Source organism: Blennius ocellaris (genome assembly GCF_963422515.1).
Source record: "Blennius ocellaris genome assembly, chromosome: 20".
In the NCBI taxonomy this organism is placed as follows: Eukaryota; Metazoa; Chordata; class Actinopteri; order Blenniiformes; family Blenniidae; genus Blennius; species Blennius ocellaris.
In genome coordinates, this window is record NC_137669.1 from 15,227,829 (window position 1) to 15,299,917 (window position 72,089).

Sequence of the window (72,089 nt, forward strand, 5' to 3'; positions counted from 1 at the left end):
ACCTGTTTTACGTAATCAAATAATAATCAAGGTAACAGTCTCCAGATCTGGTGATCGTCTAAACTGTGTGCCAGTTGGTTGACATGGACTTTTAGAGATCTTTAGGACCAAATTTCTAAAAATATTCCATTTGGGACATAAATACCCTACATGCTGGATTGACTCTCCCTTGTGTCCAGTCTGTCTTCAGTTCACCAAAAGAAAGAAGCGCTGGTGTAAAAAACAGCAAACATGCCACATGGCAAATTACAAAACAAAAAGCAATTTGTTGGAGCTTCGTCACTATTTAATGTTCAGAAATGACTTCACTTTAATCCTGCATTTGTTGTGATCATTAACATCAGAGTGCCTTTGAGTATTACTCCAGAGCTTGTGACATCTATTCATTAATTCATGTATTTTTTTTTTACATTAATAATGTATTAAACATACTGATCAATACTCATCAGATGTGTCAGCCAAACAACCAGAGATCCATTAACTTCAGGGTTTTCATAGAAGAAGCCACTATTCCTAATTTGTCCTCTCTGAGTGGGGATACAACACAATACTGAGACCCTGTGGCCAATGAAATGACAGCTCTACATGTTGAGTCTCACACAGTGGTCTCTTCACTCCCTCTATTGGTGTGTGGAGGACAGTAATTTATAGTATTTAATATTAAATGATACTGGTGGTTCTGTCATCTGCTATATAACTACTCCATTGTATATTACCAATAAATGATTCTCATATTCAGAGTAAACAGGTCTTCTTTGTGAATTGTCCACAAGTAATCACATACACATATGTATGTTCAGGTTTGTCGTAATGGTTCTACTTGAAGAGTTGGTCTACTTGCACCCCCCCCCCCCCCCCAAGTACTCCACAATGTAAAAAAAATGAGAGATAATACAGCAAACTATTTGAGGCATCTAATAAATACATTATTGTATGAATGAATAATAAAAAGATTGAAAATGTGCATAGAAACGCACAAAAAAGATGGTAAAGATCAATAATAAATAAATAATGAAGAATAATAAAAACTAATCTACATCAAATTGGTCTTTTTTTCTCATTTAGTGTTTAGAACACATGCACTCCTGCTCTGATAGAAGATTTGTAAAGAGGTACAAAATAATAAAACTAATTTTAGGGATACTAGTAAATGTCCTACATTTCAAGCTGAGCGGTGCCAGAGAGCTGTCCATGGTCCTGAACAGGCAGATACACACCATTGTGTCTGTGTATGTATGTGTAGTTTAAAAGCAGGGTCAGCTTTGCATTCAGTTAATATTAGCAGTTGGTAGCAGCAGCAGCAGCAGCAGCAGCAGTGAGCTTATGAGCAGACATGCAACAAAAGAAAGAGGCAGAGAGGAAGGCGGAATAAAATGTGGAGGGAAAGTGAAGCTCATAGCAACACACAGGGACGAGCTGGATAAAATTAAAAAGATTTATTCCAACAACTGTGAACTGTAATCCTCCATGTATACTCAAAAAAGTACAAAAGAATCTCAAGTACATTAAAGTATTATAAATCACATTGAAAACCAAGACACGGCGGGTGTTATATATGTATATAGATTCAAATATCAACTCCAAGCAATTACTTTGACCTCATGTAATCTAGACATATCCACTTATTAGCAATGTCAAACATGAATATTTCGCAAATACAGATTCACTTAAGTTCCACATACTTCTTTTGCAAATATTACGTTTTCAGACACTTTCTTTGATAACACCAATGCATGCTTGCGGGCAGAGAGAGACAGTAAGGCGGGGCAGGCAAAGGCAAGGGGAGGACAGAAGAGAAGGAGGGGAAGGGGAGGTTTCGGGGAAAACAGGAGAAGAGACGGTGAAGGAGTTCATTGGCCAAAGACCAAGGCAGAGCATCAGTAGGGAGGAGAGTCAGTAAGTATTTGATCCAAGCCAGAGGTTTTAGTCCAGCGGTGAGAGGCGGGGAGAGGAAAGAAAGGAGGCAGCAGTGCCACTATGTAATCAGCGTTGGCATGGCAGCCTTGTAAACAAGACTATTGTGCTTCTCAAGTTGTATCTAAATTCATGTTGTGCTTGCTTTTATCATTAGATCTTACGAGACTGTACACAGTATGCACTTTGCAAGATGTAAACGATTTTGAGCCTAAGATGCTTTGTCAGCCGTGCGCGCTCTGAGTGGTTTGGTGGGAATCTCCAGCGCCACACTTGAGCTGATGGCGACATTATACCAGGTTGTTCTGGAGCATGTTTACCTCGGCGTTTTCCTCCGTGTTGTTAGGGGTCTGGCCATGGTCATGGACGGCAGAGTGTGGGCGGTTGTTCTCATGCTTGGGGGAATGAGAGTTGAGGATGTTCATGGACCCATCCTCCTTGGGTTGAGGGGACTTTGCTGGGTCGTCCTGCTTCTGGGGGTCATCCTGTGAGGACACGAAGACACATTTTACATTTTTTTGTATCGCCACGTAACGTCGCACTTCTTTAAACACACAAAACAGCTGCATTAGATCCTCATGTTTGGTCTGTCAGTGTGGTGTAAATCTGTCCAGAGGTCTTTGTGGAAAATAAAGTTTTAAGTGCTCTGGCACGAATAATTTAAAGTGAGGAAGGATAATATCCCCCACAAAGAGCATGAACCACATTGTGCTGTCGAACGCCTTAAGCTCCATGCTGACATGCCTCGTCTCACACTGTGAATGCTGCACTTTCTGATGCAGTCATTGTAAGATATTATTGTTGCAAATTGAAGGGATCCAGAATAATGAAAAGCATAACTCTTCCCATGTTGTTAGCTCCTTCAATTTAAATATTCATATCTACCACTGCTGCTACCGTTACAGTTATGGTTTTGCACTAAAACTCTTTTCTCTACTACACATGTATTGTTTAATAGAACAAACAATAATTTTATCATCCTATTATTTCTTTAAATTCTGACCTTTTTTTTTTTTTCAAACAATCTTTCCTCAACCCTCAGAATTGTCCTGATGCGTCCCACCCTAAAAGCTCTCTGAGCAGCTTGTGTACAAATGTCTCTCTCATATTGTCTGAATGAATAGACTATTTATATACAACCACTGGGCTGGGACATTATTCAAGATGGTAAGTCACCAATTGTGCTTTTTTTCAACCCAGAAGAAAGAAAAAAAAAAAAACAATAACAAAAAAACCCTTAAAGATCATTTCCAATTCATTGTTACAGTCAAGACCCTCATTGATGAACAAAACTCAAAAAAAAAAGAAATGATAAATAGGCATAGATACATAAACGCAAACAGATGTAATGTTTGTTTGACATAAACTGTTTCTTTTGCTAAAGATAATCTTACTTGAAGGTCACTGAACAGACTGATTCTGGACCTTTGAGCTTGAACCTTTATCTAATCAACTAATCATACCTCCACTTAACAACAAAAAAGAGGAAATACTGTCCCCCTGGCATTTAAAAAACCATGGACCTGCAGGGGCTTTTTAGCCTCTAGACCTGACATTTAGAGCATCCGGACATTAGAGAAACTCATCTATATTCACTCTGCTGAAATGCCAACACAGCCACACGCACTTTGGCTTATAGGACGGGAAAAGAAAATCACAATTTATTCACTTCACTGCATTGAGGGAAGTCTGGGTAATGGACTGAGAACAAACATTTGATTTTGTGAGCCCATCAGCATTTGCTTGTGTTTGCAGATCGGTGTTAAAAGCCGTGAGTGCACATCGTTATTAGTCAGCTGGAGATGCGTTTTTGTTTCTGCAGGACGACTGTGTCTGTGTGCATGTGTCCATTTTTGACTGTTGAGGCCATCCATTGATTGGCGCTGTGTCACAGACTTGTGAAGGTCAAAGGCACAGGAAGTAGGCCATGATCGATCAGTCGCCCGGCCGCTGAGCGCAACTCACTAAATGCCCTTTAACTTCAGAGACAACAAAAAATTGTAATGTCTTGTTCTTTGTTGCTGCTGTCCTCGCTGATTCTAAATGCAGGTTATGTTTAATATCGATCTGAATTTCACTCTATTAACAAACAGACTCCTTTTTCTTTTCCAGCACAGTCACTCGGCTCTGCGTGATTGTTCACTGTATTGGCCTAATAACCTAGTAGGTGAGTGTGATTGATGAATGCAAACAGGGGCACACATACATATCTGCCAACAAACCCCCACACACAGAAATATGGACAGAAAATGAATGCATCGATAATAACACATCCATAATTCACACACACACACACACACACGCGCGCGCGCACACACACACACACGCACTTGCACAGGTACATGCTGCTACAGAATGCATTTCAGTTCATACCATGCACAACCTCATAAAGGACGACAGGACAACAAAAAGAGAAGACCCTGCTGCACAAGGACCCAAAATGGCTGTTTGTGCTGTGTAAGAGCAAAGCGAGCCGCTAAAACAAAATGGAGGCTCAATATCCTCCACAAGCACCCCAGGAAGCTGCAGAGGAGCAGGCAGAAGAGGAAGAAAATGCAGGAACTTGCAATTAATTCTGATAGACTACAAACCAGCTCAGGACAATTGGCTGCAGGAAACCATTGCGGGAGGTGATTAATCATTTCACCTGGACTGTGCGAGATCGGTTATAGGAAGAGGGTGCGGAAGTGAGGCTTTGGAAGCAAACAGAGAACCAAGATCTGGTATCTAGCAATCACAGAGTTGGTGAGATTAAAGCAAAGCCGGGGAGGAAATCTGCTGCAAACAATGGGAACTTCTCCGCTCTGCTTACCTGGAAATGGTTATAAGGATTTCTGGGTTTATACTCCCAGGTATAGGTGGTTGATGAAGGCCTCTGGCAGGGGACGGGGATCGGTGAGTGTGAGAAGCATTAAACACAGACATATTGTACATTCCCATTTATAAGCACGAATCCTAACGAGACTTATGTGATCGAACGGAGAACTCAGGTTTAGGTAGTGGTTGGTGCCAGACATGGCCATGCACACAAACTGGAAGACACCGCACAGACAGAGAGATACAATAAAACAGACATACGCATTCTGGCAATGGGACAACATAGGATAGAACATTGTGACAAGAAGAAGAAATTATATAACAAAATGTATGAAATAAATCTACTCTAGAGAGAGAGAGAGAGAGACAAGAGAGAGTAGAGTGGGGAGCAAACATGAGGAGAGTTGGGGCATACCTGACAGATAATGTTGTCATAGTACGCCAGGTTGTGAGTATGAGCTTGGGGAGCAGGCGGAGGAGTGTCACACAGTTTCCTTACGTTTGGCTGTGAGCCGTCGGCTGTTGTGGAAACCGAGAGGCCGTCCGTCTGTGGCTCGCTACTCTGCGGGCGGTACTTACTGAAAAGAGAGACACATTTGTAAAGTAAATATTTGTATTCAGATGCCCACCTTTAATAGCACGCTCTGTGTATTTATGTGTGGCCGTATTTTGGTTTTCTATATTCACAAAAATATATCACAGTAGAGTTTTAATAAGCCGGCATATTACTGGAAGGAATTACATGCACAGTAAATTAGATTTTTTTTTTTTTATCTTCCGATTCATTATTTTCTACTGCTGCTCACATGCTCTCATATGATTTGAAGGGAACTCCGGTTTTATTCCAGGTTGTAGCATTGTTGTTTCGAGTTTGCATGTTCCACCTGTGCCGTTATGGGTTCCATGTACTCTGTGAAGAATTTCTCTCTGGGATTAATATAGAACTATCTACATTCCCCATACAACTTAAACACAAGTTTGTTAGGTTAACTGATGACCCTAAATTACTTGTTAGGACACGTGATCAGCCAGCTTGTGATTCCCCAACTGTCACAGCTGATTTATCCCACACTAAGTAGTAATTTACCAAAGTAGTGTAATTTTCACACCCTCGCTTTGCAATCACACACACACACACACACAAACACACACCTGCGTTTACGAAGGCGCCTGTTCTCATTCTTGAGGCGGTGCAGCCTCTTGGCAAAGAATACGATGATCATGAAGAGCAGGAGGAGCACGAACGAGGACACGCCCACCACCACACACAACACCTGGAACTCTGTGACGGCCCAATCACAGCGCGTGCCTTTGTTCCAGATATAGTCCTGCACGTTGCACCTGGACGGCAAGAGATGGGCATAAGAAAGAGGCAAACATGAATAAACTGCATGCACTTCGGACACCACCATCAACACTGTTCTCCCTGCCTTCCTGGCTGACTGTGTCAACATGTTTACCATATTTATGACTCCGGCTTGTAAGACTGAGTCAAGAGTGTAAAACGGTACTTAGAGCTGATGACATGGTGTCCTGAGGTCTGTCCAGCAAAGCGGGGGATTCGGCTTGTAGCCCGGCTCCTAATGAGATCAAAGGATCAGGACATGGTGTGTGTGTGTGTGTGTGTGTGTGTGTGTGTGTGTGTGTGTGTGTGTGTGTGTGTGTGTGTGTGTGTGTGTGTGTGTGTGCGTGCGTGCGTGCGTGCGTGCGTGCGTGCGTGCGTGTGTGTGTGTGGGTGTGTGTGATATTGTTGTCCAGCAGGTAGGTTAAGATGAACTGCAGTTTACCTTGTAAGCTTACAATGAGACAGCAGTACAGGGCAGATGGTACCGTCAAGGCACATACATGACTGTGCGTTCGTCTATACAAATTCAAGATTTGTGTGTGTTCCTCATAAACTTTACTGTGTGGCCATACTTGTACTTTTCAAGTGTGCATGCTACGTCTGCGTCCGCTCTCAGCTGCGCAATCTACTTTTGACCCACTGCCTCCAAAACAGAACTAATCCTTTTGGCGACCCTGCTGTGATCTTGACAAGCCCGCATGACACATTTAGCTAGCCTTCTGTCTCTCTGCATGTGTGTGATTTCACTGTGCGTATGTTCATCTAAAGTGTCCTAAATCTTGTGCTAGAAAACACACACACACACACACACACACACACACACACACACACACACACACACACACACACACACACACACACACACACACACACACACACACACACACACACACACACACACACACACTGGAAATAATCCCGACAAGGAACTCGAACAACCTCGCCCCAGCACTTTAGCTGGCTTAAATACACATACTGTACATATACAATGTATTAGTGCATTTTTTTTTCAATTAAAAAGTCATTGCTTGAGTAAATGGCATTTAACTAGTCAGCTGGTGCTGCTTCTGTGTTAATTCCAAATATTTGTGTGTTTCTTACCTGCAGAAGGCTCCCATTCCTGCCACAACGGTGCACACCCCTCCATTTAAGCAGAAATTGGGTTCAATGTCACACTGAGACACACAGACCCCGGGTCCAGACAGCACAAAGCCCAGCCTGCAGCCGTCTGGCCCCATGGCGCCACCTAGTCCTAACTCATCAGCCTTGTCCGGCCCTGCCATAGGAGGAGCTGGTAAGGATGGTCCACTGTCTAGGTTGGGCTTCACGTTTTTGGGAACCGTGGGAGAACCAGACAGTAGTGGATTCTCATCTTCCATGTCAGGCGGTGGTGAAGGGGTGGGCTCGGGTTCTGGGGTTGTGTCTAATGCTGAGAGGTCATCATCCGGGGACAGGTAGTCATAGAAATCTGACAGTGTCCATGCGGTGGGGTCTCCCGCTTTTTGCTTCTGGGGTTGGGGAGATTTGTGCCATTCCAGAGAGACATCAGAGGGCACAATATCTGGAGCGGGACTGTGAAACTCGACAGTAATGACGTCATCCGATAAAGGGTTCCCAGGCTGGTCTGGTCCAGCCCCTCCAGCTGTTAGCTCCTCAGCTATAGGTGGGTCATCCTCTACGAAATCTAGGTGGGCATGTTTGTGGGAATGGCGATGTTTGGCGGAGCGGAGTGGGAGTTTAGCCCCAAGACTAATCCCTGCTTCAATCAGGTGGTCTCGCTCTGCTGAGTCATCACTGATCACCATCCTACTATGCAAGGCCTCCTTGTTGACAGATGAATGGTTGACGTGAGGATGATGCCTGGCTTGTGGATGCCTCCCTGAAAAAAAATCAGACAGACAAAGGTCACATGGTTGCTTGGAGTCATGTTTCCATACATTTGGAAGATTCACGTAACACGCATTTAACATTGACGATGAAAATAAAATAATTGGTCCAACTGTTTATAGGGGCTTTTCATTGGTAAACCAACTTTCATGTGCAAAATTGAATTGATGACCTTGACATAATTATCATGACTGACACAGGACAATAAAAGGGATGTGTGGAAGTGTGACAGCTTTTTCTAATAATCTCATGCGAATAATTACGAAAAAATAAGAAAATAAGAAAAAAAAGGATTGAATGCACTCTTTCAAGTAGTACCAATGCATTGACTGTATTTTGTTTGATAAAGACTGAGCCCTATGTGAATAATTTCAGGAGATCCCAACAGTACTGAACAGAAGTGCCTGAGGTTGTGGCCGACCAGGGGGGGGTCCTTCCTTTTCATCTCTCTAAACACTGCAAATAGCAAACAGCCAGAAAGGGCACCATTTATTGGTAATCTGACAATGAGAGGTGATTTCAGGAAACGTCGGGCCCTTCCTCTGGTTTTCTCTTAAGCATTGTGTAAGAAAATGGAAGAAGAGGTGCACCTTCTTGTCTTGAATTTATGACCAGAATGTGGTGATGTGGGATTAGGCACACGGTACATTGAGTGACTGACTACTGTGCTCCAGTGACCGGGCTTGGTTGAGGATTAGATTAGGATTTAGAGCTACAGGTTAGAGGCTGACTGGTCAGGCTCTTCTCCTATACTTGGCATTCTGCAGCAAAAGATGCTCACATCATCGCCCCAGAGAGAGAGAGAGAGAGAGACAGACATGAAATATGTTCTGAAACCTTTTAACACGCTGCGAGTTGCTAATTGGACAGCCATTACACAGCCAGACATTGATCAAACTGACAGAACTCCGACTAAGTTCAAGTAGATATGCCACTTTATATTTGTAAGACATCAGATTTAACGACTTGTTAAAATACATGCAAGACATTAAGCATACATTTTAATTCATTGACATACTGCAGTTATAAAATATGAACACATTTTTGTAACCGGTGAAAGCTTGAATGTCGCTGGATAAATAACTGAAAATAAGAAACAGAGGTTATTTGCAGTGAGTTTTATGGGAAAATGGTCACATTGTCAAGGCACACAAGCTGCAAGTAAAGCCGGATCAAAAAGTAAAAGTTTTTACAACTTTGAGAAGTCAAGTCAACGCATGAAACTGCTGTTGCATAGATATAGGAATTTTTTGCACTGGTTTGTAATGTTCCCACATTTAACTGCATTTCAAGATGCACATTCTTTCTTTTCTTTTTTTTTTTCTTTTTTACCACTGGCCTGGTACATTTGCACAAATGGCCAAACTTATCCGAACACTTGGCTGGATAGCGTCTCTCCCACCGCCACCCAGAAATCACTGTGTCCAATGAGATCTCTGCTCTCAGTGTCTGGCACTCCATTCAAGCCTAATACAAAAACCATCTGAACGTGCTTCGAGTCACGAAGACTAGTTGTGGCTGAGGAACCACGAGATTCACCTCACATACACACACACACACACACACACTCAGCACACAGTTGCCATGGTGAGATGTAAAGAGGTGCCATGTTGAAAGGAGGAGCAGGGAGAGGGAGCTGCAGTGGAAACAGAGAATCCTGTGTTAGTATTCTCTCTCTTGTTTTCCAATCAATCAGCCTGCCAGTCGGCAAGTGTTATATGCCAACTCCATCTCTGGGAAAAAAAAAAAAAACTGAGGTGGACTCAGCCCGAACGCTTCACAGTGTGTCTAAGAGACATGCTCCGCCGATTGAAAGTGATTACAACGGATTCAATTTTCATTTAAAGGTTCAATCTGCCAATTTGTTCTCCATTAAGACTCAGTTGCCGCATCCTGTTAGCAGTTGGCACTCCTCATAGCGATTACAAGGGTAAAAGGGAAAATGCGGAGATTACGAGAGCTCGACGATGGCGCTGAAATCACAGCCTCTTGCTGACGAGAAACTGTGTGATTTGTGCCTTTTAGATGCTGCTCAGCTCTTAACCTCTGGCATTGCACTGAGCATGTCACCATGGCAACATGTTTTACCTGAGGTCACTGTGATTGGTTAGAGTGCAGCAGCCTCACTGGCAGGACAGAAAGGGCGTAGGTAAGAGTCCTGCACATGGTAATTGATGGGAGACACACCTAGTCCCACTATGTGGTTTACTAATTCCCAGTGATATAAATCAGTTTTTGACATGAGTAATGACAAATGCTTACTAAAACATAGGTACAGCTATGTTGTCAGTAAAATAATGTATTGATCCTGTGGGATTTTCACATTCAATCTATTTTGCAGGTGTTACTCTGATTTCTTTTCATCCAACTGACCAACCAGTGACCTCAACTCATCACCCTGTGAACATTTGGGCTTTAAACAAAAAACAAAAAAACAACAACTAAAAATAGTATACTTCCCCGGTCTGTTGGTGTGTGTGTGTGAAAGGAGGAGAATCAGGGTGAGGCTGATGATTTGATCTACTGTGACAAATCATGAGCTATGTGGATCCACAGGGCAGATGGACCTCGCAGTAGGCATCCACTCAGACTCTGAACATACATACACATATACACACACATTCACTCTCACATGGGAACACGCCCATGAGCCCAGACACATTCCATGTGGTTTTACATGGTTGACAGCAGAAATCGTTCTAGTATTTTGTATGATGGAATACTGAGTTTTAAAGAGCTTCCGTGATCAATCGATTGTCTGATTAGTGATGAATAATGACTGGTTTTCCTTTTTAATGAAGTGAATGTGGACAATATCTAATTTTGTGGATATTTTTCTGGTTTTCGATTGATAGTTTGACAAAATTTATGATGCAAATTTTTAATTAAATTTGTGATATATGGGGAAAACAACTTGGCATGATACCACAGGGATGTGCCAACTTTAACTTTAGTGGGGGGAAAATATATCAATTGAAATAAAAGCTGTACAGTACGAAATGACATATATCTGCGGGGAGGCAGAATCGTGCACCAGCTAACCACTGTCAGGATTTATACCATCGTTTAATATAATTTAAGGCTATACTGCACTGTGCTGCCCTTTTCCCCCTGAGTGATATATTACAGCAGAAAGGGAAAAATATCCAGCTATCAGAAGGGAAAGCTCATTATAAAGTCTTCATGATCCCCCAGATGGCCGGTGAAATAAATGAAGAATCATATCGCGGACCTAATTAATCCCATATCTCCTACCACGTGGTCTACGGGATTTAAAACGGGAGACAGGACGCCTGCTTTATATTTGCCGGTCAATATGTCACAGTGTTAACGCCTGGATACATATTGAGGGCGCGAGATGCGGTGAGGAGAGGATGGGGAGGCAGCGAGCGCGTGCGCGCAAGTGAACCCCGGCGACCCTCGACGTGCGCGAGCCACCCTGTTGCTGGGCAGCGACGGCGCTCGTTTTCATATTCCCAACGTTTTTTTTTTTGTTTTTTTTTTCTCTCTGCATATTTCCAACAGACGCGCACGTATCGCGCGCACGCACGCGTTCCTTGCCGGAGAGTGCGCGCGTCTCTCCGGGTGGACAGCGACTGAGAAAGCGGCGTGAGCCGGTGAAACCCTACCCAGTTTGTCTCCGGCTTTCCTTGAAATGTCTGCAGGAATTCTGCTCGTTGAGCACCGTGAATGGGCCCTCATGTAGCCCGGCCACGGTGCACCTAATCCCGCCTTTGTCTGGGGAAACGCACCGCGGCTGCGGGTTGCAGCTGTCAAACGTCTCTGTGGTTCACAGACATAGGCCTGTCTTTTTTTCCCTTTTTCTTTTTTTTTCTTGATAAATGTATGCAGCAGTAGCTTATATCAAATAACAGAGAAACACTCTGAATTATCTTTGGAGGCTGTGGTCATTACATCACTTGAACTTCTTATCCAAGTGTTGAAAATGATGAATAAGCACCTGCTGTCGTCAAAAATAATATGATTTGTGTGGTGGACAGTAATGGATTGTCTTCATAATGCAGTTTTATTCAAAATGAGAACAGAGTGATTATTTAAAAAAAAAAAATGAATGCATTGGCTAATTAATGTATTTAGAGTATCAGTGTCCATATAAATAATTCCATGCAAGCGACCATCAATCAGCTCTGATAGTAGCAACACGGTGAGTGAAAATGCTTAGTATTATCACCACAATCAACATCTTTAAATGACACTTGTGTCACTGTGCTGCAGTCAGTCACATTTTTTCAAATCAAATCCAATGCAGGTGTGATATGCTTCACGCACGTGCGCGTTTCCTTTGCACAAATAGGCAATACAAACCCAAACCGAGCACACACGCACGCACGCACAGGGTGGGACGCCGGTAGTGTGGCGGACTTACTGTGAGCAGACAGCGGGATGATGACCAGGGAGATGGTTAATAGCACCTGCCAGGTCCACACACGACTGTCACTTTGCGCCATGCCGTCTGGTTATTCCTTTTAGACACCGCGATGCAAACTTGGATCCTTCCCTTCGTCTCTCCTCTCAGATTGCAGGCTTGTCCAATATTCCTTTCAGCAGATGTCTCAAAGTTCAGATCTTGTCCATTTTTGCAATACCTTCTTCTTCTTCTTCTTCTTATCGCAGCTGCAGTGTATATTTATGTGCGCATATGTGTGTACCGTTTAACGGTTCGGCTCCATCCTCCCAGGCGAGTGGCCTCTCTTTGCACACCTTTTACGCGCGCGTCACGCTCCCAGGTCTGTCGACAGCACCGGCAGCACTGCGAGGAGTTGTAGTACTAGTAATGCGCGCGACCAGCGGCGGTCTGCAGACGAGATTTTAATGAGGTGGGTTTTTTTTTTTTCACTGCTTGCCTGCCTGCATGTTGGTTGGTATAATGCCTTCTCCCTTTGGCTACAGCGGCACGGAGCGGCGCGGCGCGCGCACGGCACAGTGCGATTGGGTGTCAAAGCGCGCGCGCGCGCACACACACACACACACACACACACACACACACACACACACACACACACACACACGTACACACACACACACACGAGTTAAGTGTCCAGCGTCAGTCTGCTGCGGCTTGTGTAGAAAGGTGGGGGGGGGATTTAAACAGCGTCTGTTGTCACTGCAAGTCAATATGCTCCATTTTACATCCCAGCCGCGTGTCTAAGAATCCCCCCCCTCCTAATCGCTCTCTTTTTCTTTGATATTTGCCTCCAAATGGTGTTTAAAAGTCATGATCGTTATCTGGGTGTACAGTTGTATTTGGCCAAAGAAGGAGAAAGAGAGAGGTGCTCTTGTGTGTGTGAGTGCACGATGCTTGCATAATCCTCTTACTGTTAACATAGACTTCAGACAATAGCATCTGCTGCCCCCCCAACCGCTCACCACAAACTTTGAAAGAATAGCCCTCTTCTCATTGACCCCACAACTTAATGCATTCTCCACAGTTTCACTACTTTATGAGTTTCATCCAATCAGAGAACCACTCAAACAGTCTTTTCATGTGCAACACCTCTCCCTTTATCCCCATCAACAAAAAAAGTACGACCATATAATCACTGCCTTGTGACACTAATCCATTTGTCCTCTTTCTGTGTCTCTCTGCCACAAATATCTAACAAAATGGCCTGCAAAGGACTGACTACCACGCTTCTCCCTAAATTAAATTATTTCAAATATATTTTGAAACAATTAAGACAAAATTCTCCTTTTTTGGACCAAGAAATTACACTTCTGCTTATAGGTCACTGAATGGAGTGACTTGATCCAAGCACCCTCCCTCGATTCCTCAATTATGCGATAAAGATAACCAAATTCTACAACACAAATCCAGCTCTCTGAGCAACCAGAGAGTGAGATCTTGTATGAAAGAGAGCACTGTGAGGGTCAGAGAGACAGAGAATAGGGACTGGCAAAAGAGGGGAGAAGAGAGAGAGAGAGAGAGAGAGGAGGGGGGTGGCTGGGTGTGATCGGATTGAGAGGATGGATGGAGATAGGTGAGGAGTGAAGAGAGGGAGCGAGAGAGTAGAGTGGAGACCGAGGAACAGAAAGATGCTCACTGATGCACTGCCAAACAGAGCAGAACAAAACTGCTTCCGTAGTCGCCACACACACACACACACACACACACACACACACACACACACACACACACACACACACACACACACACACACACACACACACACACACACACACACACACACACACACACACACACACACACACACACACACTCACACACACACACACACACACACACGCCTTCCGCGTGTTAGTATTTATAAAGTGGCTGAATTGACGGCTTTTATGTACGTTTTTATGTCGTCAGGATGGACTGACAACAGGACTAAAGAGCAGTAGTGCGTCCTCGTGCAGGATGAACAGATGGATCTCACCGAGTAGCAGAATGAAAAGAATAGCGCACCTCGTTCAACGCCAAGCTCCGTGTGTGCATGTGCCCTGTGCATGTTGTGCTAAGGCCATGTTGGGCTTCTTCCCATTCGGTTCCTGTTCAAAACAGCGAGGGGTGAACAGGATGATCCTCCGGTGCACACTGTGCATAGCTGGAAATGCTGTGACTTCCATTCCATGGACAGAAGAGAAAGGTATCTTTCACCTCACACCTGTAGAGCGTGTACCTGTCAAGTGACAATGTGTTTTTACAGTTTTTACAGATGCAGCAGCATCCGTCATCCATTTTAACAAAGAATCTTATCGTATTTAGTCATGTCCTGTTCATTGCAAATCTGGACATGTTGTTCAACGAATGATGCCTCAAGACTTATCTTTCGGAAACAGATGATTGGTTCTCTGGCTTGTATTCTGTGATAACGTATCAGAAACCTGCAGTCAATAAGAAAGACGCAATGACAATCTAAGCACCATGGAAACATCCATTCATCCATCCGTCTATCCATTGTCCATACTGGCTCTTCTAGAAACAATGGCAGTTGATATAGGGCAGGAGACACCCTGTGCATGTCCGCCCAGTCCGTCACCGGACAATCACTGAGAGACAGATCGTCACACACGTTCACACTCACATCCACTTGATGCTTGATCTTCATTTCTACGAGGAATAAAGACCATGAAAACGTGATCTTGCAATCCTTCTGAATTCCTGCACAGGGAGAACATGCAAACACAGAAACCCTGATTTGAACCAGGGGCATTCTGGTATGTTCACCACACCACCACTGTGCAACTCACCATGGGAACAGACTAATCAAATTATCCAGCTCAGGAGATTGAAAATGGCCTGCCCTGTGACATCCTTGACCTGTGTGGATCTGCTGCTGCGCTTTGGTCCTTAAGCCTCTATTGTGTATAATAACAACTTTATGACAGAGGCTTTAATTTCAAGCACAGGGTGATGGTCCTCTGAATTTTAGCTCCTCTTACTGTTATTAGAAATTGGAACACATATTTGCTGATCATATTTTTTCTTTAATTAAAGATGCATTTTTTTTTATAAGCAAACAGTACATCTTGCAGTGCCACTGCAGTGTTTTAGCATTTGTTATGAAATACCAATATTAGAATGCAATTTAAATGTTATTTTATTATCACCAACCAGGGGTGTGTGTGTTATTACATTTTATATTTTTGGACACACATGGTTCAAGCGTGAATTTTGTTTTTTTTTAAAAGAAAGACTAGAACTAGAACAACTACATTTCTCCTTCCTGAAGAAAGAGTAGAAAAAGTGGCATAAGAACAACCTGTGGATGGAAGTATTCATATATGATTCACGGTGAGCCACCTTCTGCCAGTGTCAGTGGGGCTTTTGTCTCGGTGTTCTGGACGGGCCATTCAGGAGTATCTTTCCCTTCCCGTCAGGCTGCACTGTGAGTAGTATGACTAACTCTCACTCAAACCTCCCATGACCATCTCCATAGTTTTCCTCCTCTTCAAATTTTGCCTCTGGTATGTCTATTGTCATTGTGATGTGCATGTCAAAATGTCTATCTTTTTTTTTATTTTCAGCTCTTATTGTGCAGCTGCCATCTTTCATGGAAGAGAGTCCTTCTATTAACTCCCAGCTCTCAGAAACCAGTCTGCTGCAAACTGTCAGCTGTGCATTACATCTGCATGCGTTCATACAAACTGAGCCATTTCCTCAAAGAAGCAAAGCATCTCCATGCTTACTATATAAGAATATGCATTAATACATTCAACTTTTTGAGTTGTGTGAAAATCAGATTCCTAACAGATTCAAATGCTTGAGCCCTGAAATCGCCGTGTTTTTAAAATCTGATTCAAAATGCTCCTTCAGAGATCTTCGTGTGGACCTGGTCTCAAACAGAAAACATTATATGCTCAGCACTGCCCCCAACCGTGAAACAGAGGTACTCCATATTATGTTACCATGACGACAAAGAAACGTCAACGTGAAGTTACCGGGGTGAACAACACCCGACTAATAATCGTTCCTAGCAACACGCAAAACTAAATTAATCGACCCTTACAATGCCTTCCTTCACGTTACTATAAAAATAGTTTGAAGATATCTCAGCCTGCGAAAAATCTGATTTTTTAAATCCCCCCCCAAAAAAACCCAGCGTTGTGACCGGAAATTCCCGGAAGTAGTTTCATGGAAACGGAAACAAACAATCTGCACACGGACGAGGCGCTCGCTGGCAGCAAAACTCGGGAAATATGTTCAAAAACACATTCCAGAGTGGATTTCTGTCCATCCTATACAGCATTGGGAGCAAACCTTTGCAGATATGGGACAAAAAGGTAACTACCACGTCTATATTGAAAAAATGAAGCTGAAATGCGTCAGACTTTGGTATCTTGTCGTGGGAGGCTGTGTTGAAATAACCTACGTAAATACCAAAATATTAACTTGTGATACATTCAGTTGGAATAAGATGTTCCGTTTTTAATCCGAGGCAGTCTTTTAGAATTGGATAAGAAGTGAGTTAGTCAATTATAAGAAGTTGTGACCTCCTCAGTTGTACAACTAACGTTCCCAACACGTTCTCACCCGGGATGATTTGAGTGTGCCTCCTAAAAAAATAGAATATCATCAAGACGTTTTGTGTGTGTTATTAGTTTGTTAGGGTCCTTGCACTTGCCGTGTTTGGACCCGCCTTTTTTTCTTTGAGATACAATAGTTTCATTATTTCTTTTTAGTTCCATAGAACTTTGGACAATATCTTTCTCTTGAAGGTTTTGTGTTTCGAAAGTTTGCATCAATAACGCAAAACGTCTTTTTGTGTGTTTATAGGTAAAGAATGGCCACATCAAGAGAGTCAATGACAATGACATACACTCAAATGTTCTGGAGGTTGAAGGAGCTAATGTGAGGTGAGTGTTTTCTCAACAATAAATTCAGTGAGTACTTGTGAAATGTATTGTTCGCTTAGTCCAGAACTGTTGGATCAATTTTCAAGAATATGTATTTCGGCAGTGCACATGTGTTATTATGTGTCCTAATACACAACTCGTCTCTTGTATTTACAAGATTCCCCTAATTTCTCCATTTGAACTTTCTCTACTACAGTACAACCTATATCACATGTCCGGCAGATCCCAAGAAGACTCTTGGCATCAAGCTGCCTTTTTTGGTGATGATCATCAAGAACCTCAAGAAGTATTTCAGCTTTGAGATTCAGGTACAGATGCAGACATCTTATTTTATTGTTGGCAAAACGTGAATCCTGGGCTCATGGTCACTGGTGTGTTATTTGTCTGCACATTTCTTCACAACTTTCAGGTGCTGGATGATAAAAATGTTCGCCGCCGGTTTCGGGCGAGCAATTATCAGAGTACAACTCGAGTGAAGCCGTTTATCTGCACCATGCCCATGAGGTTGGATGATGGTTGGAACCAGATACAGTTTAACCTGTCAGATTTCACAAGGAGGGCCTATGGAACCAATTATACAGAGACACTGCGAGTACAGGTTAGTGGATTAAAACATCTGAATCAACTCCTTCAGACTCTTTTTTTTTTTATGCTGATGTCTCACCCGTTTTTCCAGATTCACGCAAACTGCCGCATCAGGAGAGTCTACTTCTCGGACAGACTGTACTCTGAGGATGAACTCCCAGCGGAGTTCAAACTGTATCTGCCTGTCCAGAGCCAAAAGGCAAAGGTGAGACCTCATATTCTTTGAATTACGTGTTCATTCAGATAGTTTGTTTTCCCTGTGGTAAATGGTATTGACATTTCCCATTGTTTCTTACAGCAATAGACCGTCACAACCTGCACTGTTCCAGCAGAGGGAGTCGTATCTGCGTAGCTTTAATTAAGATAAGTTTTTTTTTTTTTTTTCATGCTGTAATTTGTGTTGACTTGTTTGCAAAATAAAGTTTTTTTATGGACTAATGTACTATTTCGATCCATAGTACTATTGCCAAAAACTGGTGTCATGACTTTAGAGGTACACACACATCTTAAAGTTTCTGCTTCCTCCATATATGCCAAACAGTTGAAAACTTTAAAACATGTCAAGTTCAGTACACTAATTGTGTGTCTTCATATTCAGTCAGAATGAAAAGGTTGGTCCAATTAATTTCATGTGTTTCTTTCAGCACAATAAAGATTTAAAATAATGTTTTATGCATTCATGGCTAAAACTGATGAATATGAAAGATAATTCATTGTACCCGGCAGTTCTACTTTCTTTCTGCAAAAGTACAAAGGAAAAGACACAAAGCCCGAGCCAGATATAAACTCTTTATCAAACAGCAAACTTTTTCCAGTGAAAGGTTGTGAAAAGTATTTGCACTCGCAAAGCATAATCTCGGTTTCACTTTGGATTTCTTTCCATATTATGAAGACGACACCAATACATTCATCTGACTATATTGCATCATAGAAATAAAAAAAAAAAAATTGGCAGCTCCATCACATTTATTGATGAAAAAGTTGTAGAAATCAAAGAAACTTAAAAATGAAATAACAAAAAAGACATGTATCCATAATCAAAATGAAGCCTCTCCCCTTATAACATTTAGTCTTAAATTACTGCTGTAAACAAACATTTATAAAGAACATTCAGTTTGGTTACATTTGAATGTCGGGGTAAGAAGTTCTCCAAATAAACCAAGACACTGCAAATATTTCCACTTGCTACATGGAGTATTATCAGGATAAACATTTTTCTTATTCTCTATATTCAAATTGAAGTATTTTGCTTTAGAACAATTGGCATCTTTTTCAAATGCAAGTAATTTTTTTCACAGCAGGCACTTGTTATTTTCATTGAGGAATGCCAACACGCAGTCTGTTTGACAACTGCTGTTGTAATCAGACAACAACTGTGTTTTCCCTGAAACATCTTCGATGAGAGAAGAAAAAAAAAAGTAAAGGTTCAAATTTATCGCGTTCATTGAAGAAGAAGAAAAAACGTCTCAACATGAAATAACAGAACTTGTAATACAAAAATGACAACAGTGTCCGGCTCAACAGGCTGCTTGATTCACACAATTTTACTACAGCAGCTTTCTGTGTCGTAAATTATACATAAACCACATAATATAGTCAACAAGTAAATCACAGAAATAATAATCCAACAAAACGACAGCTCGATTTAAATTTACATTCATAGAAATCTATTGCTTATGTCAACGGCATGCATCTCTTTAAAGTGCAAAAAACGTTCATTGGCTCAAACATTTAAATCAAACGAATACATTAATAACTTAACAAAACAATGCAACGCGTCATTTTCAAGATGGCACAATTCAAATGCATACAGTCGAGAAAATCAAATGGAATACAAAGCAGACAGAAGATAAAGCCAAGGCAAATAACACAGCAGCAGTTTACACTGTTAACACCAACAGCTTGCATTGATTGTGTTTGCAGAAACAGCAGAAGAGAGGCTGCCTGTGGGTCCAAACCTCACTTTTATCTGTTTCAAGGAAAGGATTCTTGCTTTCTTAAGAGTTTTTTGGCCTTGAGAAGCTTTCAACAGGTTTGTAATCTAATGTCCTCAAACACTGACAAAGACAGACGTCTATAAAGGACAACAGGAATTGTTAAAGTGAAGAAAACTGGACATAGAAATAGTATGTTCATGCTTTATGCATCGATTCACGATCCGGTCCCATCTTGTGCTCACTTGGCAGCGATTCACATTTGTAGCGACTGGCGGTTTATGCGTTTGAGCTTTGACTCGGCTGGAGTGCTTGGTTGTACGAAATGATCTTACATCTGGATGTTTTTAAGTTCTTTCATAGCCCAAAGCAGGCGAGTTGAGTTCGCTCCACATGACCTGTGTTTGAGCGTGCAACCAAAGCGGAACAGATTTAAATAAAGTCATACAACAGAGATGAGAAACTAAATGACAAACTTTAAAGTTGTTTTACAACTTGGGCTCAGAATTAAATGTTGAAACATCCAAGAAAATAGAATTTATCATAAAATGTTTGTCACTTCAGGGGCTGACGTATTACATGTGGACTTGAACTTGACATCTTCCACTTCTTCGGACTGTTTTTCTTTTCCTGATGTACTGTGGTCGGTTCATTATAGTGCAAAATAAAACACTACTAAAGCTACTTCTGCCGTCAACTTGACAGCACCGTCACCTCAACAGGATTATAGATTCTTTGAGTGGCTTCTCCCGCAAGGCCGTCCGTTTACGTGCCGCTCCCATGATGAATGACATAGTAGTCATGGACGTACATCAGCACGGCGACAGGTTGTCCGATGATGAGAGAGACCCACACGGCTGCATTGCCATAGTTGCCATTGAGAAAGCGACTCACGAACCAAGCCAGAGGAACCTGCAGGGGATCAAGACGTCAGTGGCCGTGCAGGGCGGTGCAGACGTCAACCGCGGGGGAGGAAAGTTTAGTGAAAGAGATGCAGCGTGTCTTACCTGAGCCATCATTCCCATGAAGGCCCACAGTCTGAACATTTTAAGAGGAATGCTCACCAGAAACTGAAGAACAAAAGACACGACACATCAATACATATAAAGGGAGAAAAGATGCACATTTGTGTCTGTAGATTTTCACATTTCTCTCTAAATTCACATTACTTTATACGCAGTTCAATTCATAACTACGCATGCCGCAGGTGTGTTTGATGTCGAAGCAAAATAAAATGATAATACTTCTTTAATGTTCATTATTTTATTTGCAAAAAATATCTTTCCTCCAGATACCACTAGAGGGAGCTTGAACACCACAGTTTAAATACCAAAGCATGACATTATCTTTAGACTTACAGCCCTTGTGATTGAATAAAATAGACTTGACAAACAGAAGGAGGAGCCATCACTGCCACACATAAAGTCTGAATGCTGCTGGTTTACCTCGTGGAAGAAGGCAGAACCCAGGAAGACAGCGGTTTGAGCCAGACGCCTGTTGACCCCCCATCTCAACATGGGCTTATAAAAGTGCCTGTGAAACACAATAAACATTATGTTACAGGGATTTGTGAATCTTTGTGTGTAAGATTTCCCGCTATTAAGAATCCCGCCTTTACTACTTCATTGTTTCATGTATTTAATAAAGAATGCACAAGGTCGGAGTTAAATACAGTATACAGAATAAATAACCCATTCCAGTAGGTTTGATACTCACCTCAGGCACCATTTGTGCACTGGGATGTTCCAGTTGGCCCAGAAATACGTTACAGTTTCCGAGTTCCTTAAGGAATGAAACAGAAGTTTAAGTTTCTTCACTTCCAGGCAATACGCCGGTCTGAATCCCTTCATTGATATGTAATCCTGTGTGGTCTAATTATCCACACGCACGCTACTCACCACCAGTCCCTGTAGAACTCTCTGTCTCCAAACTGCATGAGCTCTGCCACAAAGTTCATAGAGGAGTGGAAAAACCAATAGAAGAATATTAACCATATGAGATGGTTAGGGACCTGAGGTTGGAGAGGAGAGGGGGAGATGGGGGAGGAGGAAGAGGAAGACAGGGATACGCGTCTGGGTTGGTAGAGGTTGGCGTCACGTAAAGCACATCATCATGACCCTAATGAAGCCCCAATGCGTATGTGAAACATCGCTCAACAAGAAACGGCACCGGGGAACGTGACGGGTGAGGACGAGGTTTATATTTCTACCCATTATGAAGGAAGAGGTCGCCGCTTTAGCTTCAGTACATTCATATCTGTCCTTATGCTCACCGCTAGTTTCAGCAGGCGCTCCACCATCCTAGTAAAGTCCATTTCCTGCGAGGAACAAAGAGACTTATTATTCTCCATTTTCTTGACACGATGCTGGCTTATCGTTGTCTGAATTCAATTTAGGCCAGGGCCTTTTTGTCAGGCTGAGTTAAGGTAGACAGTGAGTCAACATCAAATAAAGTCTATTTTTAATTTAGAACACCAATACAGGTCGATGTAGAAAATCTAATTCCAACAATGAAACATCCATATAAATGTTATAATCATTATCACAATTAAAACATTTTTTTAATGCAGATGTGTGTGAAAGTGACATACCTGGAAAGGTTTCATTGAATTCTGAATAGTTGGAACCATCCACTGAAAAACACATTTGAATACGCCTTTTGTTACATTAATCACAGAGAACAGAGGTTTCTGGAATATGTGCCACATTCATCTTCAGTCATGTGTACATTTGTGCATCGTACCTGTTGTATTAGCCCCACGAGCAGCTGCATGAGGAAAAGCTGCAAGGAAAAGCAGAGTATGATTAAAACACAGGTTAAATTCAAACTCGCATGTCAGTACAGCGCTCCCCTAAATGCTCCCTCTTACCATCTCAAAGAGTCTTCTTATCAAGAACCGCTTGCGTATTCGAGGAGACCGCGGGAAGTTGAGCTGGTAGCAGAGAGTTGGTGCAAAAATAAAGTAGTAGATGTCTGAACAAAAGAAAATATGTCAAGTCAGTCTTTTTATTCAGATGGACTGCTCATACCAGCGCGAGTGATCCTGCGCCAATAAGCAGATGCTGCAACTCATGGAATGGTTTTGATTTGGAAAAGCCTTCTGTGTGGTTACCTCTGTGTGTGAGGTTGCCTGGGTAAGAGACGTGAGCCTGAACGGCCGACCCATTGGAACGCGCCACAGCTGGACCTGGGAAAAAAACAACAAAAAACACAGACATAGCAAACATTCAATCATCATTCAGATGCTTATTATTGACTTCCTGCTGTATATTATTTCTAAAGCACATGCATTGATTCACTTCAAAATACTAGAAAAGTCTCTTTGCTATGCGGCCAGGTGATGGCAGTAGCGGCACAGTTATAATGTGAAGCTCATGCTGAACCAAGTGTTTGTGTGTCTCATTTCTATATATTTTGCGAAAAATACACCACTCGCTGAAGTCTTGATGACGCGTTATTACCTGGGTGTATGTCAATATACTTACACGAGTAGGATCTTGTCAGCTTCTTGGCTTTGGCCTGTCCAATTTCTCGACACCACCTGTTGGCGTCTTGGTACGAGTACAGCTTGAGAAAGAGCACAGTGTAGATGCCGAGGGAGATCACGGCACCCACTGACATACAAACACACGACACGCAAAATTAGGCAACGGGCGAAGGAGGCACATGTCCATGCACATATATAGAATCAAACTCGCATGACTAAAAATTTCCAGCATTCATGACAGCCGGTGCATCGTCAGTGGCCATGCTGTTCATATGCAATTCAAAGTCATGGATTTAATATGTACCTGGTGTCATGGAGGTTACGCGGAGAATTAGAGCTGCAGGAAAGATCAAAATGCATGTCAGGTTAAAAAAGTGAAGGATCCTTCCTGTCGTTTCAGAGATGGTGCCCTGTAAAAAGAAGTTGAGGGGGAAAAAAAAAAAAAGAGGTTTTGTATTTAATGGCACAGCATGGGACAGTCTACTGCTTTCATCTTGTTTTAGATGACACACATCAATGATCACAGTCTAAAGCAGGTACAAAAACTGGGTGGTGCTGCGTTGAAGATATTTTGCAAACTTCATGGACCCCCCCCACAGTGATAGTCCTTCAATCTAACACACTCCGTAGTTTCGAACATCAAAACACTGCAGGAAGAGCTTACCACTGCCAGACGTCTCTCGGTGTAAAAGGCTGCGAGGATGAACACATTTGACACTGAAACACAGAGACAAACTTTTATTAGCTGCAAATAATTACAAATCACAACTTTCATTATGAAGCAACTGGCAATTATCAATAACTATGAACACTTTTGAGCTATGATTCAAGTCATTTGTTGCTCAAAGATTTTTCAGTTTTCACCTATGACACTGATAAAACCAGGTGCTGTCAAGGACGAGGCAATTTCAAACAGGATGTTCTTCATTTGTGTAAATAAATGATAGATTTAATAATCCGTGCGTTAAAAGGCATACACACTATCTAACATTAAATAGGCATTTCTGAGCCGTCTTTGAGAATATGATCTATTAAAAAAAACAAACAAAAAAAACTAAGTCACTGCATCAGATCAGGGTCTTGAAACACTCAATAAATTTAATAATTTCTTCTATCTAATGTAAATATTTGCACAGTGGGAGTTTAATATAATTTGCCACGGTTGTAGTTTATTGGGCTAAAATAAATTGTAGCGGTACAATTCAGACTTCTTACCGATTGTTAGGCAAGCTGCTGGCCAGCTATAGGGGTCCTTTAAGAAGAGAGACACCACTTGAATGGGGTCAACCAGGATGCCATACCTGGAAAAGCATAACAAATCTTAAATAGCAGAATATTTGCACGTGTTACTCAGCCATGATCATTAAATATCTCACACTTATTAAAAAGAAAATAAATAAATAAATGGCTCAAATTTGAAATGATCACAGTTCCTCAACCCGGAGCAGACTACTGGACTGCTTTTAGCAATGAATTTGCAGAGCTGCAGGAGCAGAAGGTCAACTATTAAAGCGTTTGATGATGGCAGGATGTTGGTACCCGAGATGATATGAAGATTATCCAGGAAATCCTGGCTGCCGTTTGCCAATAAGAGTGAAGTCAGTTCTCAAGTTCATATTAAGAGCATAACAGCAACATTGTGGTCCTAAATACAGAGGTAATATAAGGATAACTGCTTCTGGGGACTGCTTGGTGCGCCCTCATCTTCAACAGACAGACTCATTGTTCTAGGTTGCAATTGTATCACGATGGGATTCTTGTTTCCGTCACTTTCACTCTTCTGAAATGCCCTATATAAGGAGTTATATGCATTGAAAATGAGTAATAAGCTTATTGGACTACACTGCTTTCCTGGAAAACTAAAGGTGAATGCAGGTATATGCATAAATGCATGCATTTCCATTCACATGGAAAGGCGAGGAATGGTTCCAGAACCGTTTCACTATGAAGGGAGAGCACCAGCCACGGCGCCGCCGTGCAGCCATAAGCTCAAGTACAGACACAAAAGACAAATACTTAGCTACTTGCCACTTCTGTGGACTGATCTGCTTATTCTAAAGGGCCTTGTGATTAATAAAGTTAAATCCAAGAGCAAATGTGCAAAGGCAAAATTAAATTAATCTAAACTCATCGAATCATAAGTTCCTTGGGGATTCTTTTTTTTTTTTTTTTTAACAGCAAAGAAGAGTAAAGTGCATGCAAATCTGCTTTTTGCAGTTTTGCATGAGCTGTGTGGATGTTTGAAACAGGGCTTCTATGATAGCCACTGCAATGTTTCCTTGTTTTCTGACTGTTCCTTTGGTTTCAAATTGATGCGATTTGTCAAACAATGGGAATACAAGGTAACGAAAGAACAATTTCCAAAAGCGCTTGGTTCCATGCATGCACATCATTTATGTGTAGGTCTGTGTGTAGGTTGCATACTCACTTTATAAGGTTCTCAAGAAAGAGGCGTGCATTACTCAGCACCTGTGGGAGAGGAGGGGGGGGAATAAAAATCGGAGAGAATGAAAATTCAGTTCTTGGCAAAAACAGAAAACTCAGAAAAAGAAATGTTCAAAAAGACTTTTAAGCCTGTTATGTGCCTGACCATTCACTCAATCTGGCCTTTGTTTCGAAGCTGAAAAATGCTCGGCGATAAATCGGGCTTATCATTTTCTTTTCCCACAGCTCTGCTTATGATCAGCCCGCGGACTTAACTGCCTTTGTTTGTACTTGCAGAGTCAGTTTTAATTCAAAACATGTACTAAAATACAGCTTCGACTTTCAGACCCAACAAAGCACACAGCGATACACGGCTTTTCTCGCGCAGAGCAATTTTCGGAGATAAAAAGCAAAATTGAAAGTCAGATGTTCAGTTGTTTCTGGCCTTGTTTTCACGACTAAATTTAGCAGAATGCCCCCGATTCCATCACGGCTTTGGTTACCGTCTGAACCTGCTGCGCCCCGCTCGGTTCAAAAGTGTCAAGTCAAATAGGTTTATGGTTATATTACATGTCTAAGTTTAAAGTCCAGCTTTATCTCGATCGGTTATCGCGGCTTTGTGCGGGAAACAAACACCCAGGAACCGCATATATGAATTTTTTTTTGATAGACTGCAGTAGTCATGTTAATTGTCGCCCAAGTTCACATGATTGTGAAAATACAGGTGCGACACAGAAGAGCGGTGCAGTGTAGCGACTGCGCTTATTGCTCTGCACTGCTAAAAATGGGCTTTTCTTTCCACCCTGCCAGTTGTGGATCAGAGGCTACCTTTGCCTCAGTGACCTTCAGCGTGGACAAGAGAAGATTATCATTAATAATACAACAGACGGGCCGGGAGCCTCCACACAGCGTTTCAACAGAACACTGCAAAGTCTCATTCTGCCAGACTTCAAAAGTTCCAGCTCAGTCCAAACGGGGGTCGAGTCCCAACGTCATCTTCGAGTTTTATATCAGTGTTCCTTTGAATAAGAACAATTATGGAGCATAGAGCAATAATGCCACAAGCCACAGGATTTCTGGACTCTAAACTTTTCTGTGCAACAAACTAGTTTATTTAGTTTTAGCTGCTTCTTCATATCAATTTTGTATTTTCTTTTCCATATGAATACTTTACTTCAAATCTGGTTTCAAAATCAGTTGTAACTTGTTTTTGCGATGCCACTTTTGTATATGGTTTACTTCTTAACAGTTTTGTTAATTCACATTATCTCAATTTTTACTTTTAAAGTTCCATTTTCTCCTTGTATTTTCTAATTCATGTCTTTCCTGATCATCACTCCATCAATCTTCTTTGAATTGATTCAACCTGCATGGAAAAAGTAACATACATTTTGATGAGATTTCTCCACATTTCCCTGACTTTGTTTAAATAGTTCAATAGAACTTTGTAGATCTTTTTTACTGAATGACAAAAAATATATTTATGAAAATTAAAAAAAAAATTGCTGAAACTGTAAAAAAAAGAAAAAGAAAAAGAAAAAGAAAGAAAGAATGCATACACTGAAATGATCCTAAACATCTTGTTAGATAAATTCAGAAAGTCCTGGTGGCTGGAAAACTGCTTCTTTAATTCTGTACTTCCTGGAAATCCATGACTCCGTGACGCTGTAGTGATCAACACGTTGAGTTAAACTATAACTTTATTGGACAGTCGTATCACACTTGGTAGATTGTGGGTTTAAAAATAAAACCAGTAAGCAGAGACCCTGACGCAGAGCCATGTCGAGAGGAAACAAACATGTTGAGTCTGATTCCAAAAAAAAAAAAAAGAAAATCTGGCGGTCCGTTCAATATTTTCCTTTGGTTTTGTTTTTTTCAACTCGACTGAACTCGTTAGTCTGTGGTCAGTGAAAACGATCCAGGGTTTTCCTTGGCTGCACACCAGCGAGACCAACTGAGTGTTTTCTGCTTGACCTGGATTTGATTTTGTCTTAAATAGAGAACAGAGTTAAACCTCTTTTCTTCATCAGTGTCTGTGTGTAGTCTTCTGGACATATTTAGATCTTCCAGTGAAAACTGAAGCGTTTGAAGATGAACAGGAAGATGACGTAGTACTACTGACTGTTTGATCGCTAATAAGAGACGCGGGTATCGTCACAAGTGGCCATTTATGAGCATTTCATAGGGCAAGATCGTATCATGCATAATCTGAAGGAGACAGAATGACCTTCAAAGAATCCCTTTCACTCAGGTTTTCATAAAAAACTACAATGTCAAGAAATAATTGCAGAGAAGAAAAATCCAAATACACCTCTCCAATTTCTCATAATGTGTCCCCACAGCAAACATTCCGGAAATTTAGCTGATATATAAAGAAAAGGTAATTACAGATCGAAGTGTCTAACTGCTCACACACACTGGGTTCCACTTCACACTGATACAGGCTAATCCCTCCGGCTTTCTTTAAAAACTCTGAAGTGAGCCATGGCAGCCGTCCCTGGTCACCATAAAGTGGAGGACTTCGGCCATCACGGCTTTATGAACTTTTAAAGATGGGATTAATCCCGTCACGTCACTGCAGACATGGTTCAATGTCAAGAATAAATACAGATTCATTCACTGTCCATTTAAATTGCATTGGGATTAAGGCGCAACCAGATATTTGTATCCTTCAAGTTCATCAAATTACTGACACACAGACAGACAGACAGACAGACAGACAGACAGACAGACAGACAGACCAAAAGTCCTGTTGCCCTGAGGTGACCTGAGCTCACAGATGCACTATTAAATGGGACACATCTGTGATCAACATTGTCCAAATGAACAATCCTGATTCTACATCAAAGGACAATTGAATTATTTCAACAGAGCGGCTCTGACACAGTACATCATGAAACAAGATGCTTTCCACTGAATCTTCAATATCATGTGGCACAGTTGCTGCACTGCACCAGAGCCTTCCAGCTATTTCAAAAGAAGCCACCAATAATTTATTGTGTGCTTTTCTGCTTTCGGAACAAGCCTACGATGTCAATGTGTAGAGATCCCTGTCAGCTGGTGTTTGTGAGCATGCACCCTGATTTACATGCAAGGAGCTGGTAATGAAAATGCCCCTGCGAGAAAATAACTTGGTCTTAGGTTTGTTAGTAATTGAAAAGGAATAAAAAAAATCACTTAAATGTTTAAGTATCTTGGTTTCACTTTAGGCAAATGCTTTTTATAACAAACAAATAAACAAACATGCATTGGTATGCCCATGCTATGATTTAATAAAATACTACCCAAATACTTACGGCTACCATATTAAACCAATACCATGCGCTCAAAGGCATTATTAGCCACTTCTAATGACTACACTAATCATAGGAAGAATATTTAACCAAACTGTAACATATCAGCAACAGTTGAGTAACGGTACACGTGGTTAATTTCCTCATGTTGTGACAGATAACAGAAAAACACAACTTATCTTACTTCTTGCAGGCAACACAGTCAGGATATGTTGCAACAAGAAATGACAGACCTAATACCATATCCCAGGAGGATGTGTGTCCTTGAGATGACTCTTTTGGTTTTGGCACGATATAAATAACATTTAATTATTGGGAACACAAAAAAAACCTGACTTTTTGAAGAGTCAGTTTTCAACTAAGACTTTGTACAGCCACACAAGTAAAAACATTTAAAAAAATTAGTCAAATGACACCATTATGTGGTATTTCTTTATGCTAAAATACATTTAAACAGGGATTCTGTAAGAGGTGATACAATCTTGTATCAAGATAAACATTAACCTTATTCGTCTATATTTTATGGCTACTGTGACTAAATATTTTTCATATTTTCAAAATAAACATCTCAAACAGGTTGCTGTGTGCAGTACCTGCCAGTCGGAGACATTTTTCCAAATCAGTATTTATTAATTTATAGCAGAAGTGTCCCGTTTTGTCATTATTTACCTCCATTATTAAAAACCTACACAAACAGTACCTATTTCAATATGGTGCTTCCAAATCTTCTGAGATTACCATTTACTCATCGTGGTTTGGAATCAGCAGGAAAAAACCCAAAAAAACTAAAACGAGGACAATACCAAATACTGTCAATTCTTGGATGAAGGCGAAATGGTCAGTTTTGCTCACCAGCATGATGACGCACCAGTTGAGGATTCCTCTGTAGTTGCTGTAGCCACTCGCTGAGCTCAGGAGAGACTCCTGAAGGACGTGGCAGCTGGAAACATACAGCCAAAAGTCGTACTGGTGAGTTTCACGCTATACAAAGCTCTTTTTCACTTGCCTGTTTATCTCCATAGCAAAGGCAGAAAATTATTGGCCACATCCTCCAGCAATTCTCAAAACCTCAATTCCGCAACATTGAGTGCCGTGTTAAATCGACAATAAAGAGGCATATTGACACTGCGCCCGTGATTGTAGTGGAGTTTAGACTTGATTCTCATCTTGCAGGGCACTGATAACTCATAGTGAGTAATGACCCCCCCCCCCCCCCCCCCCCCCCACAGAACTGATTAGTTAGGGTCCAAAAGAAGGAAATACAAGTGACAATGATGAACTATACAGCACCCATTTCATAGAGTTTCACTCGATTTTCGGTTGAGAAACACTTGTGTTTGCTCTACTTAATCATGGGTGAGTTGTGAAAATGTGGGTTAAAGGTAGTGGCCACAGGAATACTGTGAAAACTGAATATTTAGCTGATAAGATATTTTATACAGCAACACAGACATCGATTGAAATTTTAAAAAAACGACAAGAGCAGATAGAGAGAAAAGCACATTTATTAATCAAGAATTGGTGAAAATGTTAAATGTGGTCATTGTTCCAGGAAACTCAAGTAAAGACACTTGATAGTCATATTTAGTCACTCCTGGACAAGAGTTGAAAAGGTGAAAGGAAAAAAGAGGGACAAACCTAAAAAGATGGCTGATAGCCAGACTGAATCAATAGACCTTATATGAAGTGGATAAAACATGTGTAACTCAAGTGCAGAAATTAGAAATTGTTAGAAGAGACACAGGCAAGAAAGAAGAAAGTGCAGTCGGAGAGCAACTGAGAAACTCCAGAGTTGCGAAACCTTCAGAGAGGGTTTGAAATTTGAACAGAACAATCATGAAGTGGTTTTAAAAATGTGGACGTGACTGAGAAATGGGCGTGGTGCTACCAGAGAGTGAACGTTTGTGTTTTGGGCAGGATTCAGGCTATCGTGTCTTTGAATAATACGTATTATTATGTCTTTTAAAAGAACATCACCTGTTCTCCCAGCATACAGCAACCACTCTCACCGTGACAGAAGAAGTGTCTTATGTAAAGAAATACATTGGTTTTCTTGATTAATGGGTTGATCGCTCCATGTTCAGGGTCATAGGTTCAAAGTGCCGACTACCGCTTCGCTATATTCAAACGGAGGTCCAAAATTAAAACAAAAACAAAAAACAACTTAGTTGGTGTAAAACAATACAAAAAAAAGTGAAAAAGACTTTGAAAGGATTATCCAACCAGCCAACATTTTTGTTAATGGTGCCAAAAGAGCAAAGGTGATTGATTATTCAATATTAGCATTACATCTATCCAAACGAGAATAATTGCACAGGTTTTAAACTAGAAGATGAATCAATATATGCCATATTGTCCCGGATTTGATGAGGAATTATGTGGCACAACCTGGTTTGGAAATCATCTGCTTATATTGAGGCCGAGATGTTTTGTCATGTGTGGAGTGTTGGAGAAGAGATTGCACTCAGCACTTTTAATGTTTATCTCTGAGGTTAAAGCTTGAAGTAAAGTCAACTTGGACTTTCTAATATTCTGGCCACGATCAAACCCCAACCTCCAAATATGTGTAAAAGTATAAACCTAAACTGGCCCATGTGAAACCATTGATGTTTGTGTTTGTTTTTTTTTATCTTAAGAGAACTTGTATATTCTAAATGTGTACGGTCTCCCATGTGATTCTGTTTTCATACAGACTATTTTGATCTTTTTTAAGAGACTCTGAAAGGAAACGAACACCAAACCTCTGTCTATTTGGATCTGTAATTCTTAAAGAGCGTCTGTGCGTAACGCCTGGCCGGTTACCTGAGCCTGTCGCTCGGCTGCTCCGCCTCGTTCCCCTGAGTCCTCGGACCGTTCGAGTCCGCCTGCCGCCCCGCCGCTGTCCCCGGCTCTTCGTCAACCTTCCCGTAGCCGATCGCCGTCTTGGGCACCGCGTCTTTCTTTCTGGCCTTACCAGGCGACCCGGTGCCGTCATCCCCCGCATCCTGGTGCCATTTGCTCCCGTTGGCATGCTTCACGCCGGCCGACCCGTGGATGGTCGTCCTCCTCCGCCGCGTCAAGGGCCCCGACATCCCGCCTCTGTCGCTCATTCCAGCGGCTCCAGTCACGCACTTTTCTACCTCCCCGCCAACATGGCTGGATCAGCCGCCGTCAGTCGTGCCTGCGTGTCAGTCTGCGCGGCTTTGAGGAGAAGCTACACGAGCAGTCGCGGTGGAACTTGCGCACGCTCTCGCCGTGGCGGTGAATGAAGTCCGCTACAGGCTCAAGGTGCAGTCTCCTCGACAGGGTTGCCAGATCCGCGTTGTCCAGATGAAATCCCCCTATTGAATCACCAATTTCTGTTTCTGAGTAAGATAAGCATACAAACTAAAAAACAAAAAACAAAACATGAATTGTATATTTCATTCCAAATTGTATTGGCTTCGAAAATCTTAATATTTGCTTGAATAGTGAATTCCCTAAGGAGTAATTTAAATGTGTATACAGTGTTTTTCTTCTTTGTTTGTCTGAAGAAAACATGGATTAAATGATAGCCTTCAAACATTGAGATGAACAAACCTTTCAGACCGAAGCATATAATGACCAATGGATTATGTTGTTATTTAAGTTATTTACTCATTTATCCAATTAACTGAGCATTGAAACTTGAAACAAAAGTTAGGTGAAATGGAATTAGCAGAGTAATATAGTGATTAGCCACAAATCAATGGACTACAGGTGCTTTGAAATGCTACTCATTGAATAAATGGTAAAAAGGTGGAAGATATTGTACAGCTATTGAAGAGCATCTGTGTAATATAATTTCTCTCCAAGTGCCCTTTCACAGTCTGGAAAAATAAATAAATAAAAAATATTGATTGACAACCATGGTCATGGGTTTTATTTTCCATCTGCCTCTAAATCTAAACTCAGAAATGGTTAGCTATGTCCTGGTCTGATTCAGTGCATAATAAATCATTTTATATATAAATCATTTAAGGACTTTAAAGCCTGCACTTGCCTGTGAAACTTGGGCTGAAGCTGATGCTTGCTTTAATGCCACTAATAAAAGTGCAGCACATTCCCTCTGGGTTGAAACAATAGCTGGTCCTTTCTGTACGAGTTTGTATGTTCTGAATGTGTGTGTGTGTGTGTGGTTTTCTGTACCCTGGTTTCAGGTGCATGTAGATGAGGTTAACTGGTGATCCTAAATTGTCTAAATGTGTTTGTCTTGTGTTTGCCCTGTGATAAAGTGATGACATGTCCAGATCTTGTCTATCAGTGGCAGAGGGAGGATTTTGTAAGGGGTCAGGGGGCTGAAGCAGACATGCCAAGTTTTGAGGATTCACTTTTGGGTCATCAGTTTCTCGGCCGGAAGTGCCGAAGCCATTAAGGTCAAGGGTGTGGGGGCCGCTCATGGCCTCCAGAAGCCAATGATTCTTAGATTGCCAAGAGATGAAATCGGAGCATTTTTTTTTTTTTGGGGGGGGGGGGGTTATTTTACATTAGTTGCGGTAAAATTTTTACTTTACATTCTACATTGAGAGCTTATCAGTACTTAGTATGATTATATAATGTGATAATGTGATTTGTAATAGGTATCAATTGCCATTAAATACATAAGCTAAAATATAAATTTTTGTTCTTTGCACACTTTTTTTTGAAGCCTAGGTGTGATAGGCATAAAGAGTTCAGCGATTCCGAGACTAAAATGTCCGTTTTTGCTACAGAAAACAACATACTCAGTACATGGCAATGCCAGTCCTGCATCCTTAAAGAACCATGGAGACTCACAATGTCATTGGTTCTTTTTCAGGCCGAAACATTGTAGCTCTATACACATATAGTGTTGAAATTTCCAAAAGAATTGTTGAAATGTTTTTCAAAGCATAAAAATATGTGTTTGTATATTTAAAATAACACACAAGTTATTCGTTTTTACAGTAACTTCATTATGTTTATATGTTGAATTCTCAGGTGCATATAGTCCATCATTAGGTTAATGATTAAATAAATATATCATACTGTCATACTGCATTACAGTATTACGTTTTCTTTGCTGTCATTGCAACAGTAGCAATGAAGCCATTGTTGAGATACATGTTTTTTATGATCAAATAATGCGTTTGTTAGGCCCTTAATCGTATTTAAAAAAAATGACAACTAGTTTTTCCACACCCTGATTGAGACTTCATTAATTCATCTTTAAAAAAAGGTTAACTTACCATGTCAGGGTCAATGAATATCAGGACTACAAATATTTAATCATGTTCGGTTGCAGTGCGAGTTGAAATCGGGCCAATGACATACCTACACTGGATCACGTGGTTTACCGGACCAATAGGAGCGCAGTGGAGAGCTATCCTGTTCGAGTTGTTCTGACAGCTCCAGCTGTTGAGGGAAACGCTGTGGTGGAAATTATAATGTTTAAGATTGAATTTGGATTTATATTTTAGTTACTACTTCGCTTATGTCACAATACAAACTCGGTCGTTCAGTAGGCCGTCTTTAGAAGGGATGAAACGACTAAAAAGGAAGAAAAAGAACGGAGGAGTTGACGTGAATGACACTGGATCTGTCACAAGAGGTAAGTGAAGCTCACACAGAATGAGGTTACTTTCAGGATAAAACCGCTCGACTACGCCAATTAAAGCTTCTTTTTTTACTGTCAGAAGAACCTTCTGTTTACGTACTGATTTACTATGTATCCGCGCATAGACTGAAATTAGACCTGCCAGGTCTGTGCGTGCCGACATGTCTCAAGCTTATGAGTATTACTGCAGCCAGGTGACTTACATTAAACACTAATCTTGAGTTTTCCAGCCAATCGCCAACAAATGTTGACGTGTTTGTACATTGTGCTTCGGGTCAGCCGAGGCGGTGTGTCCATATGCTGCCAGCGTGGCAGCCTGCATGGTGATTACAGCTGACTGCCACACACAGGAAACTTACCTTGTATTTTCTGATTGTCATTCGTTCCATCATTTATAGACTCTTCAAACAAAAAGGCAAAATTTAAATGTGTAGTGAAAAACAACAGCGACTAATAGAGTTATGGATCCAATATATTGGATATAGCTATTATAAAGTATATTCTTGATTAGATGCAAGTGACTAAAATTGTGTCCCTTTTAGGAGTGATCATACTGTTATGCCTGCTCTTATCATGGTGGTAGATGTGGGCATAGAAAGTTTCATTTGCAATGTACATCCACAACTTCCTTAATTTGGAGGGGATTTTGTTCAGCAATACTGTTGGAGGAAGTGTGGACTTTTAGATGTGGGCCATTCGCATGATTTTTGGACCTATACAAAGGTGACGCAATATTCTAAAAATATAAAGATAATGAAAACTGTTTCATGATGTGAAATTCAAAACACTTTCCCTTTCACGTTCCCTAGACAAATCAAAGACCTAGTCATAACTGAATACATATTCATCCAGCAATTTTGTTTGAAAAACGTTTTGCACTTTATATCATATTGTTTTTCTTATGAACAGAATCTATGAAAAATACAAGTTAAATAGACAATTCCTCTAATATTGTACACTAATCCAGCTTTTAACTGGGATGATTATCAGTTGGGAAGTTCCTCTTTCCCACCTGACAGTGTTCACGTATCAAAAACAAAGTTATTGCTTGTGAAATGACTCGCGTGTAATATAATTTTGTCCTCACTACTTTTATGCATGATTCCTTTTTCTGCTATTAAAGTAAATAGAAATTGTTAGTCATCACGATGCATGTTTCTAGGTATAAATGACAAGTCATTGTCACTAAAGTGGTGCAGTTGTTCAATTTGAATTAAAATGCTGCCATGCTGAATGGGTTCAGACATGATTCTCAGAAATCGCGACTTTTCCAGGGGGAAGCTCTGAGTTCATCTTGCACATTTATTTTTCTCGCTGACAACTGGGACATTTCCCAGGTACTCAAAAATGTATGTATGAAAAGTATCTCCGTTGCTTATGTAGAATTGGCTGCATTAATTCTATATACAGACAGTCTGAACATCTATATTTGTTATTCCCTACAAATCATATTTACTATTAAACCTATATCAACTGATATTCTTGTCACATGTTCCAGCACAGAAACTGAGTTTTTGCTATGTATATTAAGGCGTGTGTTTAATGCACACATTACACATCTCTATTTATAACCCCATGTCTTTCTTTCCATCATCTCTTCTCTCCCATTCTTCTGACTCCGATTCTCCCTCTGTTTAATCTTTCTGTCCATTCTTCATTCTTCTGTGTCACAATGTCTTTTCTCTGTTCATCTTCTACTGCTCTGTTTGTGTTCCATTCCTCAAATGTTTCTCCCTTATCTGTTTCTCATACCTCTCTCTCTCTCTCTCTCTCTTTCTCTCTCTCTCTCGCCTGTTCAGATCCAGATTGTGGACGAAAGCAGAAGCTGTTTGAGATCCAACAAGCTCTCATCAGGTTGAGATTATTATATTTGTCTGTTAAGCATGTGTGCTCTGTATATAAAGGATTTATTAACTTGAGTTGCTTAAGATGATTGTCTTTTTAAATATTAGGAATAGTTATTATAAAGGCTGTTAATGTGACATTTTGATTAGAATTGTCTCTAAATAAATCTTAGTTATTCAGTTTTGGTGGTGGAATGTGAAAAACAGTGAAGGACATTGGATCCTGGGATTTGCCCAATGTGTCTTCTCCTTAATAGCTTTTCTCTGAAAAGTTTCGCTTGCTCACACTCTTTTAAAATATTTAAAAAACGAAGTATTGGTCTGTTTCATCCGTCCTGCTAATATCTCCATTAGCACTACAGATGTAGGCCACAGAGTGTCTTTTCTCGAGTGGGAATCTGCGTCTCCCGGCTCATCCAAAACGCTGTTCCACAATTAGATGGGATGTTTTTATCGGCAGACGGTGACCTTCACAACTTCCTGCTAAGATAATTTCACACATGGAGATTGTTTGGATGCGCTCTGAGGAGTAGGGTGACAAGGATCATGAGGACTTCAGAGTAAAAGCATAGTAAAGCTTGAGCAGAAGCACCCAAACAGCAGTTTTCCTTGTCAGCTTGGATATTTAGACACATATCAAGCTGCTGCAGTGCATTAGAAATGCCGGAGTGTCGGAGAGATTCACAGACGTTTGACAAATAGATGTTTTTATGATTGTTTTCAAAGTCGTTCAATAAGGACTTTTAAACTGTGTCTTGACTCGATGAATGTGTGAATAATAATACAATTGAATGCTATATTTAGAAGACGTTGTCTATTTTGATATTTTTCATTAAAGGGATAAGGAGCACTGCAATCACATACTATTCTGGTGAGATTGCTTAGATTGTACTAAATTAAAATGAAAAAAATGCAAAAGTAACATTTTTGATAAGTAAAAAATACTCAAATACAATTTTTTCTTTTCATTGGATGTTGAGCAAGACCCTCGGTCCCCACCAGTGTGGCTGCTCCCGATGGGTCATTCAGTCAACATTGCCCCAAGGGATTAATACAGTTGTTAAAAAAAATTTGTGATCAACTGTAGATATAAATGAGCAATTTTCAAAAGTCAAAATCTCAGATTCTAAACATTGGGAAAGTAGTTTATGCAACAGTGCTATATAAGTGCATTTAGATCTGAGTAACATTACATACTTGCTGAGAGAAACTTTTAAAATTAACATGCTTCTTCATATGAGCGTTTTAATTTGTGACGTCGCCCTGTTTTGGCTGCATGTTATTTGACTGTGACCCGACTTGACTGAACGTTGTGACAGCCGTTGCTTTTCACTGGACAGTGATCCAGTGGACATCGAGACCCTGAGGAGAGCCGCAGGCAGCAAGGGAGGACTGCTCACTGATGAAGTGAGGAGAAAAGTCTGGCCCAAACTACTCAACATAAATGTGTATGATCTACCATATAAACCTGGTTAGTGTCTTACTCACATGCATTTCACAAGCGTAAGAACTCTGAATCTCATTAATAGCGGAAGGATTTCTTTTGTTCTTTAGGCCGAGATGTGAGAGAGAACCACAAGGACTACAACCAAGTAGTCCTGGATGTAAGGAGATCCATGAAGCGGTTTCCTAAAGGTGTGTGTGTGTGTGTGTGTGTGTGTGTGTGTGTGTGTGTGTGTGTGTGTGTGTGTGTGTGTGTGTGTGTGTGTGTGTGTGTGTGTGTGTGTGTGTGTGTGTGTGTGTGTGTGTGTGTGTGTGTGTGTGTGTGTGTGTGTGTGTGTGTGTGTGTGTGTGTTATCACTAGAGATGTTTGTACAGCTCGGTGTGCCTCTTATCAGACATACAGCGACATTCTTATCTGACAAAGTGAAGTAATTATTGATCTGAGCTGGCGCGTTCCAGGACAAGCTTTCATATGACAAAATAGTTGTTTCTTGCCTAAATCACTGAGTCAGTTTTCACTTGGACTGAATTAAAACAGTCCCAATTGAGCTGTGGTTTTGACTTTGTAAATCTTTCCTTTTACTTCCTTTATTATTACTGACTGAATGTGACGGGTGTGCTGCTCGTTTGACTTTCTCAGGTATGCCTGCCACCGAGAGATCAGTGCTTCAGGAGCAGCTCATTGACATCATACTTGCGATTTTGAAGCGTAATCCTCAGCTTCACTACTACCAGGGTTACCATGATGTGGCCGTCACTCTGCTGCTGGTCGTTGGGGAGCGGATGGCAATCGCTGTAATGGACAAACTGTCCAATTATCACCTCAGGTTGTTTTTCCTACTGAACCTCCAAATGCCTTTTTTTTTTTTTCTTTTTCCCATTTACTTGAAATTTGTTCTAAGTTTTACAACCCACTAAATTTTTCTTTGTTTTCTCTGTCTTCACTATGTGTAGGGACTTTATGGATCCAACAATGGATAGCACCAAGCACATTTTGAACTATTTGATGCCTATATTGGAGCAGGTCGATGGAGAGCTGCATGAATTCATGGTCAGGTAAGTTGACGCAGAGGTTAAAAGTTAGCAGGTGCCCTCTCCAGGTGTAAGGAACAACCACTAGAGGGCACCACAGTGTTGACTTTTATCTCAGGCCTCCACAGAGCGAGAGAGAGAGAGAGAGAGAGAGAGAGAGAGAGAGAGAGAGAGAGAGAGAGAGAGAGGCCTGAGTTTTTTCTTGAATTAAAATATTAGTGAAAAATGCATGGGTTGCAGTCTCATTGGGGAATGTTGGTCAGATGGTCCAACAGCTGTTTTCCAGCGCTTGTCTGCTCCGCCAAGGTGTGCATCACATTTAGCTTTATTTGAGAAGCCAGGTAGTTAAATCAACCAAAAATGATTTATGCATCATTTGCTGTTTATTGAATAAGCAAACAATGCGTGTTACGCACAGTCGGTGACTACAGGTTTTACCGCAAAGTGTCCATAAATTCTCCTTTTTAAAGTACTCCGATATGTGCCCAGGTGTCTCTCCACAGTATTTCCACTGTCTTGTTGACTGTTCATAATTGATATTGTGCTGGGCACTGTCCAAAAAAAATGCAAACTACCTGTCGACTCGCATGAAGAGAAAAAAAAAACACCAGAGACAAGACATTGCACTTGGAAAACGACGGCACGATAAACAACAACCCACTTCAAAGTTTGGACTGCTTCCTTCAGTGAATACTTCCTCTTCCAACCCTTTGCCTTCTCATCTCTGCTTCTTTTATCCTCCACTCTTTCCTGCTTCCTCCTCTTTTTTGTTCCTATTTGCTTTTTATGTCTGTCCTTCCCATCGGACATGCTCTTTGCTCTTTGCTCCTCACTCCTCCCTCCTGTCCGTTACTTTCATTGAATTCTTATAGTTTGTCTCACTCTGCTTCGGTCGGTACTTGTCATTCTCCTCTTGACGTTCATATCCAATATTTATCAACAACCTCTCAAGGCTTTATAATTTATTTGAGCTTTTCTTAAAATGACTTCCTATTTTTATCGCCATGCAAGCCACCATTGGAGGCTATAGGATACATGTGGGAAAGTGGAGAAGAAACAACTCTTTAAACACTGATTATCACCCCGAGATGACGGGTGGCAGCAGCAATTATCTTCACAAGTCACTGACATGAAAAGTGTAGTCCTAACCAACAACAGTTCTACAAAGTGCTGCTCATGTTTTCACCCATCAAATCCCTGACACGTCGAACACTTGATTGTTTGCTCACGGGAGGTCACATGGGGAAAGGGATTCTAATCTCATCTCTTTTTTTCCGCTGACCTTGAACTTTGTCTCTGCCTTTTTACAACTCCTGATGACTTTCTGTCCGTCTAAGATAAAGTCAAATTATTATGGTCACATTGGTACATTGTTTTTCAACCTGAGTTTTGAGTGTTGTAGCCTTTGTGTCATTATTACGAAAAACCTGTAATGAAACAGTTACTGTAGCTTTGTTTAAAATGTGTGTAAACAATGTTGAAACACCCGGGGTTTTTCTAGTTAAATAGAACCTTCAATCTTATATACCATTTTATCAAAAGTTAGAGGGTGCTGGACTGGCTAAGACGATGGCGTAGACCCCAGACAGGTCACCAGTCCATCATAGGGACAGACAGTCGTACACATTCACAACTACATACAATTTATGGTCATAAATTAATATTAAAAGCCATTTTTTTTTTATTTTGGAGGGAACCGAAGTACCTCCATTACAAACCCATGCATGCCCATATAAAACACGCAGACGCCGCATGGGAACGTCTGACCTGATACTTTATGTATTAACCATTCCTACTGTGTGGTCCGAGTATTTCATCACTGAGCTTTATTGTCTTGCCTTCTAACGAGTGTAATGAGAAACGGAGGGTCCAACAGCTGATACGTACTATTAGATTTTGAAATATGTGACATCAACAAAAATGGAAGAATTCGCAGTTTATCCTTCTCTTTGCGTGTTTGTTTACCTTTTTATTTCAGAGCGGAGGTGGGAACCATATTTGCACTCTCGTGGCTCATCACGTGGTACGGCCACGTTCTGTCAAACTTGAAACACACCTTGAGACTCTACGACTTCTTCCTGGCCTCACATCCGCTGATGCCCATCTACCTTGCAGCTGCGGTAAGAAGTCGGCCGTAGAGCTATCACATTTGTATGAACGCTTCCTCAGATGCATTCATAAACAAGCCTCAGCAATAACTCGGCTGTATATGTTTCCGTAAAGCGATATCTCAACCCTGTAAAATATGCAAGATATTTTGGTTGAAGCCTTCAGTACCCTCAATGCAGGACGGACCCCTGATATATATGGTGCTTCCAGGTTTCAGACTCGTAATCGAGCAAAAACAAAGGCACTCGTTCACATTGTGTTGCTCAGTACTAAGAGGTCACCACACTAGTTAATGAGATACTTCCTAATGAACAGAAATGAAAGAAGAAGGACTAAGAGGGGCACGGAGAAATAATGGGAGGAAGGAAGGGATTATATAGTAAAAAAAAGAGGACTGCATCAAGAGAAACAATGGCTATGAGAGGATTTTGTAAAAAAAAAAAAAAAAGATACACACATTTATTTCTTATATCCTGGTCCTCTCTGAAGCAGCTTGTTGTATCTACTGGCTGCTCACAAGATCTACTATATGTGTATCACCACAAGCATGTTTGTGGAAATCATTTATTTTTCACGTTTCATGTCTCTTGATTTTTCAAGTGTTTATTTGAGTGTGAAAAGGCCTTTTACTTCACTGTGGCCTTTACTGAGGAATTTGTGCATTTTGATGAGATGGAAAAACGTTGCAAATGTTGCTTGTTTGCTATTGAGGATGTTTGTGTGTGTATTGCGTGTTTGTGTGTGTGTGTGTGTGTGTGTACTGTGGCGGCTGGGCAAAGGGAGCACTCTGTTTGAAGTGTGTGAAACAACAAAGCAGAATGTAGTTCATGTTTCCTCCAAGGCTGAGAACAGCACACAGCATGGGGTATTAACTCCTCCTCTGCCTATTATACTGCCGTGTACTGTGTACTGCACTGAAAACCATCTTTTGTACAATTTGTGTCGATTCTGATTCATGTCTGACCATAGTGATGGTCAGACAGTTAACCCTCCTCCTCATCTTCTCAGATTGTGTTGCACAGAGAGAGAGAGGTGAAGCAGACAGAGTGTGACATGGCCATGGTCCACCACCTTCTCTCCCGCATCCCAGAGGATCTCCCTTATGAACTCCTGATTGGCCAGGCTCAAGACTTGTTTGAACAGTACCCTCCTTCATTACTGGCCAAGCGGGCAGCGCTGCAATCTCGCAAGAGGTAAGGAGATATCATGTGGCATTAAAATGTTTAATTAGGGCCTACTACTTAATAAATACAGCAGTGACTGATGCTCTTTGGACAGTTAACTTCTGGCTGCAGGTTAATTTACCGAGTTCAACACCTTTACAATAAACAATTTGTTCTAAGTAATTTCAACCGACTCAAAGAGGTGTCATCCCGTATTTGTTTGGTGTTTTTTGCCTCTATTCCTTCATTTTCTAATGTCCTATGACATCAAATTTAAAATGAGCTAATATGTTCCACAAAATGTCTGATTTGATATTTTGTTCATGTTGTATTGACAATAATATAAGGCTTTATGAGATTTCCAAATTATTGTGTTTTCTTTTTTTAATGAACTTTTAACCCACCGTCCAAACCTTCATCGAGTTGGGGTTGTAGTTTGTGACTATAAATATCTTTAAAAAAAATTAATAAATGAAGAGCTGCAGCTTGTCGCTTTGAAGAAAGTACAGACAAAGACGACTGATTGTCATTTTAAAAAAAAAAAAATTCTTTTGTAAAATATTGATAACAAACATATTTATACAAAAGCACTGAAAATGTTGCAATTAGTAAAATCAAAATATAAGGTAGAATGCACAGATGGAAGAGAAAGAGTTGTGTGCATAAATTATTGTAATTCCTTCAGTAACCAAAGGAGGATGCTGTGAAAGCACACGCTAACTCTGTTATCCAGAGGTGCTGTATACATGCTTACTGCATAACCATCTGTGTGACCTTTTCCACCAATTCTTTTTATTACTGAGGAGTCAGCATGAGAAACCTAACCACACTGTCTGCATCCACGGCCAGCTGTCCCTCTCTGCCTGTCAGTGTCCTTCAGGGTGGCTTGCAGTCATTGTTTAGGGCAGGAGGCAACACAAGGCCTTGACTGACACGTTAAAAGATACTGATGTCTCACAATGCATTACTCTTGTAGCTTCTTATACGCAGGAGCTACTGAGTTAGCACTTCTCTTAAATTGGTATCATCCCTCCTCTACCCCTGTCTTGATCAATCAATTTATCCGTCAGTCTATCTTTTCATGTCGCTCCGTTGTTCAAGCTTTACCTCAGATCGGACTCTGTTCACTTTTACCAGCGAACTCCCCCCTATTCATTCCTCTCTCTGTGTTTTCTTCCTTCAGCCTGTCCATCAGCACCTTCCAGGCGTTTCAGCGCTCCACCCTCCACCAAAGGCCCGACTCCGTTCTGCAGCGCATCACCAAGGCCCAGGGCTCCACCACCTCCAGACACGGTAAAAATAGTCTCTGTAATCTTATTACCAACTCCGGAGGAAGACTCCACTCAGGCTGTGCAGATGTACTTATCGATGGATGGGTTCTTGTTGCACAGGCTTTGAAGTTGGAAAAAATGTCATATGGTTTGTACAAATTGGAAGGAAAAGCATTTCCACATAGGCAAAACTACTTTGACAGGCTCCTTGCTCCTCGGCATTTTTCTGTACACTGCATGAGAACACAATTCTTCAAAACAAGGCAACAGTAAATGTGTTATCCCCCACAAACACTGCCCCCCTTTGGGCCAATCAATAACAAGTAAACAAATGTTGTAGCACCCCCATCAGACCAATCAAGGGCAAATTTAAATATGCCAAAACAGAACAAAGAGATGCATTATTCCCGCAGGTTTTTGTGAAAGTCTGATCAGCACCATCCGACATATTGTGTGTGATGTACATGCAATCAAAGATATGTTGTGGCTTCTCCCTCTGGACAGACAGTGTGATATTAAAACTGACGCACTCAATTCCCTGCAGTTTCATCAAAATTCAATTAGGAGCCAGATGAAGTCCGTAAAAGACAGCCACAGCAGTACGTGCACGTGTTTCACATAGGGGTGACATTCAGTATTACGGAGTCTGATAATGTTGTCAACTGTTATTAGTCTGACTTAGTACTGAGAGCGTCTTTGTGCAGTGATACTGACTTGTTGAGTCAATACATTGTGACACTGCTGTGAGGTGTGGTGTACAGATGTGTGCTATTCATTTTGATTATGAGGATGATTACAGCACATAAAAAGAACAACTGTCGAGGCAAAGATGGTAGATATTAGCTGGTTTTCACATTCACTTCTCAACATGTTCGATATTGTCAGTTGTCTATTTACATACACGACAGTTCAAACTGAATGCATGGCTTTTGATTTGTGCCTAAAATTAGACATGCAAGTGTAAGAATTCCAACACATCCATTTGTGCCTTCCGCCATTTTAAGGGTCCAAATGTTATTCAACAACCTAGAATAATCAGAAATCAATTTGTCAATGCCTGGTTAGCATCCTCGGTGATGCTCTGCCAGGCCACTGTATGTGCCTTAACTAATGCAGTCTTAATGCAGCCCTGCAATAAACCTTCATGAAGGCTGTGATGTTTGTTGTTTTTGCTGAAAGCATTTTTGTGTTTGGATTCATGGTCACGTTTGAAGCAGTTTGTTTATACTGAGGGATAAATCTAATATTTTCTTACGTTTACCAGAGCCTCAAAAATAGTCAGAGTTGAGCATGTCTGAAAAATGATGTCAACAAATCAAGATGATATTCTATTCTACCTCCCGAGGAGACATTGTGCTTACTGCACTGATGTAAAGATATCATTTAATTCTGAATCATTTGCAAATTTTTGTCTTTTTTTTTTTTTTTCCTTTGGTCCTTGTGTTTTTCCCATTCCTTATTTACCTTTGATTGTAACATAAAAGCAGCCTAATCCTCATGTGGTTCAGCTTTGATCAGTATGACTCCTCTTGACCCCTCAGTGTGTCCTCCTTGCACTCTGACCATCCCAACCCCCCCCCCCCCCCCCTCCTTTTCCCTCTGCTCGTAGCCCCTCCACACACAGGCCTGGAAGCAGCTTTACCCGGGCCGGGCGGCCAGCTGTGGGGGAAGGGGAACAGGCTGGTAAAGGTGGCCGTGTGGGGCTTGTCTGCAACGCTCGGGGCAGCCGTGTTCGCCGTTGCTCAGACCGCCATGGACTGGGGGCCCGAGGTGTTGCTTCAGCTGTTCTGACACGGTGACGGGTGGAGGAAGCGACGGCATACAAACCCAGAAGACTTTGAGATCTTGGGACAAACACGGGACGAGTTATCTCTGTGCCAAACAGGTTGTTGCAACCACCAAAAAAAAAAAAAAAAAGATATGAGGTAACTCGTAGTCAGCCACAGATTGTGTGTGTGCACATGTGGTGTTTTAAGTAAATATAGGAAAGTGTGTCAAACAACCAAAAAACGACCTCAACAAAATTCAAATCATCCACAGACAACAATTAATCACCAAAAAGGAAAAAGCAGTGTGGTGTAAACATTCTACACTGATGCGAAACTATCAATTTTATGCAGTAATTTTTTTTTATTTCTCACAGTCTTGAATGCTTCTTCACAGGGGGGAGGGGGGGGGTCTCCGTGCGTCTTTGCCCAGGGGCTCATTCTCTGCCCGTGCATGTGAGACATCGACACATTTTGCTCTTGCAGGCTCACATTGTTCTCCCATTCTTACATGTGTCTTTGTTTGTCGCCGACTATTTTTGTTGATATCTTGTTTTCAGATTGCTGCGCTCGTTTCCAGCATTTCACTTGAAAGTGTTTTTTCCTGCGCTTGTTGGATCAGCAGCCATATCCAAGAGCCAAAAGTGCCTGTATCCAGCACGATGACATATGAATACAAATTATTAAAGAGCGGTGTTTTCTGCTGAAAGCTTCCAGTTATGAGTGAACAAGAAGAGAGTGAGAGAGTGAGAGTGAGAGAGAGAGGAGGACTGATGGAGGCAGCCTGGTATTAATTGCTTTACTCCAGGTGTCAGCCAGTTACAGTTACATTACAGTCTGCAGCAGTGAGCAGTGAATGTCCCCAAACACACACAGCAAGCATGCAGCACTCGGTGCAACCAGTGGGGAGTTTGCCGATGCACTTTGCAGGAGATATTGAGATCCATATTTTTTTTTTTAGATGTTTTTTTTTTTTTTCTACATCTTTTCTGAAGCGTTTTTTTTTTTTTAGCTGATGGGGCCCACCACTGCTGGATGAATATGGAGGAGGCACCAGTACTTTTGCAGTCTTGAAATATTTATCAGGTTTGTGCCAACATCCACCCCGAACAGCCGTCAACAGAACTACAGTACGCGGTCTTCTCAACATCATATTTCTCTTATTGCACTTTACAATCTGACAAAGATTTTAAAGCTTTATTTAGCGGACAGTTTCAGCTGTGATCTTATGTAAAGAGAGGCATCCCTGTGTGTGGAGGTTTTATTAATACAAAAAAAAAAAAAGCTGCATCACAAATACTATAGATGTTGTTGGACCAAATATAATCACAGTTTCATAACCCGAAAAGTGAATATTAATAATACAGGCGGTCTCCACCTGAGGTATCCACATATGTCTGGTGGAGGGTGTTCTCCAAACAGCACCGGGTGCTCTGCGCATTGACTTATGCGCTGAAATATTTATCAGCTTTTACTAACATGTAGTTAAGCCTCTGCTTCTGTTAACACTACTTCAGCGGAGTCACAACACACCCGCCCACTGCTCTCCTTCCTCTGTCATCCGATATAAATGCGTCACATGTTTGCACAGCTCGTTCCGCAGCCTGCCCTGTTGATTTCTGTTGCTCCGCAGCTTGTGGAATCCACCATGCTTCCATACAGTAATGCACATGTTTTACGACACATTTCTGGCCTCGGGGCAAGAAGCATTTGTCAAGAAATGGCACCTTTTGATTAGCGACAATTAGTCATGTTAGCAGACAGTCAATCGATCAATTAATGGCCTGTAACTCGTCGGCAGGTCTTTGGAGTCGGTCGGGAGTTATGTGTGTTGGCTGTAAGTAACCTGTGCAGATGAATAGCTTTTACACATACAGTATGTACCTGCTGTACATGTTTTTATCTGATGTGATTACTTGTGAATGTGGGATAATGTAAAATGTTCACTCTCCTGAAAGGTCACTTTCTATTGTTTAGTGGTTTGTTTGGTTATTTAAGATTTTACTTTACCTCATTGACAATCTGTAAGAAGTCTAAATCTTCCTTTAGTAAGAATCTGACCACTTTAGATTATAGTTTAGTTTCTTGTTAATATTTGCAGCTGTTTAACAGTAAAAAGGAATACAATCATTTTCGAATGGTGATCTGCAGGTTTTTATGATTGAAGGTTGTATTTTTTATTCATTCTAAAAAAAAAAATTCTAATAAAAATGTAGTATTTTGGCCACTACGCCACCACTCTCCTGCAGTACATAGTATTTGGCCAGTTAATATTATCAAACTGGGATGATGAAGAAACTAAACGGGGAAAGTTTAAACAATACAAGTCTAATGTTTAGTGACTAAATCCCAGCTGTTAGCGTAGTTGGAAAACAGGCACTTTGAAAGTGTTTTGTGGCTCTGTGAGGCTAAAATCTAAATATAATTGATAAAAACCAAATTGTATCTGACAAGACTCCACCCATCAGCTTATCACTTCTCCAAATTACAAATGCAAACGGTTTATTTTCTGTTGGTCTACTTCATTTCTCAGTCTGTTACCTTTGGCTTTAATGTGGTTGTATGTATTTGGGCATCTACGATGCTTCGATAAATGATGGCCATTAAAAAAATGTAATATTTGTATAGCTTCGCGATTGGCTTTCTGACTATGAGGGTGTTAAAGCCCTTTGACCCATCATTTGTTGCTACTGTGTAGTTAGATTTGTGTCCTACACAGAAAGACGCACACATAGATTCAAGAAAAGAGCTTTTTGGTGCCAGATCCTAGTGAGGATTTAATTCCTGCCTCCGGCTCTTGGCTTACTGAAAGCTTTTTTTCCCCTCATCTGCTCACAGTCACTCCTAACTCCTAACCACCCCTACACCAACACCTGCCCTCATCTCGGGCTGACACGCATTAGAGAACGACGGAGATGAAAGGAACCGATCAGGATAAAGCAAAGATGATTCCTCGTTGATAATTTGTTTATTGGCATTTAATACCATGAAATTGAAAGTACACGCCGGAGTGATTATTTAATTGAATTGTCTTTGTTGAATAAATATTTCGAATTTATAACGTTTGCCTGATAGTACCGTAGCTTTCTTCTGCAGATGTTTTGATTTTCTGTCCATTATGGCCAAAACAAAAACCACTTCAAACATAAATATAATGTTTTAAGTACTTAACCATATGGTTTTTTTGGGTGTTTTTTTTTTAACTACAAGTGGTGTATTTTTGAATCTTAATCATTTCAGGGCAAAAAATAAAGAAGGAAAATAATGTATAGATATATTAAAGTTTTAATAGGACTCTTTGAATTGCTGCGCTATCCTTCCCTCAGGTCTCTGCTTTAAAAGCCTTTAGCTTTATATCCAAACTCATGGCGTTGCAACATATCTGGTACAAACTGTATCTTTCAACTTATTAGTTTTGTGCCACCTTGTACTTCTTGTACCAATTAACTGTACTAAATCATGTTTCACATATGATTAATTGAAGTTGTGTGAGTTTGTGAAGTAGAACAATGAATAAATGACCCAAAAAAAACCCAACAGCTTTTTCTTGACTTTGGAAACAAACTTCACTTTTCACTCATCTTCTCTCTTGGAGGCTGTTGGTCTGACGGATGAAAACTGCAATAGATTCATGACAAACTCACATTTTCTTGGCAGCCAGTAAAACCATATTAGGTTTTTTTTTCCAGTTTGTAAAGGGAAACTGCTTTTTCAATACACATCACTGGAATTATTGGTTTGTATATATATATATATATATATATATATATCTGTGTAGTTATATCTTTTAATTTTATAATGTATTTCAAACAAACTTGAGTACAGAAAGGCAGAAGGTTTTTAAACTGCTTAAAACGCAACACTTCTTTCCAACACATACAAATATTCCTGAAATGTAAAAATTTGTGTAAGCAGTTAAGATTTAGACATTTACAGATACTTATATGATCTAATCTCCTATTTACAAAGGGAATGAAGAAGAAAAAAATCCTGCTGTCCCCCACGATTACTCTTTCACTTGGATGCCCTGTGCAAAATGTATATTATTGTTGTCTTTTTCAGGCAAAAAATATTTGCAGAACAGCATTTTATTTCCATCTCTGTGCATTATTGAAAGAAAACTGGGATTTACTACACCATAGTTTTATTTCTCCTTTCTCTGTTTGTACTGTACAGATGTTGTCTTTTCATAGCGACTGTTAAATGGTGCCACCTTAGTGGAATGAGGTCAGGGGTGTGTGTGGTGTGTGTGTGGGGTGAGGACAACATTGCACATCTGTCCGTCTGACCCTGAGGGACACCAACAGAGACTGAGAGCCGGGGCAAAATCGGAGAGATGAGGTGAGGCAAGAGGGCGAGGGCTAAAGAGAAGCCAAGAATGAGATGAGGGATGAGGAGAAGGAGATATTTATACAGTAGAAAAAAAGACATCTGGTGGATGTGTTTGGGGCAACGGAGAGGCAGGCCAGGTCCTGGAAACCATGTATTTAAGCGCAGCCCCTGGAGGATTTCTAATGAGCTGTAGTGGAGCTGAGTGTGAGTCTGAACAGGGTTGAGAGCAGATGTGCAGAGGGGTGATTTGAATTTATGCACAAAACAGTCAGAAGGTGTTATGACCCTAATTTTACCACTAAATGGTGACCAGGATTCCCTTACACACACACACACTGGAGATAATCTCCAAAGCCTCATGTTTGCTTGTTGGTGGTCTCCTAAAACCTTACAGATGGCGGATAAATCAACCTTTTGTCTCTGAATGAAAGCTTTGATTCTCGCTTTGGTTGAGCAAACAGTCTGATGTATGTTGAGGTATATGTTTCTTTTCGTGATCTTTGTGTGCTTAAAGCAGTCTGCATCAAAATCGGTTTGAGTGGCGGCAGGCATTAATGTTGCATATTTGTGTGTCTGTGTGCGTTTAACATGGAGACCACTGGAGACCACAGCTGCTCCAGGGGTCTGTCTGATGTTTATTCATTTCCCCTGTTGGCACACACAAACGCACCATCAGTGCCACTGCGTGTCCACTTTTTCACTAAACCAAAGCAACACAAGTTAATTCATTAGATTTAGTTTTGCAGACAAAATAAGCCCAGCGCTGCTTCTTTTACCCGTATTTGTGTTTCCCTCAATTGACTGGGATGACCTTGTGTCTGCTTGTTCGTAAGGATGGAAGAGTGCCAGTTGTTTAATTAACGGTGTACACGGTAAAACATTTTTTTTGTTAAAACGCGGGGAAATCAATGGTAATTCTCCTGAGAAAGGAAACACTTGTGATGATCACAGTAGGCACAGCCTGACTGATTCAATGAATTGCATCACTGACGCGGACATAAAGAGACAAGTAAGGGGAACTTGAGCAGCTAGATTAATTCCTAACATTGGCTAATAAAATATTCCACTACACGATGCAAGTTCCTATAATTAACAGTTTACAGCAAGCAATCACATTCGGCAGTGTTATGGCCTAGTTATAACTGAGCATACTTGAATCCAAATTTAATCAGAAGTCATTTGGAACCAGCGCTCTCTGTTTCCTAAAACCCTCGCATGTCTAACACTGCGCACACATGGCAATCTGGAGTTTTTGAATGATAATCAGAAATGCATCCTTGTTCTACACGTGCTTTATTAGGCATCGCTTCAGGAGCTATTTCTATAATGCTAACGACCCAGAGTCTTTGGTCCTCACCTTTCTGGGTCTTTGCCCATCCACTTATAAAGAAATAGATGTTTTAGGGACAACTGCTTGTTGAAAAGACAGAAAAAAATATTTATTAAAAAGACAGAGAAAGAGAGAAGCACATGCAGGCAGTTCTATAGTGTAGTGTAGCACAGATAGAACATGCAATCTCTTCATAGGGAGGCCGCAAGTCCAGAATCAACCTGCCCTGTCAATATGACGTACATATTAAGAATTTTAGCCATTGCCCCGTTAATATATTTTGTGTATATTTAATGAATAAGTAAATAATGTTTAATTGTTTCAAGAAATCTAAGTTGTTGTCATACCTGCGTTTTCATTTTGAATGAATACCTTGTTTGGACCATGCGACGGTTTTCTGCCTTCATTTTTCCAAATAAAAAAATCGAAAGGTGAAGCTGCGCTGATAAACTTTAACCGGATCAAATTTAATTTACATTGAGGTTGCATCTATCACAAAGGTCCTCATGGGGCTCAATTTTTTTTCTCCAGGTTTTCTTAGAGACAGACACACACACGCACATAGAAGCCTTCTCATTGTCTGCGGCTCTTTTTCCCTGTTCTCGCCTTCTGCTCTCCCACTCAGCCCTTCACTCTGTCATGGATCAGGGAACATGTCCCAAAGTGCTTTACAGGCAACACACGTGCAGCATGTCCCCGCATGCTGATGTGACTTTACAGCTCCAACCTTGTACAGTAGATGTAGATGTGTGTGTGTGTGTGTGTGTGTGTGTGTGTGGACATCCAACAGTGACTACACAGACGGTGTGAAGGTCCATGGCTGTTTGATGTGTGGCCCGACATGCTCTGAAATTGCGTGTGAATATTTCAAATGGGACCGACTGAGGTTACCTTGAAACAAACATGACATTGAGAGAATGCATGTCACAGGCTTTTTTTTTTTATTTAGACGATATAATAATAAAAAAAAAGAATATTGACAAGAAAACATAGAAGCTGTAAATCCTTTCCATAACGTAGTCTCATGTCTTTGCACTTGTACATGTGAGTATTTGTAATATTTTAATTATATTTTCTTTTATTTATTTATAATTTTTTTTGCCTTTTCTCTTTAATTATTGAAAACATTGCTGAAATCTGCAAACTGGATCCATCAAGATAATTTCTTATTCGTCCAAGTTGTTTGCTTCTTTTGTCTCATCTATGATATAATGATATCTTCGCAGGAATAGTTCCAACCACAGAAAAAAACTTTCATTGATGACATTACATGCATAATTTACACTTGGTGTCTTTATTAGATACACAGTCTAACGTGAAGCATTACAGCAGGTCTGTCATAAGTTCTGCTTTTAAGAAAAGGTATTGCTGAGTCTTGCACAGTATTGGTGAAGTGATGAATCAGTTTTATTAAACTAAATGAAAAACTAAACTAAAACACCTGAATTTATCACAACACTAAAAACATATGTATATCGAATTGTAAAGACAGCAATTAATCCAAGACTTAAGATAATTTATTCATTCATTATTTAGGCATGATGTCCTAGTAATAGCCTTACTGTGTGGAGTTTGCATGTTCTCCCTGTGTGTGCATTTCTGCACGTACTTTGGTGTTTTACCTTAAATCAAAATCCATTGCGCGTTAGGTTAATTAGATATTTAAAATTGTCCACTGCTGCCTGCTTCACTGTGTTAGCCTATAGTGGTAGATTGACTAGCTGTCCAGGGTTTCATCAATATCAGCTTGGACTGGCTCCAGCCTCATACCTTTTAGAAGCTTCTACAGAAGATGGATTAACCTATAGAAAGAAAATGTATTTGCTTTGCAGTTAAATTATAACAAATAACAGTATGTTATAGCTGACAGCATTTGGAGCATTTGGAGAAATATTATAGTCTACAAAGAAGAACGTTATTTAATAAGTCCTAAAAACAGGAGTGTTTCAGGTGTGTTAGTGCAAACTTTTCAACTTAAAGGTGTCATATTGGTTTCACCCTCTCACGCAGCAAAAGGTGTGATATTACTGTGCATCTCTGATAACCCCTGGGCCTCATTAAACCAAACCTGCGTCAGTCCATACAGCTCTATTAAGACAGAATAGCATTACTCTGAATGTGCGTTTGGTTTGTGTCTGTTCCTTCACCTGTGCATACACTTTAAAAGAATCTCCTGTGTGTCTCGCACACATGACCTCTCATCCTCTCGGTCACCGCCTCCCATTGGTCCCGCCCTCCACTGACCTCACTTCTGTTTCAGTGGTCACCAGAGGAATCAGGAAGTAGCCCAAGGAGTCATGTGGTTCTTGTATAGTTCAACTCTGGGTTTATAGGCCTTTTTGGCGGTTGAACAAAGAATCAATCTTTTCATATTTTTTGTAAAAAAACAAAAACAAACAAACAAAAAAAAAAAATCAGCATCCCTTCTATTTTCAAAACTGAATAGTGGTGAGCAGATTTGCCGCACAGCAAGAACAACCCTGTTTGATTCCACGATCAGAGACTTTTTCTGTGTTCTATTCATGTTCATCCTGAACAGAGTTTTCTGACTCTCTTTAAGGGACTTTCATGCACAGCTTCAGCTCAATAACACTGCAGGTTGGATGAAGCAGACATGGAGGATGGATGGAATGGTTTAGTCACCAAAATGACATTCATTCAGACTATATTCAGACTTGTTATCTCGTCATATTCACGACTGTGGGAAGATGTTTTTACCTGTTAATAAAACCTTCATGTTTGTGGACTGTGGCAGGAAACCTGACAACACCTGTTGATGGATTGGACACATGAACAGTGTGGATGATTTCACCTCGATCTGAGAAAATGCATCTCCCCTTTTGATCATTTATTAATCTAAACTGCTAAAGTAGCTTTACTTTATTTGTAACTTAGCGTTGCAGGGCACTGGAACAGGAAAATGAATACTTCTTGAAAGCTGGCGAGTGCATACATCCAACCCGTCTTATATCTGGCTTTATCCAACTCAGGGTCTCGAGGCACTGAAGACGATTCCGGATGACTAATAGTGGAGGCAGCGTACTCCGTGGATAGGTCACCAGTTCATCACAGAGCAAACACAGAGAGACAGATAACCGCACACATACACACTCACGTTCACATAATCCAGTCGCCAATTAGCCTCAAACAAAAATGGCCTCAGCTTGAGCATATCATCAGTTGCACATAAAAGCATTATTAATAACAGCAGAAGCTGGATTAAGTCTGACTATAACAGAGAAGGAGTTTTAGAAGTAATAAAATAACGGGTCAAGCACTGCCACAGTACAGCTCACACAACTGTGGGCCTCAGTAAAGTTATATTAAGTTTTATAATGCAAAAGAAAATACTTAAATTAAAATTTTTTTAATAGGATTTGCTGATGATTGTAATTGCCGGTCCTTTAATAATCTGAACTCGATCCTCGTGTCGAGGCAACGCTGTGATGGGGTCTGTTGAGAGACTTCTGGCCTTCTTGAAGGTTCAAAATAATTACTGTGCAAATGTATTTTTCCAGCTGGTTTGATGGTGTTTCACAGCAGTCGAGCTTCACTGGCTGATTTCACAGTTTGACATTTGGTTGAAAGTTTCTTCCCTTTTTTTAGCCACTGACTAATTTAGGATGTGTCATAACTAAATCGTGATGTCTTGTTAATCTTTCAAACTAGCTCTCAGTTGGTCGGGGCCTAACCAGTCCCCATCTATTATATTTACCACACATAATATCATTTTCACACTCACTCACACACGCACACGCACACAGCGCGGAGAAGAGGCAAACAACAGGCAGCGAGTAAATTTTACGCTCGAATTGGATCTGTCCGTGTCAACTGTGTGTGTATGCCGCAGAGAAGCACATCCTCAGAGGCAGTGAAACAAGTTTTATGGTGGAAACGGATCAATCTGTCTTAAGTTACAGGGATCTATCTCATGTCCTTCGTTTGAAAATGCCTGGCAGAAAAATGTGTAGAGCTGGCAAATGTCAACAAGCGTTCAGTGTGTGTCGGCGCGGGTGTTTGTGGGCGTACTTCTACCACAGTGAGGACCGCAACGGTGACTGAAAGTGCATCTTTATATGTGTGTGTGTGTGTGCGTGCGCGTGTGTGTGTGTGTATGCAAGTGTGGGTGTGTGTGAGAAATATGAATTTGTTGGTAAATGTCACGAAGTTGGCAGCCTAATGGCCGGGCTGACAGATGATCCATAAAGCTATAAAGTGATTGGTTTTGAGATTCTCATTCATTCTAATGCAACTGTCACAGTGAAGGGGTGCGTGTGGCTGTGTGTGTGTGTGTGTGTGTGTGTGTGTGTACGTGTGTGTCTGTGTGTATTAATTATGTGGGGGCCTAAATCTGTTTATACACATAACATTATGGAGATTTGGCTTTCCCTTTAGGACAAAAGGAAAGTCCTGATAAAAGAAAACCATTGTTTTGCATCAAAAGCTACCCTTGAACATGTTTTTATGCTCTGCCTTGTTTCAGTAAATGGTTTCATAATTTCAGTTATGTGAGGCCTGTAAAATGTTTTCTGACAGTTCTATTGTTCATAGCGTTGGTCCATTGCTGGGACGAAGTGGTGATATTGTGTTTGAAAGGCCACATTCATGACAATATTATTACATAAGACACAGTAATGGTTCATATTTACAGCATTAGACAAAAGGCATCAAGTTTTTTTTTTTATCCTTTTTTTTGTAAAACAAAAACTATAAGTTATTAAAAGTTATTAGTTATTACAACACTTGCCTCAGTAAACATATCCTTCTTTTAAGTTCAGGTTGGGCTCAGGCTATTTTCATTCACAGTTTCTGCCTAGTGTCCATGGATTTTCTGTAAGAACTGAGATTTCCTCCCACAGTTAAAAAAAAAAAACAACAACAACAACATGCATTTGATATCAACAGTGCCCATAATCATAATTATGAGTGTGTGTGACTGTCTTTCTCAGTTTGCTCTGTGATGGATTGGTGACCTGAACAAGTACTTAACCATTTCTATTCCGGGCTTATGAATGTAGACAGACATCACAGTGAAAGTTTGGTTCACATTATGTTGACCTCAGAGGCCTTTTTGAGGCCAGGACACGGGCAGAAACAATACGCAATCGTAACTCATCAGGTACAATGTTTATTTTTTAATCTTCTATTGTCCAATTTTTCATGAGAACTGTGATCTGTAGCTTCAGTTTCTTCTTCTCCTCTTCTGACAGCAGTGGAACCTGCTGGGATCTTCTGCTGCTGTAGCAGATGCTCTTCTGCATAACCTTGCAGCCTCACTACAAGGCATTTTCACCAAGAGAGCTGGAGGGTTTTTTTTTTTGCTCTTTTCATACTGTTCTTTATAAGTCCTCCATATGTTTATGCATGATGATCCCAGTAGATCAGCAGTTTGTGAAATACTCATCCCAGCCGGCCTGGTACTGACAACCATGCTACATGTGTACCTATGGAAGTGACATCAATTGACCATACGAGTAGAATATTTAACAGCCGCATTTATAAATCCCTGAATATTGTAGTATATAAACTTTAAATGTAACTGATGTAAAATGCAAATGGATTTTCTCCACTGATCGCAAACGACTTGTTAGATTGAATAATTAATCACTGCCAAATTATTTGTTCAAAAGGCATAACATTTTATATCTCATGATTTCACAGGCTGAAAAATAATTATGAACATACTCAAACCATAAGTTGTTTTTTTTTCATTTGGAAGATCGCAGCTCACAGTTTAAATTCACAGCCATATTTTATTGTGCTTTTTTACCCAAACCACACAAACATTTTATCGCTCACCGCCTGTGGTATCAATTCATCCAGATAAATCTCTTTTTATTTATCCATCTTTTGAGCCACCTGTCTCTGAGATTCCTGCCTCTTGGATAAAAAAAAAAAAAAAAAAAACTATCAAAAGACACATCAACAGAAGATGAGATTATTCACTGCTGCCGGTCACCAAGCAAATGGTTGTAACCTGCTACATGTAGCCCTGAAAAAAAAAAGCCTTTGGATGCTTCAGTGCTTCCAGTTTCAACACTTTAACTCCTTTATAAACTACATTCAGCTCAACCACAAAACAAATAATGTGTTTTGTGAGACAGAAGAGTTGCTTGGCTCCAAATCTAATCTTTTGGTTCAATAGCTATGCTGCCCTGGCCATGTAGCTGCATGACACAGGATGCTGTGAGCCTCCTCATGTTTTTTCTTTTCTTGTCTTGTCTTGTCTTGTCTGCAACAGGGCAAACAGAAGAAACACTGCTGCAAGGGCAGATTTGAAGCAATGGCTTTTGGTGTGAGCCCTGTCAACAGAACAGACAGGAGCCGGTGAGTGATAAAAGGACATTAAACCACCTCAAGAGAGGAAGAGGTGAGGATAAGATCTATCAAAGACTAGTCTCTCTTTACTGGCAGCAGTCTGGTGTCCAAGAGGAAAAAAATGCAAATTATGCCATCTTCCAGTGCAAAGAAGCCACTGTTATCATTGTGCTAACAGGATTGTGTGTACGCGTGTGATCCACAGCCTTAAGCCCATATCCATGACCGCAGATTATGTTATAAATAAGTGTCTGTGCACATGAGCTCGTCGATGTTTGATTACACTGTCACAACTTTGGACGTGACATCACTTGAAATCCCATTTCAATCTCATCCCACTGCAGATCCTCTCAGAGTTGGAATTGACTGCCAGCTTAAGTTTCCCTCCACCATGTATTAAAAAGCGTCTTTTACAGCAGCTTCAGAATAAAAAACCAACAAAATAGCCTGGTCTTACACACACACGCACGCACACACACGCAGACACACCATTTTAATTCCCCCTCACCTTCTCTATACAGTAGAGGAGAATGGATGGATCTGTAGTATCAGACTAGTTATTTTAGATTTGCTTTTCCTCCTCTTCAGCACACATGTAGTATTTTGGTCATGTGTGTGGGCTGTTTTGGGTACCGACAATGACAATGATCGTCGGACGTACAAACAGCTAAACGTGATGCCCTTCATATTAAACCTGGCAGACGAATGTGTTACCAGTTGAATGCGCTTCCTTCTTTGGAACACTCTTTATAGACACTGACCAGAAGAGCTGCAGTCGTGCTCCTTATATTCATGAAATCTAAAGACAATAGTGTGGTAGTGTTCTAAATGTCATTCATCAGAAGTCATATTTTTTTATGAATTAAAAAAAAAAAAAACTAAAACAAACTTTGGGGGGGAAATGATCAAAATAAACCTTAAAGAAGACGGTGAGCAAGTAACAAAAGGGCAGCACAACTTTATATATGGGAAGAACATGCAGACTCCAAGGGATTAAATTAAATTGTATTCACAGGAGTGTGGAGAGGATGTTCCCTTTGACTGTGCTTTGTCACAAATGAAATAATTAAAGACATTTGCCGTTGGGTTTTCTGTATGAGGAGTTTTAGATTCATTCGTCTGAAGACAAACACAGACAGCTCACAGTGAGGAGCTCTCACGTCGGACACATTAAACACATGAAAGGAAAAAGTATGTGCACACAAAAATCTTGACTTTTGAAAATATTCTGATCATTTTGAAATGCCGTGGTAGGATTCTTGTGATGTCTCTCTCTCTCTTATTTTTTTTTCAATTATACATATTCAGTCTCCCACTCACTCACACCTCCTCTCCATCTCGTTTCCTTTCATCTGTATCTTCAGCTCCCTCGCTCCGACCCACCTCACATCACGACCACATAACACTGAGTAAATCTGCAAGCCATTTCATCCTGCCTGCGACTTGATTCCAACATGTTTGCTCACCAGGTAAACAATGGAGATTTTAGAGACGTCTTATAAGGTAGCTGGTCTGATTTTATGCGACTTCCTCTCTGACTTCCCCCTGCTGGCCGCTCCACGCTCAACTTTCATCCCCCCCTGATACTATCAGTCTGTACAGGGAGCCCAGGATTCATTTGGTGTTAGTTTAGTCCGAGGAATCAGCAAACAGCGCCAAGAGATCAATTCACTCTGAGTGTAATGACTATTGATTCTGTAGGTGCTGAGAGACAGAGAGAGGGCTGAATGTATTTAGATAAAATAATGCTTTGCTCTCTCATGCTACACTGGGCTTCACTGCTGATGTTTGGTGATCTGACAGAGGGCTGGATGTGCATCTCAATGACAGACGAGCTTTACGTGGACATGCATGTATTTGCCCAAGGAATACACAACCTCATTTGCAAGGGAAGCCACACAGAAACATGCCATCATGCAACTGGTGGCACTTTTACATTAACAGATGATCATCTAAAAACAAATCTGAATATCTTTAAAAAATTCATATTTGTTCATGGCGAACTAATTACAATATTATGAAGTATAGATAGATAGATAGATAGATAGATAGATAGATAACTTTTCCATTGTATTCACATTTTTGAGATGTACCACTTGTGTAACTTTTCTAAAGTTGCATACACTTATTTGCTTGTTTTATGCACAGCATTAATGTGTTCACAAAGCTTGAACCATCTGAAACATTGCCACACGTACAGTAATGCCTGAAAGGTCAGTGAGTAAGTTGCCTTGCTGACTGGAAATCTGTAAAGTTGCTTGTGAAATGGCTCCACTGATATTTGGCTTTACGATTGAAGGTGCAACTAGCTTGCGGTTGTTGTCCCAATGGGCTCACTGTTTTCTTAAATCTCTTAAATGGAAAAGGAGTGTACAAGGTTAGTGCTATCTTTAACATCACAATGTCCACTTTAATAAGACAGAGAGCCTGTTGATTTAAGTGTTGCATTTAAAGTTCTTCAGTAGACTGTATCTCTATCAACTTTGCTCCTTTATTGTACCTTCAGTCTGAATCCATATCAACAATTAAACTGAAAGATACTCAATTCAAGAGACTTTTGTATGTCCCACAGAAGGAGAAATCTGGATGCAGCCGCTAGCATAAGATGATAACTATGATTATTTGAAAGTGTGCGCTGCTCTTTTCTGAGCATTTTTCTTTTCTTTTCTTTTCTTTTTTAAAAGCCCTTTGGTCCACATCGGCTCCTGACCGCGCCTGATACTGTTGATCGCGTCGTTCTCTGGGAAAAAGCGGGCAAATTAACATGGGATTTCCACTATATGATCAGTTAAAAGTACATCACAGAGTTGTGATTTGAAGGTTGCTCAGTCTTTTTCTGCTTCTGTGCTTCCTCCACATCTCCTCTCCTCTGTTTATTTCCTCTGATGTGTCATCACAGCCAAGAAATCCCTCATGTATTAAATGGCTCAAAGACCTTTCTGCTTCATGAACCACCTCCTTTTCCTCTGTCTCTTCCCTCTTATCTCCCTCTTACTTTTTTTCTTTGCCCTGCTTTGTGTCACCCTTTCTCTTCTCCTTCTTTTGCTCATGAGTGCCTTACATTTTCTCCTTCTTACATTTTCTTTAAACCCATTTGTCTCCCCTCAAGAGCAAAATCTGCAGACTCACCTGCTCTCAAAATTGAGTGTGTGTTATGCGAGTGTGTGTGTTTGCGAGTGTGTGTGTGTGGCCCTGACAGGCTTTGTTGGGTCATGAATCTTTTACCCTTACCAGTCAGCACAAATCCCCCATCTGACAGAAACACACACACACACACACACACACACACACACACACACACACACACACACACACACACACACACACACACACACACACACACACACACACACACACACACACACACACACACACACACACACACACACACACACACACACACACACACACACACACACACACAGAGCTTGCAAGAAAAACGGCTCCTCGAGGTGTTTTTCACTTTGGTGATTCCCTATATGTTAACTTGTAAAAGACAAATAGTGAATGAGAGAGAGAAAGATAAAATATCAGAAACGTGAGGAGAAAGATGGGAGGAGAGAGTGAAAAATTAAACACAAAATGCTGAGGAGAGCGAAGCAGTGCAAGAAAAGGAACCTTGTAGGAGGAGGAGGTATGAACGAGGGAGGAAAGAGGGGAGCGAGAGAGCTGGACAGGAGAGCAAGGTGTGAGCTTATCTCACTGTCCAGGCTTTCGGGAGGTCACTCTGCAGACTGACTGAGGATGGAAAGGTGTTCAGGAGGTGGTACCGTCACTCCACACAATAATGCAGAGGAGAGAGTTTAAAAAAGGAAAAGAAAAAGAAGCAAACAGTTGAGTGTCTGCGCCTGGAGGAGATAAATAATACAACCACTGAACTTCAAACTTTGCCAAGTACAGGTTAGAATTTGTCGGTTCAATGTCGACCAGGAGCCTGCATGAATTTTAAATTTTTGAGTTGACAAATAATAACTCATCAGAGTTTTGGATTTTAGAACTCATCTGAAAATTCATATTCTGTAGCAGAAATATGGCAAGGCTAATGCTCTGGCTGGGCCTTTCACCGTGGAGTCTGCATGTTCTTCCATCAGTCCAAACTGAAAAGACGCAGGAACAGAAAAGTGATGCTAGAACTGAACAGTTCATTTATGATTTATTCAGTTTCCACATCCATTCTTGCATTACAATAGCTACTTGTTGTAACGACTGTTCTACTTGGGTTTAGGGGACTCGGCTAAAGCGACAGTCTTGAATCCGTGTCACTGCCATCTTTTCCCAAGCTTCTACCACAACCCTTCTGCTGCTTCAATCCTAATGATGTGCTGGATTATCATACTTTTTCAAACACTAGTCATCTGTATTCTGCATTCAAGAAGAAAGTGCTTCAACTAAGTCCAGGCTGCAGTTATTTATTCATAATAATTAACCAGTATTCAGATGTAGTATTAGTTATACTATATATCTAACATTATCTCATTATGTGAGCAGGTCAAGTTCAATATTAATCATTTCATAACGTGGCACCAGAGACATTGATTGTGTAAGCTGTGTCACGTAAGGAATGGATGAAATACTTCATTCTATTATCACAAAACAACACTGCAAAAAAAACAAAAACACGTTTGAAAAGTAGGTAGAGGTAAATATTCTTTTTTAACCTTTTTTCCATGTTTTTTCTTTTAACTTAAATCCTTTGCATATATTCTTACATATGTGTAGTTAGCACAACTACTTCAAAGGTTTACATTTTAACATTCTCTGAGCTCATTTGCTCTCCTGCTCCACAGATTTAAAGACGATACACAACTTTGTAGAAACATATTTTGTATGTTACCCTGAACTGAATTATGTCTTGCTTTGAACATTATTAATGTTTTGAATTCAAACAGAGCCATAGAGTTCAATGTATGTGAGATTAAAAAAACTGTTCACGTGTTCCTTATACCCCAAATGGTGTATTATCCATGTTGCTTTCTTTTGAAGTATGCATCCAAACCATCATAAAATGACTGTATGTACCCCTATACTGAGAAAGCTGACGAAAACTCAATGTATTTGACCAGAAATGGAAGTGAAGATGGTCAGCAGAGGAATGGTGTGTTAGTTATGCCAGTCATTAGATGATGGAGTTACATTATCAGCTATAATTCAATGAAATGAGTCTCTCTGGAAGACTAACACACTTCAGAGATGGTGGCCTTGATGTTTGTGGTCAAACAAAAGCATGAATTTACAACACGATAACAGAAACACTCTTTCCCTTACATGCTGTGTTGTCTCCGAAAGCTTTTACTGGAACTCATGGAAATGTGAGCGGAGCCCACTGTCTGTGAAGTGAAGGAGTTATTTTCTAATGTGTCCACTTTCTCTGTCAAGCTGCCTCGTCCATTTCCTCCTCAGTCAGTGATTTTCAGTTATTCCTCCACCGATTTTGAGGAAAAGCCACACAGTGCTGTGTGTTTGTTTCTCGGTGAGAGTGATGAGATCATGCTGCTGTTTGCCTTCCTGGGTCGCCCAAATTGCTGTACAGAAATGCCATCACACACTTTTCTTTTCTCACACACTCCAGAGGCGACAAATACTACAAAGATGCACACTGTTGCTTGCACTGTATTCCTGTCTCGTTAGGCAAAATGTTTGTGAACAAAGTGCCGTTCCTGCTGCTTCTGTAACAGACTTCTCCTGGTAATTGGTGAACGCTGGTGAAAATCCTGGATCCAGACAGGAGCCTTTGTTCTTTTATTTAGAGAGACTGACACAACCCTGACGTTTCACTGATGATTCAGTGGGAAAGGAAAACACGTTTTCACCTTTTAAATTAAGACAGTTGTGAGAGGAGATTTCTCTGTGTTGTGTTGTGTCACATCATCAGTTTTAGGCTCATTTTCACAGAAAGCAGGACACACATCTGGGAAACAAGCTGAATGTGGTTGTTGTTTTGTGTAAAATGCTTCGAGATTTCAATTTCCTGTATGTCAAGTGTCCGGTCCTGCATCACTTGACCGTCTCGCTGTCATAGTTGGCACACGAGTCCAGTTGAGAGCTTTTCTGTCTGGAAATTGCATGTTCTTCCAGAATGCTTGTGTGGGTTTTTGTGTGGTTTCTTTGCACAGTCCAACAATATGCTTGCAGCTGACTGCTGACTCTACATAACCTATAGAATGGAAGGGGTGTTTTTTTTTTTTCATGGTTCTGCTTGTCATTCACAAATATCTTGTTGGATCTTGAAACATACAGGAAATTATCACCAGAGTCCTTAGTCTGAACTCTACAGGGTTTCAGAGACATTCCAAGCTTCCAAGCACACAGTTTTACCCTTTTTGATGTATTATTATTACATTTAACAGTGTTGTTTTTATCACAAGTGATACATTTCTGATAGCTTCAGTATCCTATAGGGTTTAATTAGTTAATGATTGTTGTGCCTGAGAGAGGTGTGGCGCTACATCCCTCTTTTTAAGTGATTGTACAGTTTTCCAATGGAAACAGCAAACTTTCATTGTGTTTTGACTGTCTGAAGATCTTCACATTAATTTACATCTATGTACCATCCTGAACGATGTCTCAGTGTGAAGTGTTGAAAGAGTTTTAAATGAAAAACCTCTATTGCCGGCTGGGAGATCGTCCTCAGACAACTTAATAAACTGAAGATCAAGCAAATCTTCAGAGTGGTTTCTTTTGTATTGCCCTGCTTCATGTCTTCACTGGCTCGCCTCCCTTCTCAAGCACCTACAACTTGTATGAGTTGTCGTGGTTTCCAGAGTTGCAGTTCTGGAGTCCTCGGCCCTTTTGTGGCCTGACGGCTTTCTCGTGAAGTCCGTCAACCACAGCTCCTCTTACAATGTCACAACAGCAACAACTCCACTCCTCCTACGACTCCAAAAATACAACATAAGTCCTCCAAATGATCCTCGTGGCTAATAGCTTAGCTTTGGAAAGAAAAAAGACCAAAAAAAAAAAAGAAAAAACACCCAAGCCCCTCTGACAGCTTCACACGGGGGAGTCCTGAGTAAACAAACGCTGATCCAGAAAGCGCTGATCCAGCCTTTCCTGCACTCCCTGGATGCAATCGTTCTCCTCCTCTCTTCATCTGTTCATTAAGGTCAACCTGATTTTTTTTTTTTTGACTAAAGTAGGGGGAGACAGTGGAGAAGAGGAGGAAGATGAGCAGAGTGAGAGATGTAAGAGGATTTGGAGCTAATGAGTAGAGTAGGAGGTGAGAGAAGAAACAGATGATGGAGGGAGACAGAAAAGAAGAGAGGGAGAGGAAGGGGGAAATAGAGGGAGGTAGATACTGAAAAAAAAGACAAGTGGGCAGGTGAAATTTGCTCAGTTAGCTCCCTGGTGTTTAATATCACTCTCCCACTCTTACAAGTCCCCACATTCTCCCCTCTCTCTATCTCTTTTTAATGCCCCTTCTTTTCCTTCTGCCTTCTCCCTCTTTTCCTCGTGATTTTCTGTTTCACACCTCTGCTAACAGAGGGGACCGGCCAGATGGATGCAGGTGTGTGTGTGTGTGTGTGTGTGTGTGTGTGTGTGTGTGTGTGTGTGTGTGTGTGTGTGTGTGTGTGTGTGTGTGTGTGTGTGTGTGTGTGTGTGTGTGTGTGTGTGTGTCCTGAGGATTAGTCATGCTTCTCTGCCTCTGCAGCACTGCCTACTTCCTGCTACACACACACACACACACACACACACACACACACACACACACACACACACACACACACACACACACACACACACACACACACACACACACACACACACACACACACACACACACACACACACACACACACACACACACTGAAGTTGGCACTTGCATGAACACCATTTTCCCTGCGTTGTGCTGACCTGCCAGTGTACTCAGCTCCTGCCCAGGTAATTTTTCATTCAAATTGACCAGGTGCATAAAGATGGCAGCCTCTTGAAAAGGCAGTTTCAGCCCATCCCTACGATGCAATTCCAGCATTTTTGCCTAAATGTGCAAGGCAGATGTGAGTGCTGGCAAGTTGCAATAAACTCGAGTTTAAAGTCACACTGGAATCCTAACGATCAGTTTGTAGTTTATGGATAATAATAATAATAAATGAAAGAAAAACAGCCAGCCATTTTCTTCTTTTTTTTTTGCTGACAAATTTTTTTCCTATTTAGTTATTTGATGCAACTCAAGCCTCAAAGGAAATATGTCAGGAATCAGGAACAAATTCAACATCCTAGCTTTTGAATCCTCAGTAAATTGCTTTAAATTGAAGTTGCTGTACAAACACAAGCTACAAAGTTATGGCTTCACACACTTATCATTACAGCCTCTCTGTGCAAGGTTACAACAACGTCCAGTTTCGCACAGCATCACAAATTGATGCTTGTACAACCTCCTGTTTCGCTAATTGATGTGGATGGCATGTGCAAACAGTCCTTATCTCAATAAATTAGGCTCTGAAAGAGATTTCATTTGACAACGTTTTGACAATTACCAATTTGTAAAGCATGATGGATGATCTGTTTGCACAGAGGCTGAGTTGGTGTTTTTCTTCCAGTGTTGGTTAACTCCTCCTCTCATATTTCCCAGAATATGTTGTGCTGCTGGTTTGGAAGTCTGTCATTACAAGTCCCAGGATTTATTTTTTTACTCAGATCCTGCACCCACTATGAATTTTGTGACTGTTCTGACTTGTTAAAGCCATTTAAGTAAAAAAATAAGTTGGGAATTTGCTAAATATGTATGCGTGGAAAGCAAGGTTCCTTTGGCCAGAGCAAATGTGCCACCTTGAATAGGAGTTACTCTATTTGAGCCAGTTGTATTCTAATCTTTTAACAGATGAATCACAGCAAACTGAGATCAGCTCTCCGCCTACAACTGAAAATTGTTGCTTCATGTCAGATTTGCCTTCATTTGTTTTGGCGGTATAAAAATCCAGCTTTAATCTTTTTGTCAATGTTTTTTTGTTGACTCCGTCCCATGAGGAGTCCTGTCCCAATGCCGTCTGTCCTCTATTCCAGTTCTTTAGGTTTGGATTGTGAGCCAGAACATTTGGTCATTCCCATTCATGTTCATGCAACCTCACAGCGCAATTTCGCTCAGTTCAAATGAAAAAATTAATTATTAAAAAAAAAACCAAGGTTATAGCTGATTAGAATTTGGAAGAATAATACCTAAACCTTCTCTTATTTGGTTCACATGTTCATTCTCACTCAGATGTGGACGGTTTGGTTGGATTAACATAATCATTTATGACATTCTATAAAATACATTCATGATGCGTGCTATTTTACTGTTTTTGTATTCTGGATATCATCCCTGATTTACTTAGCTTGTTTGGGATTACCTCAGTAATTCCTGCTTGAATTTGTGCTTTCTTGCCTATGAGTATTTTATCAACATTCTTTATTCAGACATTTTAATCATCTGTAGTATTTGTTTTTGTTTGTTTGTTTGTTTTAAACAACTAGTGTTGCAAGTTTTGTTTGTTGTACTTATACACTGCACTTCCTATGTTTCATAATATAATGTATTATTTGCAAAAAATGTGTCGCCACGCTCACTTGTTTATGTTCACAGTGTAAATCAAATCTGCTGTCATTTTTGTTTTCATGTGTCTTTCCTATGTATTCAAAGCATATATTAGTTGGTTTACAAAAACACCGGGCCAAACTGCAGCACTGTTTTTGTTATCATGAGACGTCTATTGCAGAACTGATATTCATCCTCGTCATTTTCACAGATTCAAAAAGATCCTTTGTCAGCAGCACCTATCATGTCTAATCATATTTTCACTTTTTGTTACTTTAGGAGAACCAATGAGCAAATGTGGAATATACTAATTATGTTGCCCAATAAATTATTAAAAGAGCATTTTTCCCATGTTGTACATCAATTCTGAATTGCCAACAACTGCATACATTCAGTTTGTGATTATAAAATGTCTGTTACCTTCACTAGGTAAACGAATTGTGATCTTAATGTCCCTTGCAAAGATTAAATAAAAATTACAGATCTGTGGTTAAAAAATTTAACAAATTGCAGCCAAATATTCTAACTTTACTTTTCTAACTTTACAATAAAAACATTATTGTAGGGAGTGTCTTTGTCAGATGAAATATAGCCACGTATCTGATTCTTCATAATTTTCTTTTTTTATTATAAATCTGACTTTACAAACTGGTGTCCTGACTTTCTCCACCTCCAATAGTTTATAAAATGCCTTACAAAAGGTTGCTGCTGTCCTACAATGGCAATTATATTTGCAACATAATTTGTGTTTGACAGTGCATTCACTCCCAACTCGCTAAGAAGAGGGAAACACTCCCAAGCAACTGACTTTGGCATTTGAACAAGTGGTTGTCGATATACCGGCGTCATTTAAATAACACTGCATGTGCTGTGCATGTTTTATTGATACAAAAGTGGTTTTCCAAGCGGGGCGGCAAGTAAACAACTGATCAACATCATCCGATTGCTTACAGTAATTTAGTTCATTTCTGCCACTTCGTTAGCTCGGTATGGCGTGGCTCAGTTCAGTTTGGTTCAGTTCAGTGTAGTTCTGCTCATCGGGGTGAATCAGTGTTGTTGATGTTGCTAACCTCATCTAGTTGTGAAGTGTAGCAGAATCAATTACACGGCTAGATGCTCCCAATTAGACTAGGCTGATCAATGTCAGCCAAGATCACTGCATAATCTCTCTCTTTCACACTAATAAACACACACACACACACACACACACACACACACACACACACACACACACACACACACACACACACACACACACACACACACACACACACACACGCACACACACATACACACACAGCATAGATGATTTGATAATTAAATCAATCTGAACAACTAGAGCTTCACTAATGAAGCAATGATCTCAGATGAAATTCATCTGAGATCGTTGAGGGAAAGACTGTGCTCTTGTGTGTTTCAGACATATGTGTGTATGTGTGTGTGTGTGTGTGCGTGTGTGTGTGTGTGTGTGTGAGAGCGAGACATAGATTGTTGTTTTGATTTTAATCAGCAATTTATATACGAAGGAAGGCACTTTTTATCTGCCATTGCCACTTTTAGAGGAGCTTTGTGGAAGACAAACTAAAACAGAGGATGACAAAGCAGGGAAATACTTACAGAAGAAGAAAAAAAAAGAGTCAGATGAAAGGTGTGTTAGACAGTCTGCTGGTCTCTGTTTTTATTTATCCCTCGAACTCCTCCGTTCTCTTTGTCTCAATCTGTCCGGCCTAATTTCTTTGTCGGAATCCATCAGAGTGACAAATCAGCTTCTTCACTTGTTCACTTTATAGAAGGCCACAAATGAAAATATCAGACACATCTTATAACAAAGGGGACATCCCAGATGAGGCCTGGGGCAATTACAGGAAATATGTTGACACCCCCCCCCCCCGCAGCAGGAGGCCGACGACGCTTCATAATGACTCTGCTGACATGAGTGCTTGCTCTAAACACCTGGGTCAAATAAAGCCATCTCATTGTCTTGTGGTGGCTTGTCCTAAATTAAACGAGTCCCACGACAATGTCCTGTAAGTATTTTTTAATGTTTAACGTGGCCGCAATCAATATTTTATGTGAACAATGTTAAAGCAACGCTCTATTTTTACTACTTGATCTACAGTACATGGCTGTGGATGACGGCAATCAAAAGCTTCTGTTGGCAACTAAATTAACCAGATTAGAGAATCAGGCAGAATATATGAATTCTTGATGAAGGTCTTTATTCTCATTGTAGAAATTAGGAAGCTCACATATTCATGAGGGACTCAGAGGAGGACCAGGCTCGATTGCAAGAGCTAAGGTGTCCAGAAAGACATTTTCTGGTAATATTTTAGGTGGAATCTCTGAGTCTACGTCTCATCTGGTGGGTGTGGCCTGAAATCTGGACATTATGGCGAGTTTTACTCCTGAGTCTGTTGATGATTGTTCAAACGCAACAAGATAATAACAACAAAATATATTTTTCATCCACAACATTGTTACAGAAGTGTGTAGAATAACACACACCACCTATTGAGTGCATTTGCTCTTATGAATATGCAATTTTTTGCTGTGCCTATGAACAGAAATCTGCTCATTTGTAGACGTATGCTCATGATGATCAGTATTCAGTCTTTGTTTGTATCCACACCGATGTATTTACTGACAATGTCACAGTGGTCCCAGTGGTCCCAGTTGTCCCAGTGGATTTTTCCCACTTGTTGGTCTGAAAACAAAGCAGCCGATTAAACACCCTGAAACAGCAGCACTCATCTCATGGAAATGAAAGCAGAGACAATGATGAACAGGTGCTTTTCTACAGCCGTCTCTAATATGATGTTTAAGTTGGCCTTTAGTTGTTTAATTCAAATAGTTTTGGAACATTTTGGCGATGGGTGATTCATTGCTTAATTGCTTTGAAAACATTCAAGAACCAAACTTATTTGCAAAAGATACATTAACTTTGAATAATTTTACATAAAACAAACCATTTTGGTTTGAAAATGAGGTTTGGTGATTTGTTATTTTTGTCGCCCCGAGACTTTATTTCTGATAAGATACACCTGAGCTCACGCGCTCTTTCACAAGAGCAAATCTACAAATGTAGGACTTTTGTGCTTTGTTCACTTATCTCAGTAATCGAATTTCTCTTTTAATTAAATATGGGTCTTTTATCCTGACTCATGCTTCATAAAACTCTGGACCAAAAAAAAAGCAAAAGAGTCCCACTTTGTAATCAGAAAAACAATACTTATTTAAATGATTTCTTCCTTGGTTTGGTGTATGTTTGTCTTGTATTGACTGCTAAGCATGTGTTTATAGTCTGATGTTACCGTTGACAGTTTGATTAAACCGACAGTGAAGTAGTCACTGCCTGGCTATGCTCCAGCTCTTCAGGGTGCCTCAGGAGTGTGTGTGTGTGTGTGTGTGTGTGTGTGTGTGTGTGTGTGTGTGTGTGTGTGTGTTAATTGCTAATCACCAACGTGTGGGTTTGCTTTCTTCAACATGCTGCTTTATCCCGAAAAAAAAAGAAAAAGAAAGAAATCCTGATTAATGACACGATCCGTCACCCTGGCGATATGATGATTAACGACATGATTCATCACCATGACGATTTGATGGAAATAAAGTCATTAATTTTACTGATCAGATGACAGGGGGGTGGTGACGGGGTGAAAGGAACAGACAAAGACTAGCACAAGGAAATGTAAGAAGTGAGTGGGCTGGATAGAATGAAACAAACGGATGGAAAAATAAAAGAGAATAAGAGAAAGAATCCTGTGTTAGTGTGCTGCACCCCAAGTCAGACTAAAGTGGGTACAAGAGATATGTATACGTAAAAATGGGGCTGAAGAATGAAACTGAAACTGAGACCGAGGAAAGGAGAGGAAGCAATAAAATGATATGAAGGATGACAAAGAAAAAGGGGACAAGAGGTTTCTAATTGGGTCGCTTCTTACACTCAGGGCAGGACGTCACATTGCCATCTTTTCTGCTGACATGAGTGGTGAAGAGAAAGGAAGGAAGGAGCCGGAGTGGTGGAAATGTCATTTTTAACAGCGGACTGATCAAGTTACCCTTCTCTCGCAGACAAGTGATCCTCTCAGGCTCATAAAAGCCAATTTAAGTGTCTGCTAAGACTTCTACTGGACACTGGCTTAAAAGGACGAGTAAAAACTGAAGTAATTGTCACCGCACTACCACAGTGAGAGTTATTACACCAGCGCTACTGGCCTCAGAGTGAATCGCTAAACGACATGTTGAGGAACATAGGTTGTAAACAGTGTGTATGAATGAGTGCAGATGTTTTGTTCCAGATAAAACCAGCTTTGTGCATTTTATTGCTTTTTCAGCTCTGCTGATGTTTTCTTATTTTGGGAAAAGATTTCTTGAAACCCTCGACATGGAAGCAACAGACATCAGACTCTCAACAGACCAATTAGTAAGTGATCTTTGATGGCTGTGGTGTGCATCCACTCAACTGAGAGTTTTCAAGGCTTTTTTCTTCTTCTTTTAGTTTACTTTAAGTAATATCACAGGAGAAGGACGCCCCATTGTACCAGATGTTAGCACAGAGTTGATTTGGTCATTCAGCCTTGTGTCAAATATGATAGCATGCATCCTGATAATTATTCATTATTAACCAAAATGTGGGAAATGCCTCACTTTTAAGTTGCAAATATACCTCTGAACACTGTCAAATTTGACGAATCTTATCGGAGACCTCAGAGAAAATGGTATGATGCCACTCAACACTACCGATTCCTATTGAATAAAAAGCAGGTAAATATTCCACACTAGAATAGCTACCCAAAGTGACACATGCTTCAGGAATAATCATCTATATTAATCTAGAAACTTCTACAGTACACTTCTATCGAATATATAATACTTACAGCTTTCGCATTCTGAGGAATCCACAGGAGATATTACAATGGATGGACCCAAGGAAATCAAATCATGCATGAGATTTTTTTTTTTAATTCCTACTTTTTTTCTCTGCTACCTGTGCAACTTTCACAGTAAAACCTCAACATCAATAACAGCCAGCTTGACTGTTTGTAACCACACTCACGGCAATAAGAGAAGATAACTTTCATTGTTTTATCTGTTGTAATCAGTTTGCTGGGTATACTTGTGTCATGCTGACCGTGCACTTTAAATATTTGCTTAATTGGGTGTAATTGGAAGGAGAAAAGCATTTTTTCTTAACATTCAGGTGAAACACAAAGAGACTGCATAAAAAAACATTTTTTTGTGTGTATTTGATGGAATTTGTTCAGCATGACCCAGAAGCCCTCTCTACATTATTTAAGTGAACATGCATAACCTGCATTTTTAAAATTCACACTCAATTCATAATAAATAAATGCATCGCGCCGTCGTGCACAGGCACCTTTCTGCGTGCAGCTG

At 40.6% G+C, this 72,089-nt stretch overlaps 4 protein-coding genes across 4 annotated transcripts; 2 read left to right on the forward strand and 2 right to left on the reverse strand.

Annotated features, from left to right (window-relative positions):
• Positions 1-2,204: 2,204 nt before the first annotated feature.
• On the reverse strand, positions 2,205-12,437 carry cspg5b (chondroitin sulfate proteoglycan 5b; the record flags this gene model as incomplete). The annotated part of the gene is made up of 5 exons (XM_080515672.1): positions 12,351-12,437; positions 7,178-7,955; positions 5,884-6,072; positions 5,147-5,309; positions 2,205-2,399 (listed from the first exon to the last, which is right to left on the reverse strand). The coding sequence occupies exons 1-5, from the start codon at positions 12,430-12,432 to the stop codon at positions 2,205-2,207; spliced, it is 1,407 nt and encodes a 468-aa protein (XP_080371798.1). The 5' UTR covers positions 12,433-12,437.
• A 4,144-nt stretch (positions 12,438-16,581) lies between these two features.
• Positions 16,582-18,304, forward strand: cfap20 (cilia and flagella associated protein 20). The gene is made up of 6 exons (XM_080515498.1): positions 16,582-16,711; positions 17,205-17,284; positions 17,481-17,592; positions 17,694-17,882; positions 17,961-18,074; positions 18,168-18,304. The coding sequence occupies exons 1-6, from the start codon at positions 16,628-16,630 to the stop codon at positions 18,171-18,173; spliced, it is 585 nt and encodes a 194-aa protein (XP_080371624.1). The 5' UTR covers positions 16,582-16,627; the 3' UTR covers positions 18,174-18,304.
• Positions 18,305-18,735: 431 nt separating this feature from the next.
• On the reverse strand, positions 18,736-32,078 carry dgat1a (diacylglycerol O-acyltransferase 1a; the record flags this gene model as incomplete). Its single annotated transcript, XM_080515602.1, has 17 exons — positions 18,736-20,715; positions 20,811-20,873; positions 21,249-21,336; positions 21,520-21,585; positions 21,702-21,814; positions 22,076-22,120; positions 22,394-22,435; positions 22,546-22,584; positions 22,673-22,776; positions 22,916-22,990; positions 23,289-23,417; positions 23,595-23,700; positions 23,955-24,007; positions 24,506-24,591; positions 25,719-25,759; positions 29,860-29,947; positions 31,810-32,078. The coding sequence occupies 17 exons, from the start codon at positions 32,076-32,078 to the stop codon at positions 20,569-20,571; spliced, it is 1,554 nt and encodes a 517-aa protein (XP_080371728.1). The 3' UTR covers positions 18,736-20,568.
• Positions 32,079-34,405: 2,327 nt separating this feature from the next.
• On the forward strand, positions 34,406-45,551 carry LOC308144837 (TBC1 domain family member 20). Its single transcript, XM_080516080.1, has 10 exons — positions 34,406-34,573; positions 36,379-36,433; positions 37,764-37,894; positions 37,978-38,058; positions 38,507-38,693; positions 38,821-38,922; positions 40,877-41,018; positions 42,016-42,200; positions 43,354-43,463; positions 45,051-45,551. Exons 1-10 carry the CDS (start codon positions 34,504-34,506, stop codon positions 45,230-45,232), a joined length of 1,245 nt encoding a protein of 414 aa, XP_080372206.1. The 5' UTR covers positions 34,406-34,503; the 3' UTR covers positions 45,233-45,551.
• The last annotated feature ends 26,538 nt before the right edge of the window (positions 45,552-72,089 follow it).

What these genes read in the sequence shown, in the direction of transcription:
- LOC308144837 (XM_080516080.1), top strand. Translation starts at nt 34,504, where the DNA reads ATGAAACGACTAAAAAGGAAGAAAAAGAACGGAGGAGTTGACGTGAAT. An exon ending in ATCCAACAAGCTCTCATCAG is followed by an intron (nt 36,434 to 37,763) that starts GTTGAGATTATT and finishes TTCACTGGACAG; the next exon opens with TGATCCAGTGGACATCGAGA. An exon ending in CATGAAGCGGTTTCCTAAAG is followed by an intron (nt 38,059 to 38,506) that starts GTGTGTGTGTGT and finishes TGACTTTCTCAG; the next exon opens with GTATGCCTGCCACCGAGAGA.
- cfap20 (XM_080515498.1), top strand. Translation starts at nt 16,628, where the DNA reads ATGTTCAAAAACACATTCCAGAGTGGATTTCTGTCCATCCTATACAGC. An exon ending in GTTGAAGGAGCTAATGTGAG is followed by an intron (nt 17,285 to 17,480) that starts GTGAGTGTTTTC and finishes TCTCTACTACAG; the next exon opens with TACAACCTATATCACATGTC. An exon ending in CAGAGACACTGCGAGTACAG is followed by an intron (nt 17,883 to 17,960) that starts GTTAGTGGATTA and finishes CCGTTTTTCCAG; the next exon opens with ATTCACGCAAACTGCCGCAT.